The sequence below is a fragment of the Mixophyes fleayi genome, chromosome 1, assembly GCF_038048845.1.
Source record: "Mixophyes fleayi isolate aMixFle1 chromosome 1, aMixFle1.hap1, whole genome shotgun sequence".
Classification (NCBI taxonomy): Eukaryota; Metazoa; Chordata; class Amphibia; order Anura; family Limnodynastidae; genus Mixophyes; species Mixophyes fleayi.
In genome coordinates this window covers 215,278,790-215,350,878 of record NC_134402.1, presented here as the reverse complement: position 1 = coordinate 215,350,878, position 72,089 = coordinate 215,278,790, and the positions used below count along the sequence as shown (strand labels likewise).

General features: G+C 41.4%; 2 protein-coding genes across 2 annotated transcripts; both read left to right on the top strand.

Moving 5' to 3' along the window:
* The first annotated feature begins 19,262 nt into the window (after nucleotides 1–19,262).
* Nucleotides 19,263–31,012, top strand: LOC142149743 (protein FAM32A-like). Its single transcript, XM_075205047.1, has 4 exons — nucleotides 19,263–19,704; nucleotides 28,518–28,656; nucleotides 30,333–30,386; nucleotides 30,818–31,012. Exons 1-4 carry the CDS (start codon nucleotides 19,568–19,570, stop codon nucleotides 30,884–30,886), a joined length of 399 nt encoding a protein of 132 aa, XP_075061148.1. The 5' UTR covers nucleotides 19,263–19,567; the 3' UTR covers nucleotides 30,887–31,012.
* Nucleotides 31,013–36,524: 5,512 nt separating this feature from the next.
* LOC142149731 (protein FAM32A-like) lies at nucleotides 36,525–41,725 on the top strand. Its single transcript, XM_075205039.1, has 4 exons — nucleotides 36,525–36,712; nucleotides 39,295–39,430; nucleotides 41,046–41,099; nucleotides 41,531–41,725. The coding sequence occupies exons 1-4, from the start codon at nucleotides 36,576–36,578 to the stop codon at nucleotides 41,597–41,599; spliced, it is 396 nt and encodes a 131-aa protein (XP_075061140.1). The 5' UTR covers nucleotides 36,525–36,575; the 3' UTR covers nucleotides 41,600–41,725.
* The last annotated feature ends 30,364 nt before the right edge of the window (nucleotides 41,726–72,089 follow it).

The following is a 72,089-nucleotide window of genomic DNA, read 5'->3' as shown; positions in this document are numbered from 1 at the left end:
GGTTTCTCCTCTAAGAAATTCTCCCCCAACGGAAGGAATTATAGAATTGGGGATAAGGAGATGTTGGCAGTTAAATCCTCTTTAGAAGAGTGTCGTCACCTCCTGGAGGGAGCCTTCCATCCCGTGAACGTTGTCAAAGTCAGCAAATTGGATAAAGTAATTTCAATTAATATCTAGCAAACTTGATTGTCTTTGTCTCAAAATTATGCGTAGAGCACGCTATGGCATGGAGAAGCGTATCCAGCCGCAACACGTGGCAATAACAGGTTTTACACATTTACACGAATTCACACGAACATACACATTTGTAATTAGTATACATTAATAGTTGCAACATAGTTATTTATGTTGAAATGTAGCAATATTTACAGTTAATATTATAAATTATATACATGTTAGTTAAATCAAAGGTTTGGGTTACAGGAAATATGTCATGTTTAGTATCATTTTAATCCCCTATTTATCCTTATTTGTCCGGTTCATTCGCCGAAGAGATCGCACATTGTTAGCGATGATAGGGAATGATAGGGAATAAATGTTTAAAATTATACTGTCTGTGTAATGTAAATAGACTAGTTTAAACTGGATTCTTGGTGGGAAAATCGAAGTGCATCCCCTGGAGAGCTGAACCCCACCTTTGGATATTTTCGTTTGAACTGGCCTATGACCTGCATTACACTGGACCCTTCTGAAGCCTGGACCTATAAAAGCAAGCCACCTCATCTGCATTGTTTTACTGTATTCACTGACTGTATATAAGCAGGGGCTCTGGACCTAGTGGACAGTCTACTTGACTACAGCCTTCAGACCTGAATGACTGTACACTGAAACCAGGGCGCCTGCGATAAGTAACGGCTGTACTTATGTTATTCTGCTACTTTTGGCTTTTAAATCACATTGTGCTTTGGAACCACATTACGGCAATCGACAATCGTTATTGGAAAGCCACTAGACGTGCATAATAACGTATACACCAATCACAGAAACCTTATTTTACCCCAAGAGCTAAAATGTCTTAATCCGCGCCAAGCTTATTAGGCACCTCTTTTTGTCACTTATCAACCAGGTTCTAAGAATTTTCAGGCAGATGTCTTATCTCGCTCCTTGGATGTTGCCGACTCCTTCCCTTCTTTCCAGCCGCAATCTATCATTGATCCTGACCGAATTGTAGCCCTAACTAGGGCCTCAAGCAGAACACCTCCTCCGAGTTGTTCATTTGTTGAACCCTATTTACACCCTAAAATTTTACTTTGGGTTCACGCTTCGAAGCTGAATGGCCACGGTGGCTTTAAGAAGACTTACGTTCTGTTGTATGTACGTTACTGGTGGCTTACTATCTGCTTAGACGTTCGCAAATTAATTTCAGCTTTTACTGTCTGTGCCCAACACAAGATTCCCAGATATCCTCCATTGGACCTTCTCTGTCCACTTGCTATCCCTGATCGTTTGTGGTCCAATATATCTATGGATTTTATCACCGATCATCCCCCCAATGCTGGATTCAACACCATTATGGTGGTCATACATCGCTTTTCTAAAATGGCCTATTTTGTTCCCCTGGTCAGGTTACCTTCTGCCTCCCAGTAGGCTCAGGTTTTCATTAAAGAAATCTTCAGACTCTACAGCTGCCCTCAAGAAATTATATTGGATGGCGGTGTTCAGTTTGTCTGACGCTTTTGGAGGGCTTTTTTCAGAAATATGGGTTTAGATTTAAAATTTTCCTTGGGATACCTGCCACAGACTAATGGGCAAACGGAACGAGGGAATCAGGATCTTGAAAGCTTTTTACGTTCTTTCTCTTCGGAAAATCAAGATAATTGGAGTAATATTCTTCCTTGGGCAAAGTTTTCCCATAACAACCACATTCACAAGTCTTCTGGTTCTTCTCCCTTCTTTGTCGATTTTGTTACCCACCCCATCCTTTTTGATTTTCCATCCAATCTGTCACATACCAGCCTCACAGGTTCTGTCACTTACCTGTTCACTGTGTTTCCAAGTTGTCCCTGCGGTGCTCAGGCTCTGCAGGTTTCAGACCTCTCTGTAAGATGCTGTCCACTCTGTCTCCACTCCATAGATCCCTCCAAAATCAGAGTATGGGTGCTCCCATTTTGGATTCGATCACTTGATTCATCTCATCCAATCAGGTGATAACAGCCACCATTTCATATTCCCTCGAAAACCAGTCCATGGGAGCTGCCATCTTGTATATACTCACCTGAACCATCTCAGCAACTCAGGGTGCTGCTTCTACCCAGCTGATTGAAGTCTCCAATAAGGAATCAACAACAATTATAAAAGGACTTCCTGGAGCCCTTATCTGTTGCCAGTGCAATGTTGTATTTCAGACGCCAACCTGATTCCCAGCAGTTTGCAGTCTTGCTATCTATCTCGCTACAAGCTTGCTATTTATCCAGCTTTGACAGTGCAGTCTGCATTCTGGCTCCAGTCCAATTCCAGCAATCTAGTTCCATCCATTCTGGTTCCATTCCGGTTACAGCTACCTGCTTCCAGCATTCCGGTTCTAGTCCAGTTACAGCAATCCTCTTCCAGCATTTCGGTCATAGCATTCTGGTTTCAGCAATCCTCTTCCAGCATTCCGGTTCCAGAAATCCTCTTTAAGCATTCTGGTCACAGAAATCCTCTTTCAGCATTCCGGATAAAGCACTTCGTTTGCAGTCCGGTCCAGCATTCTGGTTCCAGTCCTTTACAGCAATCCAGTTCCTGTTTGCTCTCCCCTGCTAGTGTAATCACAATCTCCACTGGTCCATTCACTACATGCAGAGGAACATTATTAGGCCACCAAGCTTTGTCCACGTAGTCACCAGTCTAGCTCCAGAGACACAACCCAGTCTCGGTACAGACATGACACAATCCGAATTCTTCGGTGCCAGCTGCCGATTCCTTAACTTGGGACTTTTCTCGCATCTGCGCAAGAACAACTTGTCGAGATCTTTTCTACATTATAAGCGTTATGCGAACAAGCATTGTAAGATCTTTCCAGTTCTCCATCCTGGTGATAAAGTCTGGCTTTCTATTCGGAATTTGAGATTACGAGTTCCCATCATGAGGCTGGCTCCACCTTTCATCAGTCTTTTTTCGATTATTCGCACCATCAATCCGGTAACTTTCAAACTTTGTTTATCTCTTACACTTAAAATCCATGACACCTTTCATATTTCTCTTCTGAAGCCGGTAATTCTCAACTAATTTTCTCATCAATCTCCTCGCCCTTCTCTGGTCCGGACAGCTTCTGGTGAAGAGTTCAAAATGAGTCACATTCTGGACTCTTGAATCTTCCGAGGGAATCTACAGTATTTGGTCCATTGGAAAGGGTACAGTCCAGAGGAAAGATCATGGGTGGACAAGAAAGATCTTCATGCACCCTCTGTTGTTGAAGAATTTTTTCAAAAGATTTATGTTCGTTTTATTGCTACCAATAAACATTATCGAGGTTCCAATGGACAAAGATATTTAATTACAAAATATAGCAGGATTCACAGCAAGCCATGCTGGAGCATAAGAGATATAACAATAAACAGGAAAGCATAAAAACAGAATACATTACATTTTCGAAAGTGCTTCATCTGGGCCCAGATGCATGCAGTTTGCAGTGAGGAAGATAGAGAAAGAACTAACTGGCCCAGGGAGCGTATATGCAGTTTCAGGTAACAAAAAAAACCACAGATGATGTCCCTATGTACACAGATAACACTCAGAGAGGTCTTCATTGGTCCAAGGTTAATGATGTTCCAGCTGTCTGCTGGTCATAGGTTAGTCCATTTGATCTTCTCCAAGGGTGGGGGCAACTTCCCCCAAGTGTTGTCTACATGTCTTCCCGCTGAATAATCAGTTCAAACTGACCCACAAAGTACTTTTGAGTATTAATCTTATATTGATTATAACTTGCATCGCTAGATGCGATCGCTACTCTGTCAAAACCGGGTTAATGCTGGTGAAATTGTCACGAGCCGCGGCGGTACACCACATCCTGGTGTGATGTAGCAGCCAAGCACGTGCATTTGTTACAATGCACTGGTGTCTTTGTGGCATAGAGTAGGAGGGTGTAGGGACATCCTCGAATCCCAGGGGGAGCTCTCGCATGATTCTAATTTGTTCATTTATATATTTATACATGTTCCTGGTTTATATGACCTATGCTAGTTCTAAGCTATTAATTAATTAGCAACCTCCTGAGGCTGATTGTCAGCCCTGTCCTCCTCCTTTCTGATTTGTCCATCAAAGTATTTAAGACTTCACTGGGCCTCACTGCCGGTTATAGTCTCTGCTCCAAAGCATACTTTTCCTGCTTTTGTGTACCTGCCGTTTTCTGTATCTTCGTTGCTGACCCTTGGCCTGGATTTTGACTTTGCTGTTTTGCCTGTGACCCTGACCCCTCGCTCGGATACTGACGCTGCTGTTTGCCTGTGACCCTGAAACCATTGCCTGGATTCTTGACTCAGTTATTTCTTCAGCTACCCAGATCCTTGCCTGGATTCAGACACAGATCTCCCGTGCATCCAGTCCATCAAGCCTGGGCCTTATATTGCTGCGGGACTGCATACCACCTTCCACCAGAAGTTCCTCCTCTTTGTAATCACCTGCGCTACGATCTCAGATCTAGAGAACAAGACCTGGGGCATCCGAGTACCTGTGAGCAAGTTCAGCGCTACGGGAAAGGCGGCTGCTATAGGCGAAGACCTCTGAAGCGGTTCTAGGAGTTGATACCTGGAGCGTGAGCCATAACAGAAATAAGCTTTAATATGAGAGCAAACTCTTCACCTTTTAGATGTCCTGAACCAGAAATACCCTAACTATAATATTATCTATGTATAATTAATCTATAATACATTTTACTAATAAATAAATGTGGATTGGAACCTTAATAAATGTGTATTATTTACATGTGTAATTGCGAATGTAAATGTGTGCATTGTTAATCCATGCAATTGGGTCATTACACGTGGCGTACCAATCGCAATCGCACAGTAAAACAATATTAATCAATTTAGTTTATTTCATACAGTTATTTGACTTTCACAGGCCACCGTTTGATAGAGCACAAAACGATCACCTTAAAATTTTATTGCAGGATCTCAGTAGTACGTTTCATTCTCTGTAATGTATGTCCCTCAAGTACAACCACACTGTCTGTGGATATCCGTCAGGTTACCATTATAGAGAGTCTAGAAGCCATTTTTTTTTTTACGGAACACATACCTTTGGAGCTCGGAGTTAACCTTTTGTATGCCCTTCACCCACACATGTAATACATTATCTGGAAGGATACAAGGTACAATAAAGTATGTTAATATCAATACAGAATATTCTAATAAAGTGCCTCATGCCTAGCATGTCCATCTGCCTGAGGCATCTCTTAGCTAATATGACATTTAAACAAAAATTTTCACAAATAACACAATCTACGTCTGTTAACATAATCTTATTTATGATCTCCTTCAACCTTTGTGGTTAAATACACTCTAATAATATAAATAAGTTTTTCATCAACACTTGTGGGGCGGGCTATTGTTTGTTCATTCTGTCCAGTACCTCAATACTCAATTTTCTTTGTACCCCTAAATTGAATACTAAAATTGGCTGGACTGATTGTGCTACCAACTTCTCCTTCATGCCCACATCCTCAGTATCACTGCCTGAACCAGTCTCCATCACCTGTTCATCATTGAAAAAACTGACTGTCCTGGAAAGAGAATAAGATGAGAGAAATACTGAAAAGGGAAAAAACAAGAAAAACACTGCTCCATGCTGGGTAACAGTATTTGCAAAGTCCTTGGCTCAGGTGTTATTAACTGCGAGCTTGGGTCTCCCGGTACAGTTTCACGAGTGTCATTCTCGGCTGTAATTTGAAACTTCTCCGGGTGTTGACTTCTCTGCAGTAGGTGGAACAGGTCCAAGTATCTCTCTGCTACTCCTAGGGATGTGATGCTGGTTGTCAACACTTGATACCTTTCTGTCAAACAACTTGAGCTTAGGAATTTACAGTCCATAACATACTCTCCCAGTCCAACATTATGACAGTTAGTATAACATATCAAGAGACAGTGATTCAAACTTCCTTTGTTGGTGTCTCACTATTTGCTTTTCTTTACAAGATTTTCAACAGTCTCTCCATAATGAACTTATCTCAATAAAAGTCAAAAGTATTTTAAAAGGTGACAGGTTAAAAGGTGGTTTATGAGGGATTCTGATAGTGGGGAGGACTACTGGCCCAAGCTTCTGGCCACTCCAATCTAGTTTCAAATAGAGATGCTCACTGACCCCCGTGAAGTGGTTTTGGTTTTGGATCTGGATTAGCTTTGATAGAGTAGTAATGATTCAAAAACAGTAAGTGTAAGAAATGCAAAGTTCTTTTATTCTTTTATAATGCAATGCATTGAGTCTTCGTTTAACAATAGAATAAGACTGGAGTTCCTTATTTAAAACACATAGATTATATACAGGAAAGTCCACCCCTCTTAACAGACGTCACTTATCACATCATCATCATCATTTATTTATATAGCGCCACTAATTCCGCAGCGCTGTACAGAGAACTCACTCACATCAGTCCCTGCCCCATTGGAGCTTACAGTCTAAATTCCCTAATATAGACACACACTCACACAGACACACACAGACAAACAGGGAGATAGACAGACAGGGAGACAGAGAGTAGGGTCAATTTTTGATAGCAGCCAATTAACCTAGCAGTATGTTTTTGGAGTGTGGGAGGAAACCGGAGCACACAGAGGAAACCCACGCAAGCACAGGGAGAACATACAAACTCCACACAGATAAGGCCATGGTTGCGAATCGAACTCATGACCCCAGTGCTGTGAGGCAGAAGTGCTAACCACTAGGCCACTGTGCTGCCTACACTTCATATACTTTGAAATAATACACCATACAAGTAAAGAAATCAATTATAAATGCCTTCGACAGATATTTCATCAAACAGAAAACCTATATCCGAAAGACCAAGGGGCATATATGACCAATCACATTCCTAAGCTTATGTCCACATAGTACATCTGGCACCAACTGGAATATCCTGTGAATCAATGAGGCCTCTATTCATTGTGAGACACACAGAAAAAATTTAACCCTTGCACAGAATACATAGAAAGGCAGACAGTTGACCTACTTCATTTAAACACATATAATACATTAACAATATTTTATCCAACTTATATTTGTACTATAATTTATTCCATTACAGCTTCGTGTTTTGGTTTTAGCAAAACCACCCTTGTGTGTTTTGGTATTGGATCTGTATTTTTTTAGAAAAATTGCTAATATATGCTGATATCACATAATTTTGATCCTATATTATTATTAACCTCAATAACACTAATTTTTAAATTTTGACCACCGCACGGGTTACAATATTATTTTCATACACTTTCGGACAAATACTGCAGCGACCTGGCTGGATGCTAAGCGACAGAGCAATGACTAAAAAACACACACATCTAGCACACATTGGCATACAGCAGTGGCAGAAAACAAAAGTTGTGCAAGATGGAATTGTCCTTGGGCCCTCCCACCCACCCTTATGTTGGATCTTAAAAAGGACAGGCACATTTTAACAGACCAAGCACTTCAGCCACAAAAGAGCCACTCCTTGTGGCTGAAGTGCTTGGTTTGTTTGGGCCCCCACAAAACAAGGTAACAATGGCCTTAAGGCACCTAAGGTAACAGTGCTGTTAATTAACTCTACTGTGGCAAGATGTTGTTGTCATCATCATCCTCAGCATCCTCATAAGCGCCCTTGTCGGCTACACAAATATCCCCCACATCCTGATGCAATTCCAAAGTGGCAGCCTCAATTGGTGTATCACCGGCTACACTCGGGCTGTTCAGGCACACATCTGCAGAAATGCGGAAAGGGGCCTTCTTTATGGGTACACTATCAGAATGGACACGATTACACATAGCACTTGTGGATGAACTCTCCTCAGGGATTGGTGTAATTTCTGAATCGCTCGGCTTTTAGACGTAAAAGTATTTGGGCACCACTTTTGGAGTCCGAATGACAAGGTCTTGCTTGGTCACGATTTGTTATGGACTGGAAAAATATCAGGCCTAGTGGGCGGTTCCCACAATGGCCTGTGCACGTGACTAGCTGATTCAGGACCATACAATGTTTAGAAAATAAGAACACAAGACGGTGGGTCTGCTTAATAAGTACTTCAATGAATATGAGCATAAGTACATATCAACACATGGAAACAATGCAGCAAAGTTCTGTACACAGTAGAGATGGTGAGATGGCAGCTCAGAATCTCACAATGATGAGCATCTGCACACTTGGCATAATAAACAAAGTCTTGTAAATTGATGCATAGAGATACTTGCAAACAGAGTCCCAAAGATGGTGCTACCAGCACTTGGTTGATAAAGCAGGTTCACCCACAGGAAATCCAACAGGGGAGTTCAGGAATACACAAAGATCAGAGAATGCACAGGCGTCCATGGAGACAGACTAGCAAACAAGTTGCACTGACAGTGAGCAGGTGTCAGTGCTGAGTTTAAATAGAGCAGGTTTGAATGGCACGCCCTGAAGTGAGTCATGTGATCTACAGGAGAACAAAGCAGACAGGAAAAGTAACAAACCTGGACTGGATTATTACACGATTGACCTTACAAGAAGATGCCTCAGTAACAGTTTCAGTTCTCGCACTCATAGAGAAAGGCAAGTGTGTAGAATGGCAATTTTATTTTTTTCTGCAGATAATTTTACCTGGATTACAGCTCTTTTTTTCTTGACCAAGGTAAAAGGTGTTTTTTTTACATTTTTGTTTGCCTGACTTAAATACACTATGTACTTTTACATAGGCTTTACCAAATGAAGTACAGGGATTACTATCATCATAGTAAATATAAAATCAGCGCTGAGACTCCGTGCTACACCCAGTATAAATGAATCCACTTGGATGAAAATTAGAAATTTATTGAGCTAAAAACAAATGTACAACAGTATAATACTTTGATATCAGTGCACTGATAAACCATTACCACTATAATAATGCATGCAAAGGTAGATATATAAATACATTGGTCTATGACTTATGTTGTTTCAAAAACAAAAAGTATTCTTCCCAAACGGTATAAGTTGTTACCAAGGAAATTTATGATGTTAATTCACATAGAGTATTTTCCGGATATATTATATATAAAAAATACCTTTGGATTTAAGAACAAGTCCCGTAAACCGCTAAATAGACATAGCGATCTAATCTGTGGATTGTAATAATGAAATATTTTCTCTGACAATATTTGTCTTCCTCATGTCATCAATGTTAGAATATTGTCACAGTATTATAAGAGGTGTATTTCATCTGTATCATTCTATGGGAAGTCCAATCTATCTAGTGTTAATATCACTTATTAGGAAAGTCCAAACCATTTAGCAATTGTATCAATGCAATGCTATATATAATTAGCCGTTACTTTCCTGGACCTCTGTTGAGAATTCATAGGCACACCTCACAGTGAATCCGCAAACTGTTCCCGTCTCTGTCTCCAGCCGGATATCACCGGCAATCCAAACACCTCAGTCCGTGACAGGTATGGGACTTGCACTCTTGCTTGTATGTTACCTATATAACACAGTAGAATTGGACTGCAGAATTACACCAACCCTGACAGCACTAGTATTTGTATTTTTTTTGCAATGAGAATTACAAACGCAGCTCTCCTTTTTGTGTGTTACCTATTGTGAAGGGGGAGCCGCGGGATATGGGCGCGCGCGTGCGCATGCTCGGGTTGTGCATGTGTAGTTGCATAGAAGAATCCCCACTGTGTGTGCCGACTCAAGTCGGCACATACACAGTGGGAGAACCGCCAGGGGTGATGACATCATCACCCCTAGACACACAAGAAGCTCCATGTGTGTGTGCTGCTGCTGGGGAGGCTGGGAGTTTCCCGGTTCTTGACTATAAAAGGCTAGACTCCCCCTCCCTCTCTTGCTGCCTGCCTGCCCCTGCCCCATTACTTTTGGTCCCTTAAAAAGTGGGAGGCACATATAGAAACCGTTGTAATTCCTACACCATTCACCTGATTTGGATGTAATGGGACAATCGACTCAAAAGCTATTTCATGGACATGTGTGGGCTAGTCCCTCGTTATTTCATCATCAATTAAGCAGCTAAAAGTTCTGGAGTTGATTCTAGGTGTGACATTTGCATTTGGAATCTGTTGCTGTCGACTCTCAATATGAGGCTGAAAAATCAAAACAAACCCATTAGAGAGATAGCAAAAACATTAGGTGTGGCCAAATCAACTGTTTGGAACATTCTTAAAAATAAATAACGTACCGGAGAGCTCAGCAACACTAAAAGACCCGGAAGACCACAGAAGAACAACTGTGGTGGATGACAGAAGAATTTTTTCCCTGGTGAAGAAAAACCCCTTCACAACAGTTGGCCAAATAAAGAACACTCTCCAGAAGGTAGGTGTATATGTGTCAAAGTCAACAATCAAGAGAAGATTTCACAAGAGTGAATATAGAGGGTTCACCACAAGATGTAAACCATTTGTGAGCCACAAAAACAGGAAGACCAGATTAGAGTTTGGCAAACAACATCTAAAAAAAACCATTACAGTTCTGGAACAACATCATATGGACAGATGAGACAAAGATCAACTTGTACCAGAGTGATGGGAAGAGAAGAATATGGAGAAGGAAAGGAACTGCTCGTGATCCAAAACATACCACCTAATCAGTGAAGCATAGTTTTGAACGTATCATTTAGAGTATGTGCCTGTACTTTGATAACAGCCACCTTGTGTGGTAGCTGTAATGCTCTGAATAAATCCTTAATTAATTTAGCATGCTGAATGTCTTTTCCACTGGATGTTTTGAAATGTCTACTCTTCCATATAGGCCCAAATTCGTGGGCCACTCCCCAAGAATATCTGGAATCAGTATAGATGTTTGCCGTGGATCCTTGAGCATACTCAAGTGCTTTTGTAAGTGGTATCAGTTCCGCCGCTTGACCAGACAGCCCAGGAGACAATGAACCTGAATCAATAACTTCATGAAGTGTAGTTACTGCATATCCTGTATATGGGCTTCCATTATCATAATATCTGGAACCATCTATGAACAATTCAAACGAAGCATTTAGTATGGGTACATCCTGTACATTGGGTAACGCCTGAGTCTCAATGTCCATCAGAGCCAGTCATGGAAATTTTTTTGATTATGAATATTTCCATCTTCAGAATCTCTGGTACTGTCACCATCACACTCTTGATGAACATTTCCATCTGGATTATCTTTATTCCCCCCTGTTGAATCTTCTGATTCAAATATCATTGGAAGTAGTGTTGCTGGATTTAATGTAGTGCACCTTTTTATGATCACATTTGATGCACTAAGAAGTGCCACTTCATATTTGGCGAGTCTAGCCGCTGATAGATGTTTTGTCTTTGCTTGGTGCAATATTTCAACAACAGCATTAGGAACTTGAATGACCAATTTATGATCTAGCACAATGTCTGTACACTTGTCTTTTAGAACTGCTGCTTCTGCCACTGCCCTAACACAGGTAGGTGCATCTCTAATGATGGAGTCGAGACTTACTGAATAGTAAGCTACAGGGCGTTGCTTGCATCCATGTTCCTTTGTAAGTACTCCTAGAGCGTGCCCGTCGTCTTCATGACAGACCAGATTAAAAGATTTTTTATAGTTTGGAAGTCCTAGTGCTGGGGCTGTTAAAATAGCTTCTTTTAGCTTTGTCATTGCTTCAGAAATCTGTTCTTTTGTGGGAAATGGTCTTTCTTTTTTCGTTGCATTGTACAAAATTTGCATATACAGTGATGCAGACGGGATCCACTCTCTGCAGAAGCCAATTAGGCCCAAAAAATTAGTTTGTTTTATTGTTATAGGTATAGGAATCTGTTGTACGAGTTGGATTCTTTCCTGTGTAAGGTGTCTAGTTCCCTTGGAGATGCAATGTCCCAGAAATATCACATTTTGCTGCACCAACTGCAATTTTGTTTTAGAGACTCTGCAGTCTTGCTGAGCCAAAAAATGTCAACAATGATACGGTTTCGTCTCGACACATCTGTTGTAGCTATCAACAAGTCATCAACATATTGCAGTAGCTGTGGATGCCAAGGTCTCCATCCCTGCAGTATGGTTGACATAGCTTCTGTAAATTCAGATGGACTTGTCGCTCCCCCCTGTGGAAATCGAGTCCAACAATATCGATTTCCATCATGCGTAAAATCCATCAGGCTTTCTTCCCTCTTGCACAACATGCACCGTTACCTGTGGTATTTTACTTGCTTTTCTTTTTTTCTTTTCTCTCTCTTGGTTCTCCAATCCTTCTAGCACCTGTAAGATAACTGATATGTCCATTGACATTTCTTCAGGTCTGATTGCAAACATTTGCACTCTCATGTCATTCCTCAGTCCGTTAAAAAATTTAGTTCTCAACAATTTTTGTCCATCAGGTTCTGCTGCTGGGTAGCCATTATCGTTCTGCCTAGTAGTAAGTTTATTAAGGTATACCCTTACTGTATCATCTCTTTGGGTAATGTCAGGAGCAGCCGGTGTTCGTAATCGTTCTTCATGGCACCACCACTGAATCTGTGCTAACAGTGCCAATCCGCTCTGATAGGTATGTCTTTCTCCCACCGGCGGTGCATTTACAATTGCTCCTCTGTCTCCGTCTGCAGCCCTGTTTTCCATCGCAAGGACTTGTGTAATTAATCCAACTCCAAACAAAGGGTTGCAGATTTGTTCCAAATCAGTCCAACAGGGATTCCACACAGACTGCACATATAGGCTGAGAAAGCTGCCAGGCTTTTTCTTGGATCTGGTGCTTCAGTAACTACTGCACGCATATCAGATTTGTACCATGGGGTATACGTTTCCTGCAGGACTAACTGATATCTCTGTGTATTTGCAGTGCCCTCTGCTGCAGCAGGGTCAAAATTAGGATTTGGCATTTGTTGTATTCTTACTGGATACATTGGTGGTTCATCAGTCAAACTTTCATAAAACAGATGTGGTATTTTTTCTTGATCTTTTCTAGTTTCCTTTGTGCACTCCACTGTAATCCTTTCAGGACTTTTGTTATAATCTTGAAGACATCTTAACATAGCTGCTGACTTTACCATCCTACTGTTGTTTCCATTGTCACAAAGAAGTTCTCCAGGTGGTATAACATTTTTACAGTTTGGACAAAACATATATCTTTCAGGTATACAAAAATCACATACTGGACATTTCCTTCCTGGATATGATGGATAGTGCACAGTTTCTGGCATTACTGTGCGTGTGTCACCTGGGGCAATTGAACCTCCTGCTTCCAACCAAAGAGGCGTTGGAGAATGTCCTGCTGCTATTTTTAGACTTGTTATGTCAGGGTATCTGACAGGTATATTTGAAATAACCCGCATGATCTACTACTCCATACAGAGACTATGGAGGAACATTTGACACTCCTACAGGAATTGTTAGCCCTCCTTGTACATGCAGGGCTCAAACTGAGTCCTCACAAAGCAAACCTGGCTAGGTCAGAGGTCATATTTCCTGGTGTCAAGATCGCTCATGGGACAAAAGGTATACTGGCCGCCCGAGTTGACGCAATGATCAAATTACCTAGACCAAAAACCCTACAAGATTTGCGAAAATTTCTTGGGGTTACAAACTTCATGAGGGAGTTCATAGAGGATTTTGCTACAAAAGCGAAACCTCTGTATAAATTGCTCAGAGGTGAGGAACCTTCATTGAAAGGATGGGCAGAAGCAAAGGAAGAGGCATTTTCTACTCTGAAAAGAGATCTCTCTTCTGCCCCAGTTTTGGCCACTCCACACACAGAGGGTGAGCTGGCAATTCAGGCTCACGCCGGCCCAGAGCCCATATCATCAGTCTTACTACAAGAAGTAGGATCTGTGACTAGACCACATAGGCTATTTCTCAAGACTTCTTTCTCCTGTGGAGGTTTTTATGAATGTGCAAAACAACTGGCTGCAATACATTATGCTGTCAAAGTGACAGAAAATATTGTGGGCTTTAGACCCCCATAACTCTTTGAGCACTGAAATATGCGCCAGGTGTTTATTCTGGCTATCCACAAATCCGCGTCTGTGAAAGGTATCCAACTGTAATGTCAGGAACTACATATGAGATGTAGCTATATATAGTACGTGGTCCTGAAGGATGGAGTAGCAAGGCTTCCTTTACTGCCTCCAATTCTGCCCTTTGTGCCGACAGGTGACCAGGTAATTTAACAAGACTCTGAAGCCCTGTAGTCTTATCCAAGACTGCATAACCTGTCACATATTTCCCATCCATATGAGACCGAGGCCCATCAACAAAGATGACTTGGTCATCCGGGTGTGTTTGTCTAAACAAAGTCATTGTTTCATCATATGACATTTGTCCACAGTCGTGTTCCGTCCCTGCTGTATTTAGCAGTTGAGAAAATACATATTTGGCCTTGTGATTTCCTTTGAGATTGTGTCCACTCAAATCCATTATTCATCTCCCAAACCTCTTGAGAGACACCAGGCAGTATGTTGCAGAGTAGAAGGGTTAATGGAGAGTGTGGGGTCTGTATAGTAAGGGGTCCAAAGGCACCAAGAACTCTGACCGGATGGGCTTAATTTGCCAACCGGTCTGTTGGGAGGAAGAAGGATGACTGGATGTTCTTTCTGCAGCTTTTCTGGATTTCTTTCTCACTGACAGTAACAGACTGTTACTGACCACTCCTACCGTTGTCACCTTGCCATCAGACACTTGACGTTGCGAATGCCAACTACGCAATAGTTGTAGGTGAATTTCGTTGCCACCACTAGGCTCCTTCACGTGCCTAGAACCACTTACTTCTGGGGTAGCTGGTATAGCTGCTACAGTGCCTCTTTGCTGTGGGTTGGCTTGTACCTCCTGACCGCTTAATATGGATCAGGACTGCTGGTTAGCAGGCAGAGTGTTGACACAAAGATGCTAAGTTCAACACAGGACAGCCGGGGAATGGATTAGAGTGTAAGCTCTTATCTGTTGGTCACAGGATTTCCTTTCTTCAGACAGAAACAAAATTCCAATACAAAACTCAGTATGTTTGCAGTGATAAACATTGGCGCATGTGAAATAAGTTTATATACCAAGTTATTTCTAAGTGACCAGCCACAAACTCATCCTGTGAATCACTGACTTCAATGAAACCATCTTGAACTTTGGTACCAGCAGCTGGGTTTTCAAAGATTTGAGAGGTTCAGGATCGGTCTGAATTAACTTAGGGTTTTTGAACCAGAAAGATTGGAATAAAATCCCAAACCTCATACATGGTCTGGAACTGGTACAACCACCCCTGAAGAAACCAGGTAGTGGGTGGCCTCTCATAGAGCAAGACGGGTTTGTCCAACTTGCAGAAAATCTGGTAGTAAAAAATAGTTTTTGGGGTATACCTGAGAAGGTCTATCATGCACCCCCGATTCCCTTCACCTAAACAGCATGCTAGACTGAAACCACAGATCCTGGAAGAGGAGTAGAGGGGCTTCAACCTCAGCGATCATGGGTGGGCAGAATGCCCATCATGACAATTGCTTTCCGGCAGACTTAGAGGCTGGGCACCTAGTAGACTAGGCCTGTCGCCCACGCTGAAACCATCCCTGCGGACAGACGGTAGAAGAAAAGGAGTGAAACGTGGACACCTTAGATTTTGGCACAGTAACAGGCAGGAAAGCACTGATTCTTCCCGTCATCTGACTAATATTGTCCCAAACGGGACAAATCAGCCAGCTGAGAAGAAGGAAAAGAATGCAAAGAAGGCTCCGCAGTCTAAGGAACTGCTATCTCTGAAATGTCTCCCACCTGATGCACAACCCGTATCACCTGACGGTCAGAGGTGACTTCCTCCCCAAAGGCGTAGTCCTTCATATACGATCCAACAAGCACTTCACCCTGCTCCTAGGAAGAACAGTCAAAAGCTGACTCATTCACAGGTTGGGGCACCGCCACCCTCATGTACTTACAGAAGAAAGATGCTGTAGCAGATTCAAACACCCTCTCTAAAACCAGGCCATGTATCAAAGTCTGTAGAACTCTGACCCAAGCCAGCTACTCTGAGTCTGCTGGCACAGGACCCGCAGGACCTTGGCCTGGCACTACAGGCCCCAAACCAGCCAGACTGCCTGAAGAGCCGGAGGGAACATAGGAAAGATCAATCCCGAATAGGGAATAGACTAGCTGAGCAATCTCAGCAAAAGCGTTGGCTAGTGACTTAGCTCGAGCATGTTCTGCCATGGCATAATTAAAGTCCCCAGGCACACATGGCACCCGAGCTTTAGACTGGCAAATAGCGCACAAAGCATTTTCGTCTGGCCATCCAAAGGGTAATTTAGTGTTGCTGCTGGCTCAAGTAAACTTCGTCATAGAAGTTACACCAGCCTTATCTCTCAAGGATCTCCCCCTATCTGATAGGATAGGCACAGCCCCTATAATAAAGAGGCAGCCATTCATGGGGCCCACCGCACTGTGCTGGGAGAGGTTAACACTCACCGTCCAGCTGTCTTTCGGAGCGATGTACAGCAGTGACTGCCACTCCTGCAGTCATTGCCTTGGAACGCCAGGCACAGCCTACTGCGACTATGGTCAGGCCCATGGAGGAATTTAGCATGAGGAATCGAGGAGGGGGGTCTGAACCGGGAGGTACCCCCTCGGTACCTCCAATCCTCCACTGTGAGCAGTACACAGCCATTCATGCGGTGACACTGCAGTTGAAAACTCCGGAGACAGTAAAATAAAAACAAAAATTACGGAAGAAATTAAATCTAGATAAACAGGCTTCAAAGCAGCACCAGTAATAAAAAAAAAAAAAACATGCCCTGCCACGTTGGACACTTCAACTAAACTGAAGGCCTAACAGTAGAGGGGGAGGATCGGCAGTGAATTACGAAGATGTCTAAAAGTGTCCTCCAGACTGGTCCATACACTATATCCTAAAGTTTCCCTGTGTACCCATATAGATGACTGAGAAATAAAAACCATTTATAGTTATGGATAAATGAGAAGGCTGAAGACACCTAAAAAATTGCCTAGAAAACTGAATGTATTGTGTTTCTGAAAATGGAAAATAGGGTTTTATTTTTGCAAGATAAATCTTTTATGTACTGTGTTGTGACAAACACAATTATACCTATGGCCTATAAAGATAAAAACATCTGACTAGGTCCAGTATTTCTAAAAAAATCAAAACCACAACATTTATGGCAATAATGTATTATCTCATTTGATGTTCAAGCTCTTCTCTTCTTTCACACAAAGGATTCCTCTTTTCATTTTGAAGTAAGAGGGGTCAGGATTGTGGCAGTGGGGGTGTGACAAGATGGACCGCCTATGCCACCCTGTCTTTTGTTGCTGGGAACTGGTTGGCTTGCTTTGCTACTGTTCCCTTTCTTTATCGGAATTGCGCCCTTGCCGTAGTAGGAGGGGCTTACAATGCTGCCACCACTGGACTCCTTAACGGCATCCAGAACCACGTTCCTTCTGGGTAACCGACAATGCTAGTGTACCCCCTTGCTGGTGCACCTGGGCTGGTACCCCTGACCTCTTCCTATAGATCAGGGTTGTTGTGAATGGATTCCCCCTGGCCTATCACACTGACCAGAGGTGCTGGGTAGCGAGCAGAGTGGCGGAACTGGAAAGCTGGGTCCAAACCTCAGAACAGCCTGAAACAGATTAGATCTGGGTCTAATCTGTAGGTCACAGGAAATATAGCATGGAAGAAGTTGTCAAAGCAGGATCTTGAAGCAAGTGATGTTTATTAGCTCCACTAATCACTGGTACCTTCACACTGGTTGAAGGTATCAGTGATCAGAAAGTCAGATGGAACTATAATTAAATAATTCAGGACAAACCAGTCGTGTTTTATACAGTTTTGGAAACAGCCTAGCAGGGGGTACGCCAGCCCCCTTAACTCTTTGCTGGCCACAAGAATTCGGAGTTATCTTTAGTATCAGAATGCAATCTGTTTCCCAAAACATGGATTGAAATGCAATGCAAAGTTAACAATCGTTTACACTACTCTGCTATATACCAAAACCTTCTGTGTGCATTATTTGGACAGGATCTGAGATGCAGAATACAAACCACACAGAAAGGCAGCGCCCTCCCCTCCCCCTCCCCTGCTGTGTATACAGGTCAAACAGACGTGTTGGCCACTGAGATCAAAAAAGGTCTAATTAACATGAGGGACTTTCTTTAGAAAAGTTATACAAATGCAATCATGGCATCCTGTCTCAGAAGTTAGAAATCAATACCTCAGAAATTAATGCATTTTCTATACAAAGTGCCACACGATATAATAAAATGAGTACAGTTGCAATGATATAAATAAGCGCCCTGCGCTGTTTCAATTACATACATTTATACGTGACCCAGCCACAGGGGGTATGTGAGGGAAAGCCGTTATGAAGCGGTGACATGTGATACATAGGACTGTGGGCTGAGGGGGTCTGTGAGGGAAAAGATAGTGAAAATGTGTCATAGGCAGTTTTCTCCCCAGAAAACTTTGCCAACTGCCCCCACCCGGCACTAAGAAGTAGCCAGGTGAGGGCAGTTGAAATGCTTTGCAATAATATTGAAAAAGTTTGGAGGTTATTGCCCACACCTGCAAGGACTGGTCGAACTGGTGGTCAATGATCTAACACACACTGCTGGCTGTAGTGCTCACATAATGCCTGTTCTAATAGGAGAAACAATGGTCATAACTGGACTGTAAGGCTCCAAGAGCCGGGTGGCAAGTAAAAACAGCACCCAGATAATAGGTGCTGGGGAAAACTCTGCATAGGGAATGTCAGAAAAAAGCTGGAGTGTCAGGGTATTGGTTTCTCCCTCACACACCCCGTCTGCCCAGCAGCTTTACATACACACGTGTGCACTTCCACCGTCTGCCCAGCAGCATTACACACACATGCACTTCCCCCTGCCCAGCAGCTTTCCACATACAGACAGACACACACGACCCCTCTACCCAGCAGCTTTACACACACATCCCCACTGCCAAGCACCTTTATACACACACGTCACCTCTGCCCAGCAGCTCTATACACACACACACACACACACATACACGTCCCCTCTGCCCAGCAGCTTTGTTGGGGCAGGCTCCGGCGTGTTGCAACATTTGGCCCCACCCCCTAAACATCAATCGCCTTTTTGGACCAATTGGAGCAGGGGGCGGGGAAACAATTGGGCACTATTCGCATCCTAAGGCCGGCCCCCTGCACCATACTGCTTGAGTGGTTAGAAACTCTCTCGGGAGGACTCCCAGAAATTTGAGAGCAGGCAACTATGAGTTTTATTCATATATGTCCCATCTGCCCACATGCCTCCCTGCGAAGCAGCTTTACATACACCCTCAGCCCACATGCTGAGAAGCTGCTTTACACACACATATCCTCCCCATCACATTACCCCTTCTGTTTACTTTTTTCTCCACCAATGTCTTCCACGTACATAGGAACAGGAAACTGTGCACCAGCAGCTTCCTGCACTATGTATCATGTGACTGCATCACATGACCTTGTGATGTCACAGTGAGAAAGAATGTACATTTGTGGAACGTGCTCAAGCTACGGCGACATTTTTACCTGGGAATTGGAGAGTGAGATGGCGGACTACGAGAGCGCTCAGAGAGGACGTTTAAAATTGAAAGGAATCGGCGATATCAGTATGGGAAAGAAGTAAGTAGTTTGACCGGAGAGCTCTAGTTATTCTTGAGCGAATAATGTGTCTTTTCCCCCTCACATATTATCACGACATTTCAGCTGGTAACATGTAGATTTAAGTTCTGAGCAGTAAATGTTGGAAAATAGGGAGAATCACAAAAGATACACTGCATCTGATTTCTGCTCATAGTTAAATGTACGCAAATAGCTCAACTCCAAACAGGTACCCCAAAATGTTATCTCCCGGCAGAGTGAATGGCACATTTATACACAATTCTCGATTTGAGATACATAAACGCTAAATTTGTATGACTTTTTGCATCCTTTCCATATGTCTTTTTGGGTTTTTTTTTACATTTTTTTTTTAACTTTTCCATGTGAGGCGCCAGTAGGTCTCCAGCACTAATAAATTCAATGCAAATAGGATCTAATAGTAACTAGCAAAACAATTCTTCCTGTTATTTACATAGGTATTGATTTCCATAGTAGACTGATGTCTCTGCCATATATACTATAGAAAGGGAAAATGGAAATTGATTAATGATTAAATTCATTAATGAAGTCTGTTAATTGTTTTTGAAATTAACAATGCTTTTTATATGGGTATTTCTGGTATTTTAAAATATAACTTTAATTATGGAGGTAGTTTTCCCCAAATTTTCTATTCATTGTATACTGTGAGCACTGTCATACACACATTATTCATTCTATTTGAGTAGTAGCCATTTTTTTGTGGGAATGATGACTCATAATTAACTTCCAAAATATATAAAAAAATGAAAGAATACATATTTTTGAAACCCTACTTGCTCTGTATTGTCATCATCAAAATTATTTCTGATAGAAATACTGCAGGGGCAGAGGCAAAATGACAAAATAAACAAGTGCATATATTTTGTACATATAAGTTTAATGTTTTGTTTTAAACACTAGTTATAGATATAGTTATAGGTTTATTGTTTTTCTGTTCCCAATGGGCCCAAATTAGTATTTTTAAATGGCTGTATAACTTATTGAAAATTGTCTATCTTTACTAGCAGGTTTGTTGAACAGATGTCATGTGTGTCATGTTGCTTTCCTTTAACCTTAAATGCCTGGGAACTCTATAGTCTTTACCACTGTGCTGTCCAGTATGGAGGTCCATATTTGTCTGGACCAGCATAGTGGAAAGCCATATATATTCGCACATATCTCATGCAAGACACTGCAAAAACCTTAGTTCATGCACTTACAATCTCCCTATTGACTATTGCAATTCCCTCCTTACTGGTCTTCCCCAAACAGACTCAAACCCCTACAATCTATTTTGCACACTGCAGCAAGGTTGATTTTCCTTGTAAATCCTTATTCCTCTATTGAATCACTCTGTATGTCTCTACACTGGTTGCCTGTTTTCTACCGAATCCAATATAAAATACTTTTACTAACCTACAAGGCCATCAACAAAGCTGCACCAACATAAATCTCCTCTTGTCTCAAAATATCTCCCAACTTGGCAACTCCGTTCTGCACAAGATATGCGTCTCTCACCCACACTCATTACATCCTCTCATTCCCGGTTACAGGACTTTTTTTGGGCTGCACCCACTCTATGAAATTCTCTCCCTCGCACAATAATACTCTCCTCTGGTCTACAAACTTTCAAGCGTTCTCTTAAAACCCCACCTCTTCAGACAAGCTTATAATATTCCTTAACCTCACTACATTACCCTATTATCACCCGTTACAGAATTTCACACAAGACAACTACCCCTTGACCAACATTGTTGTGTGACAGGATCATTTAGCTTATGAGTCACTTTTACCTTTGCAGTCTGGCTGGGCGCGAAATGCAAAATGTAGATTTTACCTCATGTGTCAAACTCCAATTGTTCCATACATTGTAAGCTTGCGAGCAGGGCCTTCTCACCTCTTTGTCTGTTTTACCCAGTCTGTTTTTTAGTTGACTATGTTTGTCCCCAATTGTAAAGCGCTACAGAATTTGTTGGCGCTATATAAAGAAATGATGATATATAGTAAGAGGGGAACATTCTACCTAGAAATAGAGCTACCTGAGGTCTGTTATCCTCCACCTCATGCACCTGACTTGTGCATTGCCTGGACACTGCATGCTCAACTGTTTCTCAGCCTTGTTTTTTACAGCTGCAGGTTTGTTATGACTTGTTGGTTTCATTTTTGCTGTTTATTGTATTCCCACCTTTAAACAACACTTATTGCTCCACTTACCCTCACTATCTAACTGGCTCCCTTTAGCGTAGACAGCCACCTCACTGCACCTTCCATTTTGCCTAATGTTACATAGGTCCTCTCCACTCCTGCCAAATGTCACTGTCAAATCTAAAGGGTTTATTTACTAAACTGCGGGTTTGAAAAAGTGGAGATCTTGGCTATAGCAACCAATCAGATTCTAGATATTATTTAGTACATTCTACAAAATGAGCTAGAATCTGGTTGCTATAGGCAAGATCTCCACTTTTTCAAACCCACAGTTTGAGTAAAACACAGGGATATATTTACTACTCCCTCATCTACTGTCCTACTTCCTAATACCTTGCTGATCCTTTTCTCTTTTCTCTTTTTTTTTCACTTTGATCTGCTACCTCTGCAGTCTCTCCCTTCACTTGCTCTTTCCTTTATCACCTCACTTCTAACCTTTAATAATCAACACTTAAAAAATAGACAATTAAAATATGTACTATAAAAACTGAAAGCATATGTCAAATGATGTTGCTGCTATTTAAAGCTCCCTGAATTTTGAAAAAGTTCTGACGCTACAGGACGAAACGCATCAGCAGTTGCTGTGTCTCCCAAGAGCAGTGAGTTTTTTACCTCCCAGTGAAGCCAGGAACCTTTGCAGCAGGAACTAAATATTTATTCCTCAGAGTTCCCGAAAGGCAGGATTAGAAAGGAACACTCTGCACAGTCACATGTTGAATGTAGTGAGAAACTGAATAGTTATATAGCAGAATTTTTTTTCTACTCCCTCCAGAGGTTATGCTTCTGTTATTTACCGGTAAGAAAACTCCCTTTTTTCCTGTCGGGGACCAGAATGTGGATTTATATTGTGCTGCTGTGGTAAGCATCATAGCAGCCACATCATTTGACATATGCTTTCAGTTTTTATAGTACATATTTTTAAGTGTTTATATTTCAGTGTTGTGTATTAAATTTGATTTTGTTGAACCAATCTTTTACTTTTTCTTTATATGTATATATTTAGCTACTTCCCTCAGGGCCATTTTTTCGTTGTTTTCTTGTATCTTTAAGGGTTTCCAATAGGTCCTAAATGAGCTGCAGTGGGAATTTAGCTAATTTTAAGGATCGATCTCTATAGCTTCATTTGATTTATATTTACTTTCCTTTCCTGTGAGCACCAGACTTAACCCTTTGGTGGGTATAAGGTTGTCACTTCTAACCTTGCACTGTTCTTTCTTTCTGTTATACTAAATTTTCTATTTCATGCTCCTCTCTAGCATTACCAAGATTTGCTACTCTCTCTTCAGTCCTCTCCCTCTATCCCTCTGTTTCCCTTGTCCAATCTTCCTGTGTTATCCTCCCTTCCCTTTCTCCTCCCAATCCCTCGCCTCTCTTCTTTCCTATGTCCCTGATCTGAACGACTGCTCCCTCCCTCATATTTCCTTGTCTCCTCCTATCCCTCTCTTCCTTTAGGCCTCTTTGCTTCTCTTCTCTCTGCCTACTTCTGTTTCTATCTACGCCCTCCCACTCTCTCACCCTGCAATCTATTCCCATACATCACAATTTCCTTCTCCTGCTCCTATCTACCCCCCCCCCCCCCCCCCCCAAAAAAAAAAATAATCAGTCCCATCTCCACTCCTCTCCCACCAATTGGTCCCCTCCCAGTTCTGTTTTTCATTCAATTCCAACACTCTCCCCGTCGTGCCCCTCTCTCAAAATCGTACCCACCCTTGCAGTCCCACAACCTCATCCACATCTCTCCTCTTTCTTTTTTGTCTCTTACCTGTAGACTCTGGTATGCCAGGTCAGTCTGTAATCAATTGGCCTCTTTCCATGAGCTCTTTATCTAGATCCTTCGACTAGCTTGCCATCACTTAAACCTGGCTATCCCCTGAGGACACCACCTGCTGTTCTCTTTTTCGGGAGCTTGTCCTTCTCCCATACACCCTTACCTGGGGGCTGGCAAGGTGGTGGCATTGGTATACTTCTTTCCCCCTGCAGCTTTTATTGGGTTCTTCCTCCTGACCCCTCCCTCTCTTTCTCCTCCTTTGAGGTACATTCCACCCGCCTCTTCAACCCAGCCAATCTTTGTGTTGCTGTTATCTACCGTCCTCCTAGTCCTGTCTCTCACTTTGCCACCTGGCTCGCTCACTTTCTCCTCTGATCTTCCCTCCCTCATCTTGGAGGACTTTAATAGCCTTCAGACCCTGCTGCTTCTAAGCTTCTTTCCCTCTCCTTTTCCTCCTCCATTGGTCTCTCAAAATGGACCTCTTATCCCTCCCACTGTAGTGGCCACTCAATTGCTCTAGCCTCTTACCACCTCTGTACTGTCTCCGTCTTTAAAAATTTCCCTTTCTCTGACCACCAAGTTACTCTTACCAGGCATATATACTATTCATCCCTGGTCTCGCTCCTCTTCCCCATCACCACTCTTTCTTGCCCCAATGAGGCTGTTTCCTTCTATTATCTCGCCCTTACCACTGCACTTGACTCTGTCACCCTGGCTGCCACCATCATATTCGTCGGTTTTCAGCCTCAACTACTTTTGTCTTTGTCACCTTCAACTCCCTCCACTGCCCTAATCGCTTTCTGCTGTTGAGTCTGCTACCTATTTTACCTCCAAAATTGAATCAATACATGATATGTCATGACATCTCCTCCCATCGGCCCCTTTTTACATAACCCACTCCCACTCTACTCTGTGGACCATCTCCATCCTCTGCATCTCACTGTTACCGCTACTTCCTTGACTACCCACCTCTTGCTTCACTCCAGCATCTGAGGATGAAGTCTGCACCCTGCTTTCTTTCTCACCCCCATCTACCTGCCCACTTCACCCCCTCCCACCTCCTCAGCTCTCTCTCTCTTGAGGCCTGCTCCCACCTTGCCCACCTCCTCAATCTGTCCCTCTCCTTTGGAATATTCCCTTTCTCCTTTAAACATGTTGTCGAGACCCCCATACTAAAAATAAAACGCCTTGACCCTGCCTCCGTCTATAATTAACACAGTATCCCTCTCAATCCCTTTGCCTCCAAACTTCTCAAACGGGTTGTCTACAACGTCTTGCCTCCTTTATCTCTTCTCACTCACTCCTTGACCCACTCCAATACGGCCCTTTCTCACCATGGAAGCCACCAAAACTCCTATTCACTCACTTGTAATCTCGCGCCTTGATTTCTGTAACCATCTTCTCAGGTAGGAGTCTGGCCTACCTGACTCCCACCTTGCCTCTCTTTAGTCTATCCTCAATGATGCTGCCCCCCTTATATTTTTCTCCCGCCGGTTTATCTCTGTCAGTAGCTACATTGACTCCTTGTGGACAACAGGATTAAATTTAAACTCCTCACCCTCGCAAATGCTATTTTGCTTTTATTAGTATTACTATAATATTATATTTTGAAGGTTCCCATATCCAGGCTTCTTTCCATACTATAAAACCATTATATCTAAAATACAAGTTGACTTATTTTTTTTTTTTTTTATATTTCTTTATTGAAGAATGTCAAACATGTACACATCAGTAAATAAATTAGAACAAAGATATGTTTATACTTAATAATCATGAACCATGACACATAGTATGAGGAAAAACGTCACCTGTGAGTCACTGAAGTGAACTATAAATATGATATCACACATAAGGTACAAAAGCCTGGAGAGACCGGGGCAACACAAGCACTCTCCTAGTCCAGAAAGATAGGTGGGTCTTGCATGAATATTCTAGTTTCATACCAAAGGGTATGTTGAAAACATTTTTGTATTTGTTCTCATCGGGACTGACAAAGTGCCAACAAAGCTCTCCCAAGTGTCAAAAAATCTCCCTGTGTATTTTGTTTTTTGGAGGGAGGCTTCCAACCAGTCCATTTTCATGGCAAAGAACATTTTTTCTTTAAAGAGGTCCAGTGTGGGGGATGTGCTCTGGATCCACATGTGGAGGATGGTTTTTCTTGCCACTGCCGAAATAATCAGCAGCAGACGTCTGCCACCTCTGGATGTGCGGGCATTTGGTGGGAGAATGCCCAATATAGCCCAGTCTGGTGTGAAAGGGAGATAATTTACAAGATCAGCAGTAGCAAACCTCCACACACGTATCCAGAACCCTCTAATAACCGGACATCCCCAGAAACAATGAAACAAGTCTGCCCCTCCCATCCCACATTTAGGACACCTATCATTATCTGACAGACCCATAGCCAATCTGCGATGTGGAGATATATATCCCCTGTGAAATATGTTGAGGAACATTTCTACATATGTAGAGGCTGGGAGTAATCTGATCGAGATGTTTAAGTTTTTAAGCAAAATTTCATTAGTTAAGTGCGGGAATGTCAATAACCATTGAGCAAGGCCCGAGCGTATGGTAGAATAGTCTATGTGGTTTCTCAGGAGTCTATAATGAATTGAAATAGCTTTTTGTTTGGGGGATTTAGAGAGTAGTATATTGTCTAATGGGTTATCCCAATCTATGTCTGAGAAAAAAACAATTAGGCTCTTGACATAATGTTGGGCTTGGAGAAATGTCATCCCGCAAGGGCCTAGAAATGGAAATTTTTCACTAGCTTGGGAATAACGCAATGGTTTCTTGGTTGATTTATTCATCAATTGACCCGCAGAGTATAGACCCTGTTGTTCCCATGTCTTAAAGGGACGAGCCGCCATGCCATCCTGAAAATCAGGATTACCAACAAAAGGAAGGTGTACAGATTTGTAAGGATTTAAATGAAATTTATGTCGAAGAATGTGCCAAATCTTTCTCACAGACATCACCAGTGGGTTATCTAATAATTCTATCGATATTTCCTGGTCATGAATGTGAAGAAAGGACTTTATATGCATAGAAGGTATAAATTGTTTTTCCAATGCCAAATTGGTATATATACTAGTTTGTGATATCCAATCTCTCAAGTACCGTAAATGTGCAGCGTAACTATACAGAACTATATTGGGAAAGTTGATGCCTCCATTGGAAGATGACTGTTGTAGTCTGATAAACGGGATACGGGGACGTTTTTTCCTCCAAATGAACGTGCGGAATAGGCAATTCAATAAATGTTCATCTGATTTTGTGAGAAGTAAGGGTAATGTTTGTAGAGGATATAGCATTTTGGGAAGGACACCATCTTCAAGAGATTCGCTCTACCCAGATATGAAACATTGAGATTCTCCCACCCTTTTATCTCTATCTTTATAGATTCGATTATACGTCTTATGTTGAGTGTATAAAGAGTGGCTAGATTACGAGGAAGGAAGACCCCCAAGTAGGATATATAATTCATCTCCCACTTCAAGGGAGTGTTAGATGCCCAATTGGGTTTATGTCTATCCATGCCCAGAGAGAAAACAGTTGATTTATTGAAATTGACCCTGAATCCAGAGACAGATCCAAACTCCTCAGTCTTCGACATCAGGGGAATCAGAGCGGCCTCAGGGTTGGACACGTATAATAAAAGATCATCTGCAAATGCCGTAATACGGATACTCTCATCACCAATTTGGATCCCTTGCATGACTGGCCAATTTTGAAGAACCCTTAACATTGGATCTAATGATAAATTAAACAATAATGGGGATAAAGGGCAACCCTGTCTGGTCCCTCTGTGCATTTCTATGGGAGCCCCTTGAAGTGTGTTAATTAGAAGGGAAGTTATTGGTTTATTATAGAAGTATTTGATCAAATCAATAAAGTCCCTTCCAAACCCACGCCTCTGCAAAATTGTGTACATAAAGGGCCAAGATACAGTGTCGAAGGCTTTATGGGCGTCTAGGCTGACCAGCACATTATTGGTAATACTCATACCTTTGGAAGCCGCTATGGAAGCAATAGCTGAGCGAATTCCCTTAACCGAGTGCCTGCCATGAACAAAGCCTAATTGATGTTCCGTCAGTAACGAGGGTATAATGCTTTGAAGTCTGTTTGCCATGATTTTTGACAAAATTTTGAAATCTAAATTCAACAATGTGATGGGGCGATATGAGGCTAATAGTTTGGGGTCAGTGTCCGGCTTAGGAATGAGGGATGTAAATGCCCTATTAAATGTAGAATAGGTGGGATGTGAACGATGAATCGTTTTGTATAAATCAAGGAGGATGGGCATGATTTCAATTTTTAATAATTTGTAATATTCTCCTGTAAATCCATCTGGCCCAGGAGCCTTGTGAAGTTTAAGCTTTGATATTACCTCAAACACTTCTTGAGGGCTTATATCCGCATCCAAGAGTTCCCTCTGAGAGTCAGATAGAACAGGTAAGTTTGCCTCGTCTAGTAGTCTGTCTATCAGGTTGTTATCTGGTGGAATGTCAGAGTAAAGATCTCTGTAGTAATCAACAAAAGCTTCTGCAATTTCAGCAGATGTTCGTAGTAAGGGGGTATTAGTAGATGTTTGTATAGCTACTATATGGTTTCTACGTTTGGTCATTTTAGACATATTAGCTAAAAGTTTTCCAGTTTTATTGCCCCAACGGTAGTACTTATTTTTAGAAGTTGACTTATTTTAAAGAGATGATATTAAGTATTCATAGTTTTTCTATAGAAGGCAACTTGTATTTTAGGTATAACAGTCATTAAACATTGGGGATATTTCTTACATGAACCTATATCCTATCTTTGCATATAATGCTATTTTACTTTCCAGAAAAAAGAAAGCTAAAGAAAAAAATAAGATGATGCAACAAATTTTGACCAACAAGAAAAATGAAGAGGAAAAGAAGAAGCTGGCTTTAGATAAGAGAACACCAGCTCAACTTGCTTTTGAAAAAATGCAAGAGAAAAGAGTAAGTAGAGTTATTTTTTTGCACATTCTTTCAATCTTATTAAGTAATGGATATATTCTTATTTTGTAAGCTCTCTATTTCAATTTAGATTTGACAAAGACAAATTCTTTATCAATTAATTTTGGACAACTATACTCAAGTTTGTATATGAATAAATGTTTTTCCATGCAGAATGAAGGATACATGCAGGGAAAAAGTGCCATAAATGAATGAAAACTAAATAAATGCATCTGCAGCCATTGCATTGCAGCATAATTTGTCCAGGGGCAAACTTTAACTTTTTTTCTCTTTGCTTTGCTCCTAACTAAATTAGGCCCTTAATGTCTGTAGATTACTATATGTACACCGGTATACGACATGTATGTCTACGCACAGATATTCATTGACTTCAGGAAGATTGCTTTAAGAAAATATGTTCATTTAATGTAATATTATGTTGTACACATACTTCAATAAAAATAACATGTAGCCAATAGTCAATCATATAATCGTAGAAAAACATTTGTTTAGAAGTGAACCACGGGTGCATTAGACTTAATGAATTTAACAATTTCAAGGTGCTTCTCTGAGATGGAATAAAATTTTTACAGGTTAAAGCTGCATTACCGTCTAAAGTGGTGCACACTATCATTCTACGTTTACCAATTCAGGCTGTCTTCAGTAAGGGGGAGGGGTGTGAGCAGGAGGACCAATAAAAGCTGCATTCTCTCTTTGTCGCGCCACACTGTTAGACGAATAACAGGAGGAGTTTATTAGATTCAGATGGTAAGGGAGGGAGCTTTAAGCATTGTTTTCCATAACCCAAATAAAAAATATGTATATATGTATGTACGTGTATTTATGTGTATTTGTCATAGACTCTTTGTAGTTTTACTAAATAGTATAAAAAAACATCTACAATTAGGACTAAAATTAATTTGAAACTGCATAATTACCTAAAGCTTCTAAATTGATAACCTATATATTGAAAGTGCACGGTTAGTTTTTCAGTAACTTTAAAAAAAATATATATAAATGCGTGAAACATCAAGTATATTAAACACTTACAGTAAGTTATTACTTTCTATATTGTATAAATGGTAATATTTTATATATAATTATATGACTAAAATACATACATAGTAACGACCTGATCAGGTTTCTGTAAATCACTAAATTTAAAAAAAGAAAAAAACCATTGTGCTCCTAATTTATGTGTAACTAATATACAGAAAAAAAACAAAAATGCTGAAAATGTGCTATTAAAATAAAAATAGGTTACTATAGAAAAATACATTAAAAGGTGTTCTTTAGTAACCTAATTCCCCCTCCCCCCTCCCTTTGTTTTGTAGCTGTTTCTGCTTTTCTCACTACCACTGGAGGTAGTATTGGTGGGTAACACACTGCTGGTCTGGAAAAATGACTTGGACATGAGCTAAGAGCGTCCTGTGATATTTGCTGCGGTCTCCTTGTTCCTGCTGACCTGGTCATTTTTAGTGGAATTAACATTTAAATAGTTATAGGTATTAATCGACTACCTATAAGCTTGGTTATGAAAGAGGCCAATGTTGCATGATTCTGTTAAGTCTACTCTTAGGGTCCATATCATGTTAAAAAGTGGAATTAACCTGTTTAAAATACTTCAGAATGATTACCCTGCTTGCTGCAGTGCTTAATTCTTTTTTTTTCTTTTGCAGCAAATAGAAAGAATCTTGAAGAAAGCTTCAAAAACACACAAACAAAGAGTAGAGGTAAGTAAGCTGGTAGTTCATCTACAATTACAGTAGTTACATTTCAGCATGCCTGGCTATAGTATCTTCATTTCATATTGGCTCTATTTTAAAGGACTGCTAAATCCCAAAATTTAAATTTCAAGATATGAGTCATTAAGGTAAAATGATTTGTTCAGTGTTAATCTGAAATTCCATTGCTGCTCTATTTCCTCTTTCATGGACTGTCATGTACTTGAAACTATTGTTAATATATTTAAATTGTGATTTCTGGTATATTCCACTCAGGCATTTTTCCCATCTTATACTGTTCATTCCAAATAGTAGAACCAGAGGCGTGCTGTGCTCGGAACCCTCTGTTTTGGATGACACCCAGAGTTGCCAACTCATACAGTTGTTCATTTTAATGAACTAACTTCTAAATGTGTATTAATTTTTTCTTTTTCTTACAGGATTTTAATCGCCATTTGGATACACTAACAGAACATTACGACATTCCTAAAGTCAGCTGGACAAAATAACAGTGCTTCTCATTTTATATCTATTTATATTGACCTGACAATTATCAGTCATATAGTATATCAAAGTTTATTTTTATTTATTACTTGTAGCCAATGTAAATAAAAAACTATAGTGCTCATGAAGAAGCTGTATCTTAAATTATTTACAATTTGTTCATTATCTGTTTTCTTGAAACAAAATAACAGTCAAGATAACACCCAGCTTTTCTAAAATTAGTTTTTATTGTTTGAAAACTGGAGCATACATATGTTTAAACATTTCATAAGGTTGTTCAAGTGCATTTGCCATTTCTAACCTATAATAGCTAGTAACAGACAGTGCATGAAGACCCCATATTCAATGAGAAGCCCCCTGTTGAATCATGCTTTAAGGAATACTTTAATGGAGTAGGTCTGGCACAGCCTTTATAACTCACCAGTGGGGTCTGAAGAAGATCTGAACAAAGCTGTACTTATGTAATCCTTTTTTTTACATTAATGTGACTACTGGTGCAATACAAACAGTTGATAACCACATTATTCTAAGTATAACCCCTAAGTGTGCCGTTACATTCATATATTGCTTATACAGCAAACATGGCAAAATATACTTCACAATGTACAAATGCATACAGCTCTATCTAAAAATCAACATTATGTTGAGTTGGTAAATAACCATTGTTTGAGTTATGTTTGCAAGGGTATCATCCACTGCACAAGATTTAGGAAAATCAGTAAATAATTTGAAAAATAGCACAAACTGAGAATCTGTTCATAAAGAGACATAAAATCAATGAGAGACTTCCTCTTTGTTAGTAAAAGTAAAATGCTATCATTACTACATTCCACCCCTTGGCTCTTTATGACAGAGAGTTACAAAATGATTTGATAGGTCCATTAAAAAAGCAATTTGAGCATTATTAATGTGTGTGCCATATATTTATTAATATATACATAAAACAGTCTCAGCAAATACATAATTACTAATATGATTAATACAGTAAGCACATACATAGCTATTTGTTGTTCCTAACCAATTAAACCATGACGAATCATTATCTTGGGTAATTGTTTAGAAAATAAGAATAGGTTATATTACCACACACCTAAAACATTCATTGGAGAACCAATGAATCTGCATTGGGAAAACTTTGATTAGTTACATGAACACAATATAATTTGGCAACGGCACAGTGCCATTCACCACATTCTATTGATTTCTTACACAGTGCTATACTTTATTTAGTTGTTTGATATGTACTCTTGACCCCTGGCGATAGTCCCTTGGAATTCCATGTTTCCTTTTTGGACTTCCTGGCAGCCATAACTAATGGGTTGACATACTACTCATCTGTGACACCATATTGAATGCAAAAAAAGAAAATTATTGTACTTGAATCTGAAAACAATCCTTCCAAAGTGAGTCTCAGATACTGGTGTTGGTATCACTAGCCCCCTTTAAAATCCACGTCCTGGGTGTTTGTAGTGCAAACTTGACCTGGTTCAGGATCTCTATCCTCATGGTTCTGGATAGTTATATGGTAGGAGGATCTTGCTGAGAGAATATATAAGAAAGCTGACTGGAGTTTGCCAAAAAACTTGAAAAAAACACATTTCTTCTGGGAGAATGTCAGGTGGACAAATGGGACCAAATTATTCTGTTTATGAGATCACATGTATCAAGTAAAGCTGCTAAGTACAATATGCTTATAGACACAACAATTTTCTATTTTATTTTTCCCAGGACTTAACCTTAAACAGAGATTTGTCAAAAACACCTATGTTGGGTGAGTGAGAAATGTATCAATAACAGGCCAAAATGGGCTATTATTCTCTGTTTAAATGGATGCCACGTTACAGTTAGATTAGAAAGTTTTTCAGGTAAAAAATGTATTTTTATGAGTCCTCACATGACATTGATTTAACAAAAGAAATTGAGTTTACAAAATCTATAACAAATATTCACAATAAATTATTATTTTTCAGTTATTTATAAACAAAAAATGATCTCATATAAATCTAAGCTTCACGAGATAATGAACATTTGAATGGGAAATGTAAAAAAATGTAAATTCACAAAAGCAAATTTGAGATTATCCTAATTTGTGCAGTAACATTTTTATTTTTCTAAGGGAGACCTTGGTCAAATGCTATTTTACATTCCATAAAATAGTTATTTTCTATTTTAAATATCCTTTTTTTTTTTTTTTTTATAAGACCAATGGTGTACGCTAGGATGAGGCAATTACAGAGTAGATGGATTTCTGCTGAAAATAGAGGCCACAATAAGGCATCATTTTTTTTTTTTTTTTATAGTTCTTGGGTAATATGAGCACACAAACCACTTCAGGTATCGCGTATTACCATAGACAGACATACACATAGTCTGCTCACTCACTTCAATGGCAGCTTAAGCTGGTAGTTTTTCTATGTTTCAAATTAGTTGTGTGATGCATTACACAATGTTGGGTAGATCCAGCAGTTAACTATTATTAACATAGCCATAGACACACAATCCGCTCTCCCACTTCAAAGACAGGCCAAGATGTTAGTATTACTAATATTCAAACTAGCTCTGTAAAATAATATAAACAAGACACTGGCGCAAAGTATGACCTAAATAATAAAAATAGTACGAGGTGGAAAAAATAGAAATTTCTACATTCTCCAGGTTGCAGTCAAATTTAATAAGGAAATAGAGGTTTTGTCCTCTAATCTACTATCTACATGATTCACATTTATATTGAGACATTGTTTTATATTTGCATGCACTCCGATTACACGGGACTGCATGTCACAATACGGTTGCAGCTGTTTAGCTAGTCAACCTATATGATCATGTTATGACTCATGTTTAGTCATTTTGTCAAACTATATTATACCAGTGCACTGGTTACTGCTTTTTATCTGCTGTATAAATTTCTATTTTTTTCCACCTCTAGTACTATTTTTATTATTTAGGTCATACTTTGCGCCAGTGTCTTGTTTATATTATTGTACGTAGGGGTGGGACATCCCCTGTTACTCTGTGCAGCATTGTAGACCTTTTCTTAAAGTCGCGCCATTTGAGTTTTTGTATATTCTAGCTCTGTAAAATGCTACACAATGTTAGAAGGACCCAGCTGGTACATCTTAATTCCATAGAGGTATACATGTACTATACTTGTATATTTGTATATCACACTGTTTCAATTGGCTTATCATCAACATTTATATATCGCCAGTAAATTCTGTAGCGCTTTACAATTGGGAATTCTTTAACACAGAGCTCTTGTGTACATTGACCAAAGAAAGAATTCTCTTGTAAAGTATAGGTCTTTGGCATCATAATGTTCCAGCAAAGCTGCAAAGTACAGTATGCTAATAGACTACACAACTATTTTGTGTTTTAGACTTTTTACATAAATGAGAGAAAAGGTTTCGTAGGACATCATTTCAAATAAGATGACTCTTGTAAAAAACATTTGTTAGGTGAGGGAGAAGTGTGTTTTCCAATAAATACGAGGCCACAATGAGCTATAATTCTCTTATTTTAAATGAACACCATGTTACAGTAAGTGTTTTAAAGATAAAATAGGTTTATTTTTTTATAAACCATTCAGGTTTAAAAAATTTCATTTATTATCATTGTAGATTTTTAAGGCACCACAGTGCTCCGCAACACTGTACAGTAGGGAAAACAGGACATACATAAAACAGTGACATAGAAGGTAGACAGAATAAACGCAGACATTAAAACAAAGTGTATAAAGGACCCTGCTTACATTCTAAGTGGAAGAGAGCAGAGTGGAGATTGGGACAGTTGTGAGAGTGCATTAGTGTGAAAAGTGTTATCGGGGATAAGGTCACCTCTAAAAAAGATGGTTTTTGAAACAGCGTCTAAAGATTAGACTGTGGGTAAGTCTGATTGAGCGTGGTAGGGAATTCCAGAAGTGGGGAGCAGCACAGGAGAAGTTTTGTAGGCAGTATTGAGAGGTGATTACCAGAGAAAAGACAAGGTGAAGGTCAGACGTAGATCTAAGAGTGCGGAAGGGAGAGTGCTTTGATATGAGATTTAAGATGTATGCAGGGGTAGTGTTGAGTGCTTTGTAGGTAAAGGTGAGTAATTTGGATTACTCACCTCACCACTAATTGCTGAACTAAGTGAGTTAAGCTTTGATTATTCCACAAAGAAAAGCGGGCTATAAAGGAGATTGTGAGGCCCCTTATAAGAGAAGGTTTGCTCTTAGAAATTAAGAGCCGTGGATCCAGGAGTCGTCCAAGCGGTAAAGTACAGTTTTTCACTGCAGGAACTGTGTGGTTCAAGTTCCATATTTTGAGTGTATGATTTAATAACATCAAAGTCCGAATATTTGTCAGTTTCTTATTTAGCTTCTGTGTGCATTATTTGGACAGGATCTGAGATGCAGAATACAAACCACACAGAAAGGCAGCGCCCTCCCCTCCCCCTCCCCTGCTGTGTATACAGGTCAAACAGACGTGTTGGCCACTGAGATCAAAAAAGGTCTAATTAACATGAGGGACTTTCTTTAGAAAAGTTATACAAATGCAATCATGGCATCCTGTCTCAGAAGTTAGAAATCAATACCTCAGAAATTAATGCATTTTCTATACAAAGTGCCACACGATATAATAAAATGAGTACAGTTGCAATGATATAAATAAGCGCTCTGCGCTGTTTCAATTACATACATTTATACGTGACCCAGCCACAGGGGGTATGTGAGGGAAAGCCGTTATGAAGCGGTGACATGTGATACATAGGCCTGTGGGCTGAGGGGGTCTGTGAGGGAAAAGATAGTGAAAATGTGTCATAGGCAGTTTTCGCCCCAGAAAACTTTGCCAACTGCCCCCACCCGGCACTAAGAAGTAGCCAGGTGAGGACAGTTGAAATGCTTTGCAATAATATTAAAAAAGTTTGGAGGTTATTGCCCACACCTGCAAGGACTGGTGGTCAATGATCTAACACACACTGCTGGCTGTAGTGCTCACATAATGCATGTTCTAATAGGAGAAACAATGGTCATAACTGGACTACTCTGCATAGGGAATGTCAGAAAAAAGCTGGAGTGTCAGGGTATTGGTTTCTCCCTCACACCCAGCAGCATTACACACACACATGCACTTCCCCCTGCCCAGCAGCTTTACACACACATCCCCACTGCCAAGCACCTTTATACACACACGTCCCCTCTGCCCAGCAGCTCTACACACACATACTGGTCCCCTCTGCCCAGCCGCTTTGTTGGGGCAGGCTCCGGCGTGTTGCAACATTTGGCCCCACCCCCTAAACATCAATCGCCTTTTTGGACCAATTGGAGCAGGGGGCGGGGAAACAATTGGGCACTATTCGCATCCTAAGGCCGGCCCCCTGCACCATACTGCTTGAGTGGTTAGAAACCGGGAGCTTAGTTTGCTCTCTCGGGAGGACTCCCAGAAATTTGAGAGTAGGCAACTATGAGTTTTATTCATATATGTCCCATCTGCCCACATGCCTCCCTGCGAAGCAGCTTTACGTACACCCTTAGCCCACATGCTGAGAAGCTGCTTTACACACACATATCCTCCCCATCACGTTACCCCTTCTGTTTACTTTTTTCTCCACCAATGTCTTCCACGTACATAGGAACAGGAAACTGCACCAGCAGCTTCCTGCACTATGTATCATGTGACTGCATCACATGACCTTGTGATGTCACAGTGAGAAAGAATGTACATTTGTGGAACGTGCTCAAGCTACGGCGACATTTTTACCTGGGAATTGGAGAGTGAGATGGCGGACTACGAGAGCGCTCAGAGAGGACGTTTAAAATTGAAAGGAATCGGCGATATCAGTATGGGAAAGAAGTAAGTAGTTTGACCGGAGAGCTCTAGTTATTCTTGAGCGAATAATGTGTCTTTTCCCCCTCACATATTATCACGACATTTCAGCTGGTAACATGTAGATTTAAGTTCTGAGCAGTAAATGTTGGAAAATAGGGAGAATCACAAAAGATACACTGCATCTGATTTCTGCTCATAGTTAAATGTACGCAAATAGCTCAACTCCAAACAGGTACCCCAAAATGTTATCTCCCGGCAGAGTGAATGGCACATTTATACACAATTCTCAAGATTTGAGATACATAAACGCTTAATTTGTATGACTTTTTGCATCCTTTCCATATGTCTTTTTTTTTTACATTTTTTTTTTAACTTTTCCATGTGAGGCGCCATTAGGTCTACAGCACTAATAAATCCAATGCAAATAGGATCTAATAGTAACTAGCAAAACAATTCTTCCTGTTATTTACATAGGTATTGATTTCCATAGTAGACTGATGTCTCTGCCATATATACTATAGAAAGGGAAAATGGAAATTGATTAATGATTAAATTCATTAATGAAGTCTGTTAATTGTTTTTGAAATTAACAATGCTTTTTATATGGGTATTTCTGGTATTCTAAAATATAACTTTACTTATGTTTGTAGTTTTCCCTAAATAATTAGAAAAACAATAACATGACTTAGTATTGTAAAAATGATTGACACTATTGACATAGAAGTGGTGTTATTGCTACTTCCTTGCCTACCTACTTCCTTCACTCTGGCATCTGCAAATGAATTCTGCACCCTGCTTTCCTTCTCACCCCCCAGTACCTGCCCACTTGACCCCATCTCGTCCCACCTCCTCAGCCCCCTCTCTCTTGAGGCCTACTCCCACATTGCCCACCTCCTTGACCCTGCCTCCCTCTATTTTAAACGCAATATCCTTCAACGTCCCTTTGCCTCCAAACTTCTCAAAAGGGTTATCTACAGCGTCTCGCCTCCTTTATCTCTTTTCACTCACTCCTTGACCCACTCCAGTCGGGCTTTTGTTCCCTCACTTTACTGAAACTGCCCTCACTAAGGTCACTATTGTCCGTCTCCTCGCTAAATCTTAAGGGCATTTCTCCCTTATCATTCTCGACCTCTTTGCTGCCTTCGATACCTTTGACTACTGCCTCCTTTTGCAAATCAAATCTATAGGCCTCTAACACTATCCTCGCCTTGTTTTCCTCTTATCTAACCAACCTCTTCTCTTCAGTCTCAACACTTGACTCTACATCCCCCACCTCCTCGTCCCTTAGCTGTTGGAGTTCCACTTTTGGCCCCCTTCTCTTCTCCCTCTACACCTCCTCCATTGGTGACCTCACTTTGGCTTCCGGTACCACCTCTATGCTGATTATACCCAAATCTATCATTCATCAAGTGTGTCTCCTACTGTCTCTCTCCCATCTCATCTTGGATGTCCAAGCGCTTTCTTAAACTCAATATTTCCAAGACTGAGTTAATCATCTCAAATACCCCCTGCCCCCACTCTTTCTATTAATAATATGACCCATTCTTTCTGTCCCTCAAGTCTGATGCCTGTGGATCATCTTGAACTCTTCCCTCTCCTTCAAACCTCACATTCTGTCCCTCTCAAAATCCTGTTACTTCCACCTCCAGAGTATATCCAAAATTCGGCTCTTTCTCACCATAGAAGCAACGAAACCTCTTTTTCACTCACATTTAATCTCTCGTCTTGATTTCTTTAACAATCTTCTCTCTTGCCTACCTGACTCCCACCTTGCCTCTCAAGTTTATCTTCAATGTTGCTGGCCGCCTTATATTTTTCTCCCGCCGGTTTATCTGTCAGTAGCTACATTGGCTCCTTGTGGACAACAGAATTAAATTTAAACTCCTCACCCTCGCAAATGCTATTTTGCTTTTATTAGTATTACTATTAGACTGTAATACAGGGTGATTCAAAAGTCGCAGTACACCCTTTTATTTCAAACTCTACAGGAATTGGGCCGATTTCAAGATGGCGCCCATGTTTGGTACATACCGTAAAAGATAGACCACGTCACCCATACCTTACTGGAGTATTCAGGTTTCCCAATTTCCTGTAGAGTTTTTGAAATAAAAGGGTGTACTACGACTTTTGAATCACCCTGTATTATATTTTGAAGGTTCCCATATCCAGGCTTCTTTCCATACTCTAAAACCATTATATCTAAGATACAAGTTGACTTATTTTAAAGAGATGCTATTAAGATTTACAAATGTGAGCTAAAGTTACTTTAACGGGAGAGTTTTTTTCCTTAATGCAACAAACTTCCTGTCATTAGTAATTTTGTTGAAGAACAGTGCGTTACTCACTTTTAGCCACCTTTTGCAGAAAGTTACTGATCATAGTTTGCAGTAAAATAACAGATCAAGCTAATACAAATATTATGTGAAACACTTCAAGCTCTGTCAAAGTATGGAGACTTCTATTTATGTGTATATTTAAAAGTAGTATTCATACTTTTTTTATAGGAGGCAACTTGTATTTTAGGTTTAACAGTCATTTAACGTGGGTGATATTTCTTACATGAACCTATATCCTATCTTTGCATATAATACTATTTTACTTTCCAGAAAAAAGAAAGCTAAAGATAAAAATAAGATGATGCAACTAATTTTGACCAACAAGAATGAGGAGGAAAAGAAGAAGCCGGCTTTAGATAAGAGAACACCAGCTCAACTTGCTTTTGAAAAAATGCAAGAGAAAAGAGTAAGTAAAGTTTTTTTGTTTTTTTTTTGTTTGCACATTCTTTTAAACTTATTAAGTAATGTGTATATACTATTATTTTGTAAGGTCTCTATTTAATGTTTTATTTGAAAAAGACAAGTTCTTTATCAGTATATTTTAGGAAAACTATCCAAGTTAGATGTCTTCACAAGTATACCTGCAGGGAAAATGTGCCATAAATGAATGCAAAATAAATAAATGCATTTGCAGCCATTGCATTGCAACATCATTTGTCCAGGGGCAAATTTGCACTTTTTTTTTTCTTTGCTTTGCTCCTAACTTTAAATTAGGCCCTTAATGTCTGTAGATTACTATATGTACACCGGTATAGGACATGGATGTCTACGCACAGATACTCATTGACTACAGGAAGATTGCTTTGAGAAAACATGTTGTTAATTTAATGTAATAATATGTTGTACACATACTTCAATAAAAATAACATGTAGCCAATAGTCAATCATATAATCATAGAAAAACATTTGTTTAGAAGTGAACCAGGGGTGCATTAGACTTAATGAATTTCACAATTTCAAGGGGCTTCCCTGAGATGGAATAAAATATTTACAGGTTAACGCTGCATTACCATCTAAAGTGGTAAACACTATCATTCTACGTTTACCACTTCAGCCTGTCTGCAGTAAGAGGAGGGTGTGAGTGGGAGGACCAATAAAAGCTGCATTCCCCCTTTATAGTGCCACACTGTTTAAGCATTGTTTTCCTTAACCCCCCCAAGAAATATGTATATATGCATGTACATGTATATATGTGTATTTGTCATACTCTGTAGTTTTACTAAATAGTATTAAAAAAAATTCTACAATTAGGGCTAAAATTAATTTGAAACTTTTAAATGACCTAAAGCTTCAGTGGATAGATGTACCCCAATCATTCAATTGTATTTCCCATGCTGCCACTTCTAAATTGATAACCTATATATTGAAAGTGCACGGTTAGTTTTTCAGTGACTTTAAAAAAAAATATATAAATGCGTGACACATCAAGTATATTAAACACTTACAGAAAGTTATTACTTTATATACTGTATAAATTTAGATTGCTGTAAATCACTAAATGTAAAAAAAAAAATCATTGTGCCCCTAATTAATGTGTAAATAATATACAGAAAAAAACAAACATGCTGAAAATAATGTGCTATTAAAATAAAAAAATAAAAATAGCTTACTATAGAAAAATTCATTAAAAGGTGTTCTATAGTAACCTAATTCCCCCCCCCCCCCCCCTCCCTTTGTTTTGTAGCTGTTTCTGCTTTTCTCACTACCACTGGAGGTAGTATTGGTGGGTAACACACTGCCGGTCTGGAAAAATGACTTGGACATGAGCTAAGAGCGTCCTGTGATATTTGCCGTGCTCTCCTTGTTCCTGCTGACCTGGTCATTTTTTAGTGGAATTAACATTTAAGTAATTATAGGTATTTATCGACTACCTATAAGCTGAATTATGAAAGTGGCCAATGTTGCATGATTCATATCATGTTAAAAGTTAAAAAGTGGAATTAACCTGTTTAAAATACTTCAGAATGATTACCCTGCTTGCTGCAGTGCTTAATTCTTTTTTTATTTTTTTTATTTTGCAGCAAATAGAAAGAATCTTGAAGAAAGCTTCAAAAACACACAAACAAAGAGTAGAGGTAAGTAAGCTGGTAGTTCGTCTACAACTACAGTAGTTACATTTCAGCATGCCTGGCTATAGTATCTTCATTTCATATTGGCTCTATTTTAAAGGACTGCTAAATCCCAAAATTTTAATTTTAAGATATGAGTCATTAAGGTAAAATGATTTGTTCAGTGTTAATCTGAAATTCCATTGCTGCTCTATTTACTCTTTCATGGACTGTCATGTACTTGGAACTATTGTTAATATATTTAAATTGTGATTTCTGGTATATTCCACTCAGGCATTTTTCCCATCTTATACTGTTCATTCCAAATAGTAGAACCAGAGGCGTGCTGTGCTCGGAACCCTCTGTTTTGGATGATACCCAGAGTTGCCAACACATACAGTTGTTCATTTTAATGAACTAACTTCTAAATGTGTATTAATATTTTCTTTTTCTTACAGGATTTTAATCGACATTTGGATACACTAACAGAACATTACGACATTCCTAAAGTCAGCTGGACAAAATAACAGTGCTTCTCATTTTGTATCTATTTATATTGACCTGACAATTATCAGTCATATAGTATATCAAAGTTTATTTTTATTTATTACTTGTAGCCAATGTAAATAAAAAACTATAGTGCTCATGAAGAAGCTGTATCTTAAATTATTTACAATTTGTTCATTATCTGTTTTCTTGAAACAAAATAACAGTCAAGATAACACCCAGCTTTTCTAAAATTAGTTTTTATTGTTTGAAAACTGGAGCATACATATGTTTAAACATTTCATAAGGTTGTTCAAGTGCATTTCCCATTTCTAACCTATAATAGCTAGTAACAGACAGTGCATGAAGACCCCATACTCAATGAGAAGCCCCCTGTTCAATCATGCTTTAAGGAATACTTTAATGGAGTAGGTCTGGCACAGCCTTTATAACTCACCAGTGGGGTCTGAAGAAGATCTGAACAAAGCTGTACTTATGTAATCCTTTTTTTTACATTAATGTGACTACTGGTGCAATACGAGCAGTTGATAATCACATTATTCTAAGTATAACCGCTAAGTGTGCAGTTACATTCATATATTGCTTATACAGCAAACATGGCAAAATATACTTCACAATGTACAAATGCATACAGCTCTGTCTAAAAATCAACATTATGTTGAGTTGGTAAATAACCATTGTTTGAGTTATGTTTGCAAGGGTATCATCCACTGCACAAGATTTAGGAAAATCAGTAAATAAGAAAAATAGCACAAACTGAGAATCTGTTCATAAAGAGACATAAAATCAATGAGAGACTTCCTCTTTGTTAGTAAAAGTAAAATGCTATCATTACTACATTCCACCCCTTGGCTCTTTATGACAGAGAGTTACAAAATGATTGGATAGGTCCATTAAAAAAGCAATTTGAGCATTATTAATGTGTGCCATATATTTATTAATATATACATAAAACAGTCTCGGCAAATACATAATTACTAATATGATTAATACAGTAAGCACATACATAGCTATTTGTTGTTCCTAACCAATTAAACCACGACGAATCATTATCTTGGGTAATTGTTTAGAAAATAAGAATAGGTTATATTACCACACACCTAAAACATTCATTGGAGAACCAATGAATCTGCATTGGGAAAACTTTGATTAGTTACATTAACACAATATAATTTGGCAACGGCACAGTGCCATTCACCACATTCTATTGATTTCTTACACAGTGCTATACTTTATTTAGTTGTTTGATATGTACTCTTGACCCCTGGTGATAGTCCCTTGGAATTCCATGTTTCCTTTTTGGACTTCCTGGCAGCCATAACTAATGGGTTGACATACTACTCATCTGTGACACCATATTGAATGCAAAAAAAGAAAATTATTGTACTTGAATCTGAAAACAATCCTTCCAAAGTGAGTCTCAGATACTGGTGTTGGTATCACTAGCCCCCTTTAGAATCCACATCCTGGGTGTTTGTAGCGCAAACTTGACCTGGTTCAGGATCTCTATCCTCATGGTTCTGGATAGTTATATGGTAGGAGGATCTTGCTGAGAGAATATATAAGAAAGCTGACTGGAGTTTGCCAAAAAACTTGAAAAAAAACACATTTCTTCTGGGAGAATGTCAGGTGGACAAATGGGACCAAATTATTCTGTTTATGAGATCACATGTATCAAGTAAAGCTGCCAAGTACAGTATGCTAATAGACTACATAACTATTTTGTGTTTTATACTTTTTACATAAATGAGAGAAAAGGTTCGTAGGACATAATTTCAAATAAGATGACTCTTGTAAAAAACATTTGTTAGGTGAGGGAGAAGTGTGTTTTCCAATGAATACGAGGCCACAATGCGCTATAATTCTTTTATTTTAAATGAACACCATGTTACAGTAAGTGTTTTAAAGATAAAATAGGGTTATTTTTTTTATAAACCATTCAGGTTTAAAAAATTTCATTTATTATCATTGTAGATTTTTAAGGCACCACAGTGCTCCGCAACACTGTACAGTTGGGAAAACAGGACATACATAAAACAGTGACATAGAAGGTAGACAGAATAAACGCAGACATTAAAACAAAGTGTATAAAGGACCCTGCTTACATTCTAAGTGGAAGAGAGCAGAGTGGAGATTGGGACAGTTGTGAGAGTACATTAGTGTGAAAAGTGTTATCGGGGATAAGGTCACCTCTAAAAAAGATGGTTTTTGAAACAGCGTCTAAAGATTAGACTGTGGGTAAGTCTGATCGAGCGTGGTAGGGAATTCCAGAAGTGGGGAGCAGCACGGGAGAAGTTTTGCAGGCAGTATTGAGAGGTGATTACCAGAGAAAAGACAAGGTGAAGGTCAGACGTAGATCTAAGAGTGCGGAAGGGAGAGTGCTTTGATATGAGATTTGAGATGTATGCAGGGGTAGTGTTGAGGGCTTTGTAGGTAAAGGTGAGTAATTTGGATTACTCACCTCACCACTAATTGCTGAACTAAGTGAGTTGAGCTTTGGTTATTCCACAAATGAAAAGCGGCTATAAAGGAGATTGTGAGGCCCCTTATAAGAGAAGGTTTGCTCTTAGAAATTAAGAGCTGTGGATCCAGGAGTCGTCCAAGCGGTAAAGTACAGTTTTTCACTGCAGGAACTGTGTGGTTCATGTTCCATATTTTGAGTGTATGATTTAATTACATCAAAGTCCGAATATTTGCCAGTTTCTTATTTAGCTTTTGGAACTGCTTCTACTCTTTCCCAAAAGGAATATTTTTAGCACCCGTTGGTTGTACTACCGATATATGGATGTGGGATCTTGGATTGAACAAGACCCTTGAGTAAGTATGACATTATTATCACAATATATTTGGTGGCTGAAACCTATCATAATTTATATGCACCTGGAATAGCAGATTTGTATCTAGTGTTTTCTTTCACCCATAAATATTATGAGTATTTTCCCTTGACTGTCACAACTTAAGAAATGACCTCTTATGTACAATCAGGCATCTGTTTTGAGCAGAAAGGTAATTATTTCACTAGTGGTACCAACTGATGCCCATGATAAGCTCAATGTCATGCCTGGACAAAAGACAAAAAAATCCACCTCTTACATGTTAAAATATTTTTATCCCAACCCAGACAACATTTGTCAAAGCATGTGTAAAATTTGTGATGCTACAAAAACTAGAGGTATGGATGTTGATGATGTAGGCACCTCCCCGTTACATCATTTGCAGCAAGTTCATTCAAGTACTTTATCAAAAGCAGGACAATCTGGTATGGTAACAAGCAGTCCAGCATCACCTAGCAGCAGAATGGATAGGTAGCTCAGGCACTCTTCACTGTGAACACCTTCATCTTCAACCTCCTCGTTATTAGTATGTAATCCAGCATCTAATTTGCAAATGCAAACTGACTCCACTAATGCAATTCCCAAGAAAAATCCATGTATGCTTGGGCTGCTGCATTTGGGTGAAACCTCTATACAGAAGGGGACCAAGAAGACTCAGCATAGTTTTTAATAACTATAGTCTATTAATTTGCAAGAGGAGCCAAGTATCACAACCAGCATCCTGTTGCACAGCGTATCACTTAAGTCATGACTGCTTTGGATGTGCGTCTAATCTCAGTAATCAACGGATCTGGTTTTAGAAGAATAATTGGGGTCATGTGTCCACACTACTAAATTCCACTTCGATTTCTTTTTTTTCCGTGACATCACACTGGTTTGGTACATCAATTTAAAAAGCATCACCTGTAGCACCATCATATACCTCCTCATCCTTTCAGCACAGCAGTGCTGGTACACAATAGCAGGTCATGCACATGCAAGCTACTCTCTGTATCACTGGCTTCACTAAGAAACTTACGGCTGTAAATCTGTAAATTTTGAATGTCATAGCAAAATTACTCATCCCGTTAAGACGTTCCTCAGGATTCCCTATTGCCGAAAATGGACGAACATTATGAGCAAGATTTACTAAACTGCGTGTTTGGAAAGTGGAGATGTTGCCTATAGCAACCAATCAGATTCTAGCTTTCATTTATTTATTGCATTCTACAAAATGACAGCTAGAATCTGATTGGTTGCTATAGGCAATATCTCCACTTTTTCAAACCCGCAGTATAGTAAATATACCCCTATATGTGCACTACAGCTGGGTGAATTTCAATATGCACCATGCTTTGAACACACAATAAACTAGGTGGTTCAGAATTTATTTTAAAAATGAGGTCATTCAGCGACCGCATGTAAAACATTGCAGCAATTGCAAAAAAATATCATCTGCCATGCCGCCAACTGAAGCAAGAGGAAGTAACGAGAAAGAATTCCACAAGTTAAATGTTTCAGCGACTGAAGGAACAGCAACAAGCCATCAAGACCTACACACTAAACCATGAGATAGGGAGAGGGGACATGATACTTTACTCCAGCATACTGGAGAATCCTTTCAATTGTGTGCAAGCTACTGAAACCATTTGACATTGTAACAAATGAAGTGAGTTCAGACACTGCCCTCCTGAGTCAAATCATACCATTAATCAAACTACTGGAAAAGCAACTAGAGAAGCTGAATGAGTACATGAAAGTAAATGTTTCTGCTAAGAATGATGGTCTTGTAGATCAAGTTCTTCATAATCAGTTTTGACATCAGCTAAGAACGGGGGGTGGATAAAGTACATTTATGAAATTTTTTTTTTTTTAGCTATTGTATTGACAACCCTTATAAATGGTTTGATATCCTTAATATTTCATGGAGGAAAGAGCTGAGCCCAATTATCATTATTATTATTATCATTATTTTAGAGAAGTGAAGTTAGATCATCCAGGTTACCTGGAGTAGGTAAGGTTAATTTACCCATTGTGAATAGGGATGAGCGGGCTCGGATATCTGAAATCCGAGCCCACCCGAACCTTGCCGATCCGAGCCGGATCCGAGACAGATCCGGGTATTCCCGCCAATTGCAAAACTGAAAGCGAGGCTCCGAGTCCTAATCCCGTTGTCGGATCTCACGATACTCGGATTCTATAAATTCCCCGCTGGCCGCCGCCATCTTCACTCAGGCATTGATCAGGGTAGAGGGAGGTTGTGTTAGGTGGTCCTCTGCCCTGCTATATCCTGTGCTGTGCTGTGCTCAGTCCAGTGGTGCTGTGTCCTGTTCAGTCCAGTGGTGCTGTGTCCTGTGCTCTGTCCTTCTGAGTTCAGTGGTGCTGCTGGGTCCTGTGATGTGTTCTGTTCAGTCCAGTGGTGCTGTGTCCTGTGCTCTGTCCTTCTAAGGGCATTGTTATTTCCCCATTATTCCCAAGTTATAAAAATTTTAAAAAAAGTTATATAAAAAAAAAAGAAATAAAAAAAAAATATCCAAAAACAATCCTGCAGTATAAGTCCATTGGTACTGCAATATTACAAAGTTCACTGATTCTGCAGTATAAGTCCAGTGGTACTGCAATATTACAAAGTTCACTGATTCTGCTGTATAAGTCCAGTGGTACTGCAATATTACAAAGTTCACTGATTCTGCAGTATAAGTCCAGTGGTACTCTCCTGTGCCGCATATAATTTTTAAAGGCTTTGCCGAGTGTGTGTGGCTTAGGGGTACGCTCTCTTGTGCTACATATAATGGAAAACAAAAATTTGGAGGATAAAGCTGCGAGGAAAAAGCTCAGTTTTCCTAAAAGACCCGCTGGCGGGGATGCTGATAACATCTGGTCCGGACTAAAGGACCTGCCAATAATTGCAGACATGTCTACTGTTGCTGCATTGGATGCTGTCACAATAGAAAAAATGTTGGAGGATTATTTTGCTGACACCATCCAAATAGACATGTCAGACAGTCCATATTGTTACTGGCAGGAAAAAAAGGCAGTTTGGAAGCCCCTGTACAAACTGGCTCTATTTTACCTGAGTTGTCCCCCCTCCAGTGTGTACTCGGAAAGAGTTTTTAGTGCAGCGGGGAACCTGGTCAGTGAGCGGCGAAGGAGGTTGCTTCCTCACAACGTTGAAAAAATGATGTTTATAAAAATGAATAATCAATTCCTCAATGAAGTACAGCACTGCCCTCCAGATAGTACAGAGGGACCTGTGGTTGTGGAGTCCAGCGGGGACGAATTGATAATGTGTGAGGAGGAGGAAGTACACACTGTAGGGGGAGAGGAATCAGAGGTTGAGGATGAGGACGACATCTTTCCTCAGTAGAGCCTGTTTAGTTTGTACAGGGAGAGATGAAGTGTTTTTTTGGTGTGGGGGCCCAAACAAACCAATCATTTCAGCCACAGTTGTTTGGTAGGCCCTGTCGCTGAAATGATTGGTTTGTTAAAGTGTGCATGTCCTATTTCAACAACATAAGGGTGGGTGGGAGGTCCCAAGGACAATTCCATCTTGCAACTCTTTTTTTGGCATTATGTTGTATATTGTAGGGACCACTCCTCTACGCAGTCCAGGTACAATTTTTGGTGGGATTCAGACCATTTGAGGGTTTTTAAATTATATTGTGGTGACCACTCCTCTACGCAGTCCAGGTACAAGTTTTGGTGTAATTAAGACCAGTTGATGGTTTTCTTATTATATTGTGGGGACCACTCCTCTACGCAGTCCAGGTACAATTATTGGTGCGAATCATACAAGTTCAGGGTTTTTAAATTATATTGTGCTGACCCACTCCTCTACGCAGTCCAGGTACATTTTTTGGTGCGATAAGACCAGTTGATGGTTTTCTTATTATATTGTGGGGACCACTCCACTACGCAGTCCAGAAAGATACCTAGCTGCAACGTTTTGGACTAATAATTATATTGTGAGGTGTTCAGAATACACTGTAAATTAGTGGAAATGCTTGTTATTGAATGTTATTGAGGTTAATAATAGCGTAGGAGTGAAAATAAGCCCAAAAACTTGATTTTTGAACTTTTTATGCTTTTTTCAAAATAAATCCGAATCCAAAACCTTAAATCCGAACCAAAACCTTTCGGCAGGTGTTTTGCGAAACAAATCCGAACCCAAAACATCGCGAAAATCCGAATCCAAAACACAAAACACGAGACACCAAAAGTCGCCGGTGAACATCCGTAATTGTGAATAACATTATATAGTAGCGTAATTGTAAATACATAAAGAACTGGGAATTGTTAAGGGTATATTTCTCTCTAAACTGTTATATAGAATATAGCGTGACTCCTAGATCAAAAACAATGCTAATGGATACTATATCATTGGCCCTCCATAATAGATATGATTTTCTAAGCCTGGAGCGAACGTGGGATTGCCCCATATCTTGGTACATGTCATAATCAAATGAGGGTATTTTAAAAAAAATTGTAATATATGACCAAGCTTTGTAAGTATCCATGAAAAGGATGTTTGGTGAAACACAGTGGGAAGGAAATCGGAAAAAGACATTAAAAAGTGTGCGAGAGATGGCATTATAAAGAGAAATTGATAAACAGATAGAAAGAGATAACAGAAGAGGATGAGATAGTGAATGAATTGTAAGTGAGATATATTTACCTTTTGGCAAGCAGTGAGTTATTCTGGCAGGAAAATGCAGCAAATAGATTGATATATTGTAAGCTTGCGAGCAGGGTCTTCTCCCATCTTTGTTTGTTTTATCCAGTTTGTTTATTACTTTACTGTGTTTGTTCCCAATTGTAAAGCGCTACGGAATATGTTGGCTCTTTATAAATAAATGATGATAATGATATAGTTTTAAGAACATCTGAAGATCACTTATTTCTAGGAAACTGTCACCCAAGATATGATTCAAGTATATATATATAGAGCAGAAATTGTGCAAGAAGCTGCATATGAATTATATACAGTGTCATTAAAGTCAACTGACTAATAAAAGTTGTAGGAATAATCCATATCAGTTTTATTATTTATTCCTCACAGTTTATATGCGGAAATATACTAAACAATTTCCTGAAAGTTATATTTAATCACTAGAGAAGTGTGATGTGTGTACAGGGACAGAGACTCTTAACTCACAGTAACACAAAACCTCCATTTTAAACTGTAACCAACTGTCAACTCAGAGACATACTCCATCTTGTGGTTGTCACCTCAGAGACATTCTCCATCTTGTGGTTGGCCTCCATGGGGCAGAATCAATTGTCTGTCGTGTACCTAAGAACGTAGGACACGCATATTTTTACAGACATTACGGTAAAAAGTAATGCAGATTTTTGCTGGCACCACTATGGGGCGTGAGCAGAAATCAGTGTTACTCCAAAAAAAATCCACGCGAGGTGTCTCGCAGCCATTCCGGAGGCACATCGCACGGATATTTAGAGAACTGAATCTGCTCCCATATGCCCTAGCAACATTTATTTTCACAGCAAAGTTTTTAAAGAGATATTGCAATCCAAAGCTAAAGAGACCTTTCAACACGTCACCTTAGTACTACACTGAATGTGATAGATACAGCAAATAGTACATAGCAACTTCTGCGACTACAAAAGGTCTGCTACATTTTTCATGTATAAATATATTTTCTATTGAAGAAGAGTGCATCATCTATCTAGCTTGTATCAAGTTATATTAAGAGTAAAATGTATGTGAATAGCATTGTTTTATAGTTGGCAAACTATATTCATATTGTATTTGTTGCTAGTCCTTTTTTGTCCAGACAGATATTAGTGACATACTGTTCCCGCATAAAAAACATCTGACGTCACTTAATTTTTTTGGTGTCCTACTTGTATTGGTGACCTGGGGGTTTTCTGTCCCACTGCCGTGTTGTAACTAAAAGAAGAGCATCCAGAGACCAGGTACGATCCACACAACACTCACAACACCTACGGCTAGGAGTGTAACATATTCATGAGATGTCGGGTTGCTAACGCTCTGCAGGTCCAACAAATGTAATTGATCAATGAAGTATTTGATTCCTAGGAAGACGTTCCCCCCCCCCCCCCGCCCCCAGATGCTCCCCCTATCCATCTTGGTGGAGATGACTAGATTGCCTTCATGAAGTTTCCATCTGTAATTATGATAGAGTCCAAAAATGCTTAGAGTTTAGATTATATATTTTAGAAAAAGGGCTTTAGTGTAGAAGTAAGTTGCATATAGGATACATAATGTAAGCCTAACTCCGTCAACTTATATCTATGATTATATATCGGGCCTCTGTGTCACGGATCTGAGAGTGTGTTATAGCCTGTATGTCTTTCCTAATCAGGACGGCTACTCACCTTGACTTTGAGTTAAATGAGGCGTATGTTAACATTTTTTGCTTCAGCATTTTCACTTTCTCCAGCTATTAGATGTATTTTCTGGAGGAATGTGATGTTTGCTTTATTTTTTTATTAAGTAAGAGATAATTGATTTCCTTTTTATAGGAGAGTTAATTCTTCCTACATTCCGGGGGCATATTAATAAATAATTCATATTTAAAAACTATGCTAGGAATCATATACAAAATAGGAAGATATGTTCTCTAAAAGAGATAATAGCTAATTCCCCCCCAAGCTGCATATGTACGACTCGACACTCCCCCCATAGCCACCCCCTGCCCCAATCAAATATAAACAACCTTAGAGAAAAGTCAAGGTTCATAATCGGGTGATTGAAACTTAAAAAATTAACCGTAACAACAACAACAACTAAGGGGACATGCCCCTTAAGCATTTCAGCATAACAAAATAACTAAACCCACAAATTTGTGATTGAATTTATACATCTAATAAGACATACAACATTGGCATTCTCTTCCATGGCCTCTTGCTCTTCTTCTTCCCTTAAGAAATTTTGCACATCCTCCACCGAAATAAAATCTTTGAATCTTTTGAATTCATTGCCTTGAAAGAATTTCAGTCTAGCAGGGTTAAATTCCTTTTCTTTTGTCTCACATTACAGCAGATAGGAGAAATTATATTCTTGCCTTGGTCACTACCACTGAGAAATATTGAAAAAGATATAGGCAGCTTCTGTCCCAGGAGATGTCTACTTTCTTGTATGCTATCCATAATTCCACATTTTGGGAGCACAAAATGTGGAGTTAGGTAGTGACAATTATTAGGTCTTTTATTAATATTGTCCCTGGTTGGGCCTAGCCTACGTTGCCGTTCTATAATGATGGGATCAAATTCTTCCGGAACTTTCACAAGTGTTACGACAACCAGTGCGGCATAAACTCATAGAACTGGTAGAAGAGGTCTTCACCTTTAGCAGCCGTCTTTCCCGTAGAGACTGGTTATGCTCACACGTACTCAGATGCCCCCAGGACTTAAACTCAGAGTAGTATAACTTTATACTCGCATGGCTGCGCTCAGGTACAGGAGGTAACACACGGAACAGAGGCAGGCCAGCGATCTGCAGACTGGACGAAGCCCTGGAGGAGATGTCAGGTACCAGCACGGTCAGGGTCACAGGCAACGGTTCAGAATTGGGGTACAGGCAATGAGTCAGGATCACAGGCAATGGTTCAGAGTCCGGGTACAGGCAATAGGTCAGGGTCACAGGCGGCAATGGTTCAGAATCTGAGGACAGGCAATAGGTCATACACAGGTAATCAATCCAAAGGTTCAACACCAAACAATAGCTCAGGAGCAGGCAGCAGTACAGGAAACAGGACGCTATAACCGGCATGGAGGCTACTAAGCCCTCAATGCCTAATATACTGCAACTAGCCAATCAGGGCTTAGCCCTCTAACAAGCCTCAGTACCAGGTTAATTAATGAACCTAAATTAATCAGCCCGCAAGCTGAACACTAGCGCACACGCCCGGCTGCCCAGTGTTGCCGGGGCATGCTAATATTGATTTCGGCCTCCAGCCATTGCCCTGGCAACGGTCGAGGCCATGAAACCGGATGTGATGACCCGGTTGTCACATTCGGGATGCTAGGATGGCCGGGATGCCAGGAACCAGGGGCAGTGAGGGCACGGGCACCGCCATGGTTCCTGACAGTACCCCCCCTTGAGGAGGGGTCAAGGGACCCCGACATCCAGGCTTTGTGGGAAATTTTTTAAAGAATTCCTTCATGAATTCAGCGTGGAGACGCCTGTGTGGTATCCAACATGGCTCTTCTGGGCCATAACTCTTCCAGTGCACTAAGAACTGGAACTGACCTTGCACTTTTCTCGAGTCCAAAATTCTCTCCACGATGAACTCATAGTCGCTATTCACAAGCAGAGGCCGAGGTCTATATGCAGAGCGATGATTGAACTTGCTGGGAGGAACCGCCTTTTTCAGGAGAGAACAGTGAAAGGTGCTAGGAATGTTTAAGGATGGTGGAAGATGGAGTCTGGTCACCACTGGATTGATTTGTTTCTCGATAGTGAATGATCCGATAAACCGAGGTCCTAGTTTCTTACATGGTTGCCTCAATCTGATGTTCCGAGTGGACAGCCAGACTCGCTCACTCACCCACTTTTAATAGACAAGGACCGCGGTGACGATCAGCGAGAACTTTGGACCTGCAGGAGGCTTGACGTAGAGCAGAGTGTTTTTTCCAGATGGACTTTAGCTGAGATGTAAAGGCAAGAGTCCCGGTATCACTGACAAAGGAAAGAGAATTCACCTTTGGATGAAACCCAAGGTTACATAAGAAAGGGGATGTACCAGTTGCAGAATGACAAGAGTTGTTATACGCTAATTCCGCCCAAGGCAAGAGAGAGGACAAGTTGTCATGAAACTTAGTTTGTTAGTCTGTCTGAGTTTGGTTAGTTCTTTCCATCTGGCCATTTGATTGTGGGTGGTACACAGACGACAGGATAACGTTGATTCCAAGTGAATTGCAGAAGACCCTCCAAAACTGCACAATGAACTGAGACTCTCGATCCGAAACAATGTCATCTAGGAAGCCGTGGAGACAGAAGATGTGCGAAATGAACAACATGGCCAGGAGTTTCACATCCGGCAACTTGGGTAATGGAACAAAGTGGGCCATTTTGCTGAAACGGTCAACAACTACCCAGAAGACCATGGGAGATCGACTATGAAATCCATTGAGAGATGGGTCCACCAGGTAGAGCAAGGCTTAGGTGGTGAGCAAGGAGGTATAGACATCTCCTGGTAAGGGCATCAATTGACCAGAAGGACGATTCCTAGAAGACTTGTTTCTAGCACATTCCAGGCAAGCGCAGACATAGTTCACTGCATCCGAAGATAAAGTAGGCCACCAAACCCAGCGAGACAGAGCTTCGATGTTCTTATGGATTTCTGGATGACCTGCCGTCCGATTGTCATGGCTTTCCATGAGGACTGACTTTCGGAGATGAACTGACGAAGAGTAGCACCAAGATCCTGAGTTAGGGCGACATGAATGAAGGATGAGGGAAGGAATTTCTTATTCTGAGGATCTCTTTGTGAGAGAATACCTCCTCCCCCAACATCTGAAGCATCTACCTCCACGATGAATGGGAGTTTCGGGTCCGGGTGTCTAAGGGCTGGTGCAGAAATGAAGGCGGCTTTGAGGGCTGAAAAACTTGCCAATGCTTCCGGGGACCATTCGGCTGGGTTAGCGCCTTTCCGGGTGAGGGCAGTGATCGGGGCCACCACTGAGGAGAATGAACCTATAAATCTTCAATAATAGTTAGCGAAGCCAAGGAAACTCTGGATTGCCTTCAAATTTGTGGGAAGGACCCAGTCCTGAATTGCCTAAACCTTACTAGGATCCATAGCAAAACCAGATGAAGAGATGACGTACCCCAGGAAGGTCGCTCTGGAAACCTCAAACTCACACTTCTCCTGTTTTGCATAGAGGTGATGTTCACGTAATTTTTGTAGAACCTCGCGAACATGCTGATGGTGCTGAGACAAGGATTGTGAATAAATTAAGATATCATCTAGATATACTACCACCCTTTTTCCAAGGAATTCCCGTAACAAATCATTGATTAGGTCTTGGAAGACTGCCAAAGCATTACATAAACCGAACAGCATTACAAGATATTTGTAGTGTCCTGACTGAGTGTTGAAAGCTGTTTTCCACTCATCCCCCTTTTAATACGTATGAGATTGTAGGCATGGTGGCTGTTTTGAGTTGGTCGAACAAGATAGAAATTAATGGTAGAGGATATGTGTTCTTCACAGTGATATTGTTCACACCCCTTAGGTCTATTTAAGGCCTAAGGCTGCTATCTTTTTTGGATACGAAGAAGCAACCAGCCCCTACGGGAGACTTGGAAGGGCAGATAAACCCTTTTTGCAGGTTTTCCTCCACATTTTGTTCCATGGCCTGAGTTTCAGGGATAGATAGGGAATATAGACGCCCCTTGGGCAACTTAGAACCTGGTACAAGATCAATTGCACAGTCATAATCCCGTTGAGGCGGGAGAGTCAGCTTTCTTCTTGCAGAATACATCCCTGAAATCCTGATAGGGTGCGGATAGCAGTTCTGGGTTAGGCTGAAGAGCTCTAAGAGGAAGAGTCAGACAAGAGGAAGAACACTCTGGACTCCAACAGATGATCTCCCCTTTTTTTGAATCAGTAAGGGGATTATGGCTCTGAAGCCAAGGATACCCCAGAATCAACGGAGCAGAGGGACAGGTAATCAGGAAGAATGTTAGCCCCTCCGTATGGAGGGCTGCTACAGATAAGAGAACCAATGGAGTCTTGGCGAGTATTCTACCCCCAGGCAAGGGGTTGCCATCCAAGCCACAGGTGGTAATGCTCGATTCCAACTTGATATCCGGATTGCCCAGTGTCCCAGCCAGGTGGAAATCCAGAAAGTTACCCGCTGCACCACTATCGAGGAAAGCCGAAACATCTGAAGAATGATCTCCGAAGGCTAAGTGTGCAGGGACTAGCAAGGAATTTTTTGAAAGATTATTTGAAAACCTAAACGCACCTCTTCGCCAGTGCTTAGGATTAGGCGTTTCCCGACTTGGTAGGGCCGGTCCGAACTAGGTGGCCTGATTGACCACAGTACATGCAGAGGCCCAAGGAGTGCCGTCTGGAGTGTTCTTCGGGAGGCAGACGGTAAGCACCCAACTGCATGGGCTCACAGGTGTCCAGAAAGGTAGAGCAAGGCTTAAGTGGTGAGCAAGGAGGTATAGCTGACTCTCTCTCAATCTTCCTTTCCTTGATTCGGTGATCAATTTTAATACCTAATTGCATCAGAGTTTCAAGTGAGGTTGGTGCAGTATACTGGACTAAGGAGTCCTTGATTTGATCCGTAAGACCTAAACGGAGCTGACTCCGAAGCGCCGAATCGTTCCACTCACTATCGGTTGCCCACCGTCTGAATTCTGCACAATATGCAGAACGACGTCCTTGCCTTAATGCCCGGAGATGTGATTCCGCTGAGGCCACTTTGTCAGGGTCGTTATATAGTAGACCCAAGGCCTGGAAGAAGGCATCCTCGGATATCAAGGAGGGGCTCGCTGCTGGAAGAGAGAAGACCCAGGACTGGGGATCGCCCTTAAGTAAAGAGATTACCACATTGACTCTCTGCTGTTCAGTGCCAGAAGAGCGTGGTCTCAAATGAAAATATAACTTGCAGCTTTCTTTAAAGTTGCGGAAGTGGGGTCTGCTTCCAGAAAACCGATCGGGCATGTTCAGCTTCGGCTCTGTAATGATACCAGAGGAGGCCTGTTGAAGCTGCGGGTTTCTGGAGGACTTTACCTGTGCAGACAAGCGGTGTGATAAATTCTGTATGAGTTGTGACAAGGACTGGATCTGATTAGCTAGGATCTGGACTGGAGAAATGTTCGGCTCGCTGTCATCCATGATGGAATTGCCTCCAATCTTCACTGGCCTGTTATAATGTTACGACAACCAGTGTGGCATAAACTCATAGAACTGGTAGAAGAGGTGTTCACCTTTAGCAGCCGCCTTTCCCGTAGAGATTGGTTATGCTCACAGGTACTCAGATGCCCCCAAGACTTAAACTCAGAGTAGTATAAGTTTATACTCACATGGCTGCGCACAGGTACAGAAGGTAACACACAGAACAGAGGCAGGCCAGCGATCTGCAGACTGGACGAAGCATCGGAGATGTCAGGTACCAGCACGGTCAGGGTCAGAGGCAACGGTTCAGAATCCGGGTACAGGCAATGGATCTGGATCACATGCAACGGTTCAGAATCCGAGGACAGGCAATAGGTCATACACAGGTAATCAATCCAAAGGTTCAACACCAGCTCAGGAGCAGGCAGCAGTACTGGAAACAGGACGCTATCACCGGCAGGTAGGCTAAGCCCTCCCTGCCTTATATACTGCAACTAGCCAATCAGGGCTTAGCCCTGTAACAACCTTGGTACCAGGTTAATTAATGAGCCTAAATTAATCAGCCCGCAGGCTGTACACTAGCGCACGCGCCCGGCTGCCCTGTGTTGCCGGGGCGTGCTGATACTGATTTCGGCGTCTGGCCATTGCCCTGGCAACTGTCGGGGCCGTAAAACCGGATGTGACGTCTCAGTCGTCATAGCGACCGCCAGAACGTCAGGAACCAGGGGCAGTGAGTAGCGGCAGTGCCTGCGACAGCAAGTGAGTAAAAAGTTGACATAACAAACTGTATAAGGGCTTTTCTGAGAGGCCCACAAGACGCAAATAATTTCTAGGTGACCTGTTTTCTAGATCAACCTTATTCTAAAGAAGTTTTGCGTTTTGGATACAGACAGGACCTGTTTTTTGATTGGGAAACTTCTCCGATTCTTCTTCTATTTACCTGAGATTGTTTACAAGTATGCGCAATTTGTTGTTTTAGTTCTTGGATTGAAGACATGGTTTTTTTCACCTGTTCGTAGAATAATGGTTATATTGTCTCTTTAATTACTTTTATCACATCTGAGTAAGACATTGAACCAAGTGCTGTTTCAACATTTTCTGTACCATTACCCATTTTGTCAGTAGAACAGTAGAATTCATTCCATTTTGTGTATTGCTGTCTAGAGTTAGCACATTTCTCCATCTTGCAAAAGATACAAAATTAATAAAATCTCTTCTCCTTATAGCTTATAGTATAATTAGGTAACAGGCTTTTTCAATCATTCCATGAAAGTTTCGTTGAGACCCCAATATGGAGTGGGATGTATGTGTAGTTGTCACGAGCCGCGGCGGTACTCACAGCCGCCGCGGCTCGCTTCTCATGTGCCCCAGCGTCCCGGTCGTCACCTTGACGAACGGGACGTCATTTCCTCCTCCTGTCCGGCCGTCACCAGGGCAACGGCCGGACGCTAGTTCACTAGAGCTGCGTCCCGGCGGTGCTGGTAGCCGGGCGCATGCGCATAAATAGACAGTCTATGGCGCTGATTAACAGGCATTAGCCTGCAACTGTGTAGGTCAGGGACAAGCCCTGATTGGCCCTGCTGGATTCTGGTAATTACTCTGCAGGAGTGTGTTCAACTGCTGATTGGTCTGTGTCTGTATTTAAGGCAATGAGGTCTGCTGCCTCATTGCCGGTTATAGCTTCTGCTACCCAGTCTGCTGACCTGCTTTGTTCCTGTTCCTGTCTATTGAACTTCTACTGATTCTCCGTGTATGAACCTTGGCTTGGATTTGGACTTTGCTTGTGAATCTCGTGACCCTGACCTCTGGCTTGAATACCGACCTCCCTGTTTGCTCGTGACCCTTGACCCCAGCTTGTAAACTGGTACTGTTGTCTGCTGCCGGCCCCTGACCTCTGCTTGGATTCCACTCCGCTTGCCTGGGTTCTCCCCAGCCGGTACACACTTCACGACCCTCTGTCAGTCCGCAGCCCAGTCTGTCCCCACCATCAGGGGCTCCAGTGAACACCTGACTGGCAGAGTAGACTCCGGGTTGTGTTGTGCCGGCTGGAGGGGTTCCTAACATTATAACCGGCCATAAACAGATGTTCCGGAGACAAAGTTAAGATGGAAGGAAGTGGAACTTCACCGTCTCGGGCGCAAGCCCTAGCGGGCCATGTGGAATCCCTGTACCAAATGATCCAGGGATTGTCTGAGCGATTGTCCACTCAAGAAGAAGCTGCTTAATCCTCGCAACCCACTCAGAGTTCCGCCTGCGAACCTAAGATGAATTTGCCGGATCGCTTCACCGGAAATAGATCCCTGTTCCGGAATTTCAGGGAGAGCTGCAAGCTTTATTTCCGGTTGAGACCCCGTTCCTCCGGTTCAGAGCAACAAAGAGTCGGGATTATTATTTCCCTCCTACAAGGTGACCCCCAGTCCTGGGCTTTTTCTTTGCCACAGACCAGTCCTGCCATGCAGTCCGTAGACGCTTTCTTTGAGGCATTAGGTCTACTATATGATGACCCGGATCGAATGGCCTCTGCAGAAGCCCATCTACGGGCCTTGAAACAAGGCCGGCGGTCGGCAGAGGAATATTGCACTGAATTCCATAGATGGTCACCTGATAGTGAATGGAATGACCCTGCCTTACGTAGCCAGTTCCGTCTCGGCCTGTCGGAACAGATTAAAGATTCTCTGGTGCAATACCCCTCTCCTACCTCTCTGGAGGATCTGATGCACCTCTCCATTAAAATCGACAGGAGATTTAAAGAGTGGAAAACTGAAAAGGAGGCATCTTCACCTCCATCCGCCTTCATTCCTGTTTCCATGGATGGTGAGGAACCCATGCATTTAGGAGCGTATCAACTCTCCCCTGAGGAAAGAGACAGGAGACGATCACAGGGCCTATGTCTCTATTACGGCACAAAAGGCCACTTCTCCCGTTCCTGCCCGAATAAGCCGGGAAAAGAGCATGCCTAGGGAACGAGGGGAAAGTTCACCTAGGTCTGCAGATTGTCTCCCTGAAAAATGCTGTATTGATCCCTGCACAGCTCACGTTCAGTGCTCGTTCTGTGGACCTGTCGGCCTTCATTGACAGTGGAGCTGCAGGTAACTTCATTGACTTCGAGTTTGCCCGCTCTGCTGGAATTCCACGGGTTAAACTCAAATCTGCCATCACGGTATGTGGTTTAGATGGCACTCCATTGCCAGGCGGTAAGATTACCTGGGAGACCCCGCCACTACAATTGAACATCGGAGCTCTCCACTCGGAATCCATAGTCTTCCGCCTTATCGAATGCCCATCAGTTCCTTTGATTTTGGGCCACCCTTGGCTATTCCGCCATAACCCTGTCATAGATTGGGTAAAAGGAAAGATTGTCCAGTGGAGCCCTTATTGTACTCAGTCTTGCTTGACACTACCCCTGCGTGTGATTCAGCCTATTCCGGAGCAGCTTCCTTCACACTATCATGACTTCTGGGATGTTTTCTCCAGAAAGGCTGCTGACACTCTACCACCGCACCGGCATTTTGACTGTGCCATTGACCTCATTCCGGGTTCAAAATTACCTAAGGGACGCTTGTACTCTCTCTCCGGTCCAGAGCCCCAATCCATGCAAGAATATATTGACGAAAACTTGGAGAAAGGCTTCATCAGGCCATCCAAGTCGCCAGTAGGAGCAGGGTGCTTCTTTGTATCCAAGAAGGACGGGGGACTCAGACCCTGTATCGATTACCGAGGGCTGAATCTTATTACGGTTAAAAATACCTATCCCCTTCCTCTCATATCCGTACTTTTTGACCAATTAAGAGGGGCAACTATCTTCACAAAAATCGATCTTCGTGGTGCCTATAACCTCACACGTATTAGAGCTGGCGATGAGTGGAAGACGGCATTCAACACGCTCTCGGGCCACTACGAATATCTGGTCATACCATTTGGCCTTAGTAATGCCCCTGCAGTATTCCAGGATTTGATTAATGAGGTGTTACGTGAGTTTATGGGACACTTCGTTGTTGTTTACTTGGGCGACATCCTCATATATTCTGAATCATTATCTGTACCTCAGGGTCACGTCAGACAAGTCCTACAGAAATTGCGAGAACACCATCTCTACGCTAAACTCGAGAAATGCGAGTTCGAGGTCCAGAAGGTATCCTTCCTAGGTTATATCATCTCCTCAGAAGGTTTCTCCATGGACCCAACCAAGGTCCAAACAATCCTGGACTGGGTACAGCCGAATAACCTCAAGGCGGTTCAGAGATTCCTGGGATTTGCCAATTATTACAGGAGTTTTTTTGGCGGCTTTGCTGATATTGTGGCTCCTATCATTACCTTGACCCGCAAGGGAAGCGACCCAGCTAATTGGTCTCCACAAACAATAATGGCATTTGAAACCCTGAAGAAAGCCTTCGTGTCTGCTCAGGTACTTAGACATCCGAATCCTAAAGTACCGTTTATCCTTGAAGTTGAAGTTTATCCTTGAAGTCTGACGTCGGTGCCGGGGCCATCTTGTCACAAAAAGATCCCCATACTCATCGTCTACATCCATGTGCCTATTTTTCCCCGTCAGTTCTCTTCAGCGGAAACCAACTATGATGTTGGAAATCGAGAACTGTTAGCAATTAAATGGGCCTTTGAGGAATGGCGACATTGGTTGGAAGGCGCTGCACATCAGGTCTCCGTTATAACGGATCATAAAAATCTACAGTATATACAGTCGGCTAAACGACTGAACCATCGACAGGCCCGTTGGTCACTGTTCTTCACCCGTTTTAACTTTATAATCACCTATCGTCCAGGTTCTAAAAATGTTCGGGCAGACGCCCTGTCCAGAAGTTTCCTGGCACATCATACTCCGGTCTCTAGCTCAGAGCCTATTGTTCCCATGTCCATGATTCATGCTGGGTTAACCCAAGACCTAAGTTGCATCCTACAAAGATTTCAGAAATTGGCTCCTGATAATACTCCAGTAGGATGCTTGTTTGTCCCAGTACATCTTAGGAAGGCAGTCCTTGCGGAAGCACACAATAATCAGACCGCTGGAGATCCTGGAGTCTTCAAAACGTTGGAAATTCTTTCACGTACGGTATGGTGGCCATCTTTATCTGCTGACGTCAAGGATCACGTCCGGTCTTGTGAAGTTTGTGCCAGAAACAAAATTCCTAGGACTCGTCCGGTAGGCCAGTTGGTTCCTTTGGCCATTCCTGCAAAACCATGGACGCATTTGTCCATGGACTTTATTGTGGATCTGCCTATCTCTACAGGACACAATACCATCTGGGTCGTGGTAGACCGGTTTAGTAAAATGTCTCATTTCATTCCATTAACCAGACTCCCTTCTGCTCGAGATTTGGCCATCTTATTTATTCAGCACATTTTTCGGCTCCATGGACATCCTACTGACATCGTTTCTGATCGGGGGTCTCAGTTCATAGCTCTGTTTTGGAGATCCTTCTGTACCCTTCTTGGAATCAAGGTCAGTTTGTCATCCGCATATCACCCTCAATCAAATGGGCAAACTGAGAGGGTTAACCAGTCCTTGGAGAAGTTTTTACGTTGCTACACATCAGAGTTCCATGACAACCGGTCCTCCTTGTTACCCTGGGCGGAATTTGCCTACAATAATTCCTGTCACTCATCCACCAAAACCTCTCTGTTTTTTTGCAATTATGGTTTTCACCCCAGGTCCAACTCTTTATATTCACTCAAGTCCGTTGGTACCCAGGAGATCCGCTCCACTGCCAGGGATCTCAGAGTTGTCTGGAAGAAGGTCCAGTCATCAATAAGACTAGCCTCATTTGTGTAAAAAAAAAAATCAGACCGCCATCGTACCATCTGCTCCCTCAAGGTGGGCCAGAGAGTTTGGTTGTCTACAAAAAATATCAGGCTTAGACAGCCTTGTAAGAGGTTGGGCCCTAAGTTCATCGGGCCATTTTCTATCGTTAAGCAGGTTAATTCTGTTGCCTTTAGGCTAAAAATTCCGAGCTCCTTAAGAATCCCCAACACATTTCATTGTTCGCTGTTGAAACCAGTACTGTATCCTAGCCAAACCCAGTCGTCAAGTGTGCTTAGGGGGGATTCAAGCAAACCACCAAGATATGTGGTTCAAAGGATCCTGGATTCCAAAAGAGTGCAAGGACAGGTGAACTTCCTGGTGCAGTGGAGGAACCGCGGGTTAGAAGAACGGTCTTGGGTTCCGCGGAGACAACTCCATGCCCCCAAACAGTTGAAAGAGTTCTTTAAGAAGTTCCCAAGAAAACCTGGGTGTCGGGGTTCATTGACCCCTCCTCAAGGGGGGGTACTGTCACGAGCCGCGGCGGTACTCACAGCCGCCGTGGCTCGCTTCTCATGCGCCCCAGCGTCCCGGCCGTCACCTTGACGAACGGGACGTCATTTCCTCCTCCTGTCCGGCCGTCACCAGGGCAACGGCCGGACGCTAGTTCACTAGCGCTGCGTCCCGGCGGTGCTGGTAGCCGGGCGCATGCGCATAAATAGACAGTCTATGGCACTGATTAACCTGTGTAGGTCAGGGACAAGCCCTGATTGGCCCTGCTGGATTCTGGTAATTACTCTGCAGGAGTGTGTTCAACTGCTGATTGGTCTGTGTCTGTATTTAAGGCAATGAGGTCTGCTGCCTCATTGCCGGTTATAGCTTCTGCTACCCAGTCTGCTGACCTGCTTTGTTCCTGTTCCTGTCTATTGAACTTCTACTGATTCTCCGTGTATGACCCTTGGCTTGGATTTGGACTTTGCTTGTGAATCTCGTGACCTTGTTTTCTCTAGACTATGCTCACTTTCTAACTTTCTTAACACACCCTTCCCCCTCTCGGATAATCACCTTATCAGCTACATGCTCACCCCCACTGCTCTAACCTCTCTACTGTCTAACTCTACCAAGCCTCCTTATACCTGCAGAAATCTTAATTCTATTAATATTCAATAATTTTCCACCTCTCTCCCAACACCTTCTCTCCCCTCTCTCTACATTCTCCTCCCCTGAGATGACAGTACCTCATTTTCACCAAGTACCTCATTTTCATTTTTTAGCAACAGCGACACTACATACTACACGTCGACTTCGATGTCAGCCGAGGCACACTACAGCAACGCGAAATCTTCAAAAACTTTCCCGGAAAGCAGAACGTCACTGGCGTAAAACTCGCACCTCTAATGACTTCTTCACATATACTTCTATCTACCGCTCCTATCGAAATGCTCTGGACACTGCAAAACAAACATACTTCCAATCTCTTATCTATGCTCAGGCTTCTAACCCCAAACAACTTTTTTAAGACATTTAAAGCTCTTCTCAATCCTCCAACCCCAAACCCTCCATCTACTATCAATGCCCAGGATCTTGCCTCCTATTTCAAGGACAAGATTGATAAGATCAGACTAGAATTGGTGTCCTCTTCCTCGACAAGCAATTTGCTCAATTCCTTCCCACCAACCTCTGACACCCTCTCTTCACTTGACCCCACAAATGAAGAGGAAATTTCTACTCTCTTCTTATCCTCCTACTCTACCTCGTGTCCTCTTGATCCTATTCCCTCGCAAATTGGTAGATCCCTGTCTCCTGTGCTCATCTCACCTCTAACTAAAATCTGTAATCTCTCGTTTTTTACTGGCATCTTTCCATCACTATACAAGGATGCAGTGATTACTCCTATTCTAAAAAAACAAGATTCCGATCCAAACTCCCTCTCGAATTGCCGTCCCATCTTTCAGCTGCCATGCCCCTCCAAGCTTCTAGAGAGACTTGCCTACACTCGCCTCACACGCTTCCTTTCTGCAAACAAGCTGCTGGATCCTCTTCAGTCTGGCTTTCGTTCTCAACACTCCACAGAGACTGCGTCGACTATGGTTGTCCATGATCTGAAAACTGCTAAAACTAAACGCTATTACTCTCTCCTAATTCCCCTGGATCTCTCCGCTGTATTTGACACCGTTGACCACTCTCTTCTCATACAAACGCTGCAATCCCTAGGGCTTCAAGACACTTCTATCCTGGTTCTCATCCTACCTTTCTAATCGCTCTTTCACTATTAATTTCTCTGGGGCCGCCTCTGCTCCGCTTCCTTTATCAGTTGGAGTACCGCAAGGCTCAGTGCTAGGTCCTCTGCTGTTCTCTATCTATACCGCTTCTCTTGGAAATCTAATAAGCTCCTTTGGATTTCAGCATCATCTCTATGTGGATGATACCCAAATTTATCTATCCTCTCCTGATCTCTCGACATCTGTGTTGTCCCGTGTAACTGTCTTTCTGCCAATTCATCTTGAATGTCCTCTTGCCAACTAAAACTTAATCTTTCTAAAACAGAGTTAATAATATTCCCACCCACCAAGAGCATACCTGACATTTCTATCTCTGTTGATCACATGACCCTAAATCTCACCCCACAAGCTCGCTGCCTAGGTGTAATCCTTGACTCACACCTATCCTTTGTTCCTCACATTGACTCTTTATCTATCTAAATCATGTTACATACATCTAAAAAACATTTCCAGAATTCGCACATATCTCACACAAGACACTGCAAAAACCTTAATTCATGCACTTATCTCCCACATTGACTATTGCAATTCCCTCCTTACTGGCCTTCCCCAAACAGACTCAAACCCCTACAATCTATTTTGCACGCTGCGGCAAGATTGTTTTTTCCTTGCAAATCATTATTCCTCTGTTGAATCACTCTGTATGTCTCTACACTGGTTGCCTGTTTTCTACCGAATCCAATATAAAATACTTTTACTAACCTACAAGGCCATCAACAAAGCTGCACCAACATAAATCTCCTCTCGTCACAAAATATCTCTCAACTCGGCAACTCCGTTCTGCACAAGATCTGCGTCTCTCATCCACACTCATTACATCATCCCATTCCCGATTACAGGACTTTTTCCGGGCTGCACCCACTCTATGGAATTCTCTCCCTCACACAGTAAGACTCTCCTCTAGTCTACAAGCTTTCAAGCATTCTCTGAAAACCCACCTCTTCAGACAAGCTTATAATATTCCTCAACCACCCTCTTAACCTCACTACATTACCCTATTACCACCTGTTCTTCGAATACCCCTTGACCAACATTGTTGTGTGACAGGATCATTTAGCTTATGAGTCACTTTTACCTTTACAGTCTGATTGGGCCGACTGCAAATGTAGACTTAACCTCATGTGTCAAACTCCCATTGTCCAATAGATAGTAAGCTTGCGAGCAGGGCCTTCTCATCTCTTTGTCTGTTTTACCCAGTTTGTTTATTAGTTTACTATGTTTGTTCCCGATTGTAAAGCGCTACGAAATATGTTGGCGCTATATAAATAAATGATGATGATAATAGTATCATTTTAATAATAAACTATAGAAATATTATATTTTGGAAACCTGCTCATCTCATTTACTATTTAAAAGGACGGAAAGAGAATATCTTATACAACACACACACACACACACACACACACACACACGTCCCCACTGCCCAGCAGAGTTTCTCATACATGGCCCCTCTGCATACATGCTTTACTCACAAACGTCCCCATTGCCCAGCAGATTTACAAACACACACAAACTCTGCCTAGCAACTCTACACACATCCCATCTGCCCAGCAGCTCTACACACATACACATGTCCCATCTGCCCAGCAGCTCTACACACACACACAAACGTCCCCATTGCCCAGCAGCTCCACACACACGTCCCCTGCCCAGCAACTCTACACACACACACACACACGTCCCCTCTGCCCAGCAGCTCTACACACACACACACTCACACACACGTCCCCTCTGCCCAGCAGCTCTACACACATACACACGTCCCCTCTGCCCAGCAGCTCTACACACACACACACACACATACTGGTCCCCTCTGCCCAGCAGCTTTGTTGGGGCAGGCTCCGGCGTGTTGCAACATTTGGCCCCACCCCCTAAACATCAATCGCCTTTTTGGACCAATTGGAGCAGGGGGCGGGGAAACAATTGGGCACTATTCGCATCCTAAGGCCGGCCCCCTGCACCATACTGCTTGAGTGGTTAGAAACCGGGAGCTTAGTCTGCTCTCTCGGGAGGACTCCCAGAAATTTGAGAGTAGGCAACTATGAGTTTTATTCATATATGTCCCATCTGCCCACATGCCTCCCTGCGAAGCAGCTTTACATACACCCTCAGCCCACATGCTGAGAAGCTGCTTTACACACACATATCCTCCCCATCACATTACCCCTTCTGTTTACTTTTTTCTCCACCAATGTCTTCCACGTACATAGGAACAGGAAACTGTGCACCAGCAGCTTCCTGCACTATGTATCATGTGACTGCATCACATGACCTTGTGATGTCACAGTGAGAAAGAAAGTACATTTGTGGAACGTGCTCAAGCTACGGCGACATTTTTACCTGGGAATTGGAGAGTGAGATGGCGGACTACGAGAGCGCTCAGAGAGGACGTTTAAAATTGAAAGGAATCGGCGATATCAGTATGGGAAAGAAGTAAGTAGTTTGACCGGAGAGCTCTAGTTATTCTTGAGCGAATAATGTGTCTTTTCCCCCTCACATATTATCACGACATTTCAGCTGGTAACATGTAGATTTAAGGTCACCTCTAAAAAAGATGGTTTTTGAAACAGCGTCTAAAGATTAGACTGTGGGTAAGTCTGATCGAGCGTGGTAGGGAATTCCAGAAGTGGGGAGCAGCACGGGAGAAGTTTTGCAGGCAGTATTGAGAGGTGATTACCAGAGAAAAGACAAGGTGAAGGTCAGACGTAGATCTAAGAGTGCGGAAGGGAGAGTGCTTTGATATGAGATTTGAGATGTATGCAGGGGTAGTGTTGAGGGCTTTGTAGGTAAAGGTGAGTAATTTGGATTACTCACCTCACCACTAATTGCTGAACTAAGTGAGTTGAGCTTTGGTTATTCCACAAATGAAAAGCGGCTATAAAGGAGATTGTGAGGCCCCTTATAAGAGAAGGTTTGCTCTTAGAAATTAAGAGCTGTGGATCCAGGAGTCGTCCAAGCGGTAAAGTACAGTTTTTCACTGCAGGAACTGTGTGGTTCATGTTCCATATTTTGAGTGTATGATTTAATTACATCAAAGTCCGAATATTTGCCAGTTTCTTATTTAGCTTTTGGAACTGCTTCTACTCTTTCCCAAAAGGAATATTTTTAGCACCCGTTGGTTGTACTACCGATATATGGATGTGGGATCTTGGATTGAACAAGACCCTTGAGTAAGTATGACATTATTATCACAATATATTTGGTGGCTGAAACCTATCATAATTTATATGCACCTGGAATAGCAGATTTGTATCTAGTGTTTTCTTTCACCCATAAATATTATGAGTATTTTCCCTTGACTGTCACAACTTAAGAAATGACCTCTTATGTACAATCAGGCATCTGTTTTGAGCAGAAAGGTAATTATTTCACTAGTGGTACCAACTGATGCCCATGATAAGCTCAATGTCATGCCTGGACAAAAGACAAAAAAATCCACCTCTTACATGTTAAAATATTTTTATCCCAACCCAGACAACATTTGTCAAAGCATGTGTAAAATTTGTGATGCTACAAAAACTAGAGGTATGGATGTTGATGATGTAGGCACCTCCCCGTTACATCATTTGCAGCAAGTTCATTCAAGTACTTTATCAAAAGCAGGACAATCTGGTATGGTAACAAGCAGTCCAGCATCACCTAGCAGCAGAATGGATAGGTAGCTCAGGCACTCTTCACTGTGAACACCTTCATCTTCAACCTCCTCGTTATTAGTATGTAATCCAGCATCTAATTTGCAAATGCAAACTGACTCCACTAATGCAATTCCCAAGAAAAATCCATGTATGCTTGGGCTGCTGCATTTGGGTGAAACCTCTATACAGAAGGGGACCAAGAAGACTCAGCATAGTTTTTAATAACTATAGTCTATTAATTTGCAAGAGGAGCCAAGTATCACAACCAGCATCCTGTTGCACAGCGTATCACTTAAGTCATGACTGCTTTGGATGTGCGTCTAATCTCAGTAATCAACGGATCTGGTTTTAGAAGAATAATTGGGGTCATGTGTCCACACTACTAAATTCCACTTCGATTTCTTTTTTTTCCGTGACATCACACTGGTTTGGTACATCAATTTAAAAAGCATCACCTGTAGCACCATCATATACCTCCTCATCCTTTCAGCACAGCAGTGCTGGTACACAATAGCAGGTCATGCACATGCAAGCTACTCTCTGTATCACTGGCTTCACTAAGAAACTTACGGCTGTAAATCTGTAAATTTTGAATGTCATAGCAAAATTACTCATCCCGTTAAGACGTTCCTCAGGATTCCCTATTGCCGAAAATGGACGAACATTATGAGCAAGATTTACTAAACTGCGTGTTTGGAAAGTGGAGATGTTGCCTATAGCAACCAATCAGATTCTAGCTTTCATTTATTTATTGCATTCTACAAAATGACAGCTAGAATCTGATTGGTTGCTATAGGCAATATCTCCACTTTTTCAAACCCGCAGTATAGTAAATATACCCCTATATGTGCACTACAGCTGGGTGAATTTCAATATGCACCATGCTTTGAACACACAATAAACTAGGTGGTTCAGAATTTATTTTAAAAATGAGGTCATTCAGCGACCGCATGTAAAACATTGCAGCAATTGCAAAAAAATATCATCTGCCATGCCGCCAACTGAAGCAAGAGGAAGTAACGAGAAAGAATTCCACAAGTTAAATGTTTCAGCGACTGAAGGAACAGCAACAAGCCATCAAGACCTACACACTAAACCATGAGATAGGGAGAGGGGACATGATACTTTACTCCAGCATACTGGAGAATCCTTTCAATTGTGTGCAAGCTACTGAAACCATTTGACATTGTAACAAATGAAGTGAGTTCAGACACTGCCCTCCTGAGTCAAATCATACCATTAATCAAACTACTGGAAAAGCAACTAGAGAAGCTGAATGAGTACATGAAAGTAAATGTTTCTGCTAAGAATGATGGTCTTGTAGATCAAGTTCTTCATAATCAGTTTTGACATCAGCTAAGAACGGGGGGTGGATAAAGTACATTTATGAAATTTTTTTTTTTTTAGCTATTGTATTGACAACCCTTATAAATGGTTTGATATCCTTAATATTTCATGGAGGAAAGAGCTGAGCCCAATTATCATTATTATTATTATCATTATTTTAGAGAAGTGAAGTTAGATCATCCAGGTTACCTGGAGTAGGTAAGGTTAATTTACCCATTGTGAATAGGGATGAGCGGGCTCGGATATCTGAAATCCGAGCCCACCCGAACCTTGCCGATCCGAGCCGGATCCGAGACAGATCCGGGTATTCCCGCCAATTGCAAAACTGAAAGCGAGGCTCCGAGTCCTAATCCCGTTGTCGGATCTCACGATACTCGGATTCTATAAATTCCCCGCTGGCCGCCGCCATCTTCACTCAGGCATTGATCAGGGTAGAGGGAGGTTGTGTTAGGTGGTCCTCTGCCCTGCTATATCCTGTGCTGTGCTGTGCTCAGTCCAGTGGTGCTGTGTCCTGTTCAGTCCAGTGGTGCTGTGTCCTGTGCTCTGTCCTTCTGAGTTCAGTGGTGCTGCTGGGTCCTGTGATGTGTTCTGTTCAGTCCAGTGGTGCTGTGTCCTGTGCTCTGTCCTTCTAAGGGCATTGTTATTTCCCCATTATTCCCAAGTTATAAAAATTTTAAAAAAAGTTATATAAAAAAAAAAGAAATAAAAAAAAAATATCCAAAAACAATCCTGCAGTATAAGTCCATTGGTACTGCAATATTACAAAGTTCACTGATTCTGCAGTATAAGTCCAGTGGTACTGCAATATTACAAAGTTCACTGATTCTGCTGTATAAGTCCAGTGGTACTGCAATATTACAAAGTTCACTGATTCTGCAGTATAAGTCCAGTGGTACTCTCCTGTGCCGCATATAATTTTTAAAGGCTTTGCCGAGTGTGTGTGGCTTAGGGGTACGCTCTCTTGTGCTACATATAATGGAAAACAAAAATTTGGAGGATAAAGCTGCGAGGAAAAAGCTCAGTTTTCCTAAAAGACCCGCTGGCGGGGATGCTGATAACATCTGGTCCGGACTAAAGGACCTGCCAATAATTGCAGACATGTCTACTGTTGCTGCATTGGATGCTGTCACAATAGAAAAAATGTTGGAGGATTATTTTGCTGACACCATCCAAATAGACATGTCAGACAGTCCATATTGTTACTGGCAGGAAAAAAAGGCAGTTTGGAAGCCCCTGTACAAACTGGCTCTATTTTACCTGAGTTGTCCCCCCTCCAGTGTGTACTCGGAAAGAGTTTTTAGTGCAGCGGGGAACCTGGTCAGTGAGCGGCGAAGGAGGTTGCTTCCTCACAACGTTGAAAAAATGATGTTTATAAAAATGAATAATCAATTCCTCAATGAAGTACAGCACTGCCCTCCAGATAGTACAGAGGGACCTGTGGTTGTGGAGTCCAGCGGGGACGAATTGATAATGTGTGAGGAGGAGGAAGTACACACTGTAGGGGGAGAGGAATCAGAGGTTGAGGATGAGGACGACATCTTTCCTCAGTAGAGCCTGTTTAGTTTGTACAGGGAGAGATGAAGTGTTTTTTTGGTGTGGGGGCCCAAACAAACCAATCATTTCAGCCACAGTTGTTTGGTAGGCCCTGTCGCTGAAATGATTGGTTTGTTAAAGTGTGCATGTCCTATTTCAACAACATAAGGGTGGGTGGGAGGTCCCAAGGACAATTCCATCTTGCAACTCTTTTTTTGGCATTATGTTGTATATTGTAGGGACCACTCCTCTACGCAGTCCAGGTACAATTTTTGGTGGGATTCAGACCATTTGAGGGTTTTTAAATTATATTGTGGTGACCACTCCTCTACGCAGTCCAGGTACAAGTTTTGGTGTAATTAAGACCAGTTGATGGTTTTCTTATTATATTGTGGGGACCACTCCTCTACGCAGTCCAGGTACAATTATTGGTGCGAATCATACAAGTTCAGGGTTTTTAAATTATATTGTGCTGACCCACTCCTCTACGCAGTCCAGGTACATTTTTTGGTGCGATAAGACCAGTTGATGGTTTTCTTATTATATTGTGGGGACCACTCCACTACGCAGTCCAGAAAGATACCTAGCTGCAACGTTTTGGACTAATAATTATATTGTGAGGTGTTCAGAATACACTGTAAATTAGTGGAAATGCTTGTTATTGAATGTTATTGAGGTTAATAATAGCGTAGGAGTGAAAATAAGCCCAAAAACTTGATTTTTGAACTTTTTATGCTTTTTTCAAAATAAATCCGAATCCAAAACCTTAAATCCGAACCAAAACCTTTCGGCAGGTGTTTTGCGAAACAAATCCGAACCCAAAACATCGCGAAAATCCGAATCCAAAACACAAAACACGAGACACCAAAAGTCGCCGGTGAACATCCGTAATTGTGAATAACATTATATAGTAGCGTAATTGTAAATACATAAAGAACTGGGAATTGTTAAGGGTATATTTCTCTCTAAACTGTTATATAGAATATAGCGTGACTCCTAGATCAAAAACAATGCTAATGGATACTATATCATTGGCCCTCCATAATAGATATGATTTTCTAAGCCTGGAGCGAACGTGGGATTGCCCCATATCTTGGTACATGTCATAATCAAATGAGGGTATTTTAAAAAAAATTGTAATATATGACCAAGCTTTGTAAGTATCCATGAAAAGGATGTTTGGTGAAACACAGTGGGAAGGAAATCGGAAAAAGACATTAAAAAGTGTGCGAGAGATGGCATTATAAAGAGAAATTGATAAACAGATAGAAAGAGATAACAGAAGAGGATGAGATAGTGAATGAA

Coding starts and splice junctions, on each gene's coding strand:
- LOC142149743 (XM_075205047.1), top strand. CDS start 19,568: ATGTACATTTGTGGAACGTGCTCAAGCTACGGCGACATTTTTACCTGG. Junction 19,705..28,517: donor GATATCAGTATGGGAAAGAA/GTAAGTAGTTTG, acceptor TTTACTTTCCAG/AAAAAAGAAAGCTAAAGAAA. Junction 28,657..30,332: donor AAAAAATGCAAGAGAAAAGA/GTAAGTAGAGTT, acceptor TTTCTTTTGCAG/CAAATAGAAAGAATCTTGAA.
- LOC142149731 (XM_075205039.1), top strand. CDS start 36,576: ATGTACATTTGTGGAACGTGCTCAAGCTACGGCGACATTTTTACCTGG. Junction 36,713..39,294: donor GATATCAGTATGGGAAAGAA/GTAAGTAGTTTG, acceptor TTTACTTTCCAG/AAAAAAGAAAGCTAAAGATA. Junction 39,431..41,045: donor AAAAAATGCAAGAGAAAAGA/GTAAGTAAAGTT, acceptor TTTATTTTGCAG/CAAATAGAAAGAATCTTGAA.